Raw genomic sequence first — 72089 nt, 5'->3', positions numbered from 1 at the left:
TTATGAGGATATCATTTACAGGATATTTGTGGCTTTTGTGTATTATATATAGGCACCCAAGGGCCTAGGGCAGCAACTTCAAAGGGGCGGCCATCGGGTACCTATATAACAAAGCTGGGGGTGGTGAGGGGTTAGGAGCACACTTTTCGTCAGGGGTCAGCGGAAATGATGTCATACATCATGTGCAGTTGTGCCAGTGATATCACTTCCGCAACGGGGGGCACTCTGAGGTCTGGTGCCTAGATTAGACCTCAGTACAGCGCTGTACATAGGGGCAAGTAAGAACATAGGGTAGGCAGTAAGGACAAAGCTCCACTGCAGCCTGTGTCGCATGTTGCTCCCGAACTTACACACCTGCTTGACAAGCAAGATGGAGGATGGATAGGCAATCACCTAGGTAGGTTCTGTGTGTAGATGAACCGCACCTCTCACCCTTTCCACGATGCTTCCTGCCCTGATGGTGCAGATCTCTCTAGACGGTCGGCACTCGTCAGTACAATCTAGAAGATTTAAGAGAATAGCACAACACCATATATGTTGCAGGTGGGGAGCTTACCCCTTTTATTTAAAGTGACCACCTGTGCATCAACGTTTCGGGGGGATTAACCCTCCCTTCGTCAGGAGGGTTCGACGTTTTCAAATTTTCAAATTTTAAATTATTTGATTAAAATGGAGTCTATAGGGAAAATTTACTAGAGGATGAAGTCGGTTTTTCTAGTGAAAATTTGCCAAAAATCAAGTTGCAGGGACATAGTCAATTTACTAAAAGGTGAAGCAGACAATTCGCTAGTGAAAAAGCTCAGTGCTAAGAGAGTTTTGCAGTATTTTACCAGGCAAATTTTTGCTCAGGCGAGAGATCGTTACTCCGTTGATTTATCGAAGTGCAAACTTTCCACTACTTTACCCTTTTTGCAATAATCTGTTTTGCCAGGTTGTACCTGGTGAATTGATAAGATGAATCTACACCCTCAACATCATTGTGTCAGTAACATCATATGCCAAACAAAAATATTCCAAAAAAGTCATGAAAAAAAGACAAAACCTTTTTTTTCCCATTTTAATGTGGGATTATGTTTAAAAGTTGTAACTTTTAAATATATGTTTTTTAAAAATCTTTTAATTCAATTTTTAACCATTTGAAGCTCATGCCGCATTTGTTTTAGGGCGGGCTCTTGTCTAGGACAATAGAGCATCTATTTTTGTCTTTATTTTGCTTTCTTGGACAATTTTAATAATAAGTGGGCACTTCAAGCATTTGTACCCACATCACTAATAAAGTCATATTTAAGACCTATATGTACCCGCCCTATTTAAATTGACATAATCGTAAGTATGTTCACGAAGTTTCGAAAAAAGTAGAGCTAGCAAAAAATGTGCTTAGAAATGTCTTCGCTAATGAATTTTCGATGGAAAAACTTCGCCAGTGTTCACCTGCTGAGATAAAATGTTGCATTTTGATAAATACGCGTATTTGCTGTGACTAAGTTGCGAGAAGTCTGGCAGAGACTTCCGAAGCGAAAATTTGCCCTTTAGTAAATTCGTCCCTTTGGGAGATGACCTTCCCGTAATTTGGAGCTTTCTGGATAATGGATCCTATATCTGTCAATGAAGCATACACACATAGAAGATGGATAACTATGTCCATTTTTTCTTATATACAGTTAATCCTCCATCACCCTTGTGCTCATTGGGTGCATTCCCTACTGATGAACAAAGGGGAAAGTCTCTGCTCTGGAGTGATCCAAAGGGAGACAACGGTAGGATTCTGAGAACTACAGAGGGAGAGCTCATTCTGCATTTGCCTTGGAAAAAATATTCTATACTTTTTTCAACCCAGCTGAGTTTCTTGACCTCACACACACTCTGCAAACAATCTGACGGCTTTATATAGTGTGCTAGAGACAGATCACCATGTGCTAAGTGAAGGCCGTAAAAACCCCAAGTTAAAGTCAACATTGCATAATGTCTATCTTTATCAGGTGATACAAACCGTTTTATAAGTTACAATTTTATATTTTCACGTCCATGTACAGGATATGATGGCAGCCTCCATTCGGTATCTGGAAAAGCTATTACTGGAACTGAGATACAAATGCACATTAGCCCATAAAAAGGCTCCTAATCAATTTAATATGTTCATGAATGTGATCCAGAGATGCAAGGCCTCTGGTATTTACAAAAGTTCTGAACTACAGCTCCCAGCATTCATAGCCAGTTTTTTTTTTTAACTTCACAGAGACCTTTGAGGAAGGCATCATTAGAGCGATATAATAGAAAAGCAGGGGACCGAGCTTTAAAAAAGATCACATTTTCTGACAGTCATCTTGTAGGCCACAGTAGAAGACAGCTGAAGTGCCACAGCTTAATATCCCTGTTGTGAACAGATATAATTTACATCAGTTATTATGGTATGTAATATTAGGGTATTATACCTATTACTGTTTCGTAGTGATGGGCGAATTTATTCACCAAGTGCGAATTCGCAGCGAATTTGCCCATTTCAACTTTTTTTTAGATGGTTTTGAACCCGTGAAAAGACCCAAAGCCACAAAAGGAGCCGAAGTCAAAGTCCCAAAGCCGCTAAAAGACCCGAAGTCACGAAAGGACCGAAGTTGAAGTCCTGAAGTCACGAGTTCAGTTCTACTGAACACCAATGTGTTTTTTTTATTTTATTCAACCCCTGGCCACCAATGTTTTTTTAAAAAAAAATATTCTTTGGGACCCCAATGTTTCTTTTTAACTTGTAAGGGGGGCCCTGCGCCAATGTTTTTTATTTTTTTAACTTTTTTTTATAAACCTTTTATGGGGGGCCCTGGCGCCAATGTTTTTTAACTTATTGGGGGGGGCCATGGTGATCAATTATGTTTTTTAACTTGTAGGGGGGCCCTGACCACCAATTTTTTAAAAACATTTATGGGGGGGCCCTGGTGCCTCAGTTTTTTTAACCATCAATGGCTTTTATAACTTGTGTGGGGGAGGGTTTTACAGTTTTTAGTGCGGATGTCTGTGTGGTCTTTTAATTGTTGTGTGGGGTGGGCAGGATCTGGGGTGGGGGTGGGTGGGGCTGGGTGGAGCCCAGAAAATGTTGTACAGGGCCCCATGATTTCTAATGGCGGCCCTGCCTCCTGATACCCCAAGCTGTTGCAAGTTCTACTTTATTGTTTAGTCCCTGGACATATTCTGGTTTATGGACCTCTCTGAGACTGGAGGCCCTTTCTCAAGTCACATTCCTTGTTTGCACCAACCCTATAACTGAATATTGTTCATTCCAGCCCCTCGGCGTTCTGAAATTTCATTTTGCAAACAGCAAAGTGTTTTTTACTATTAGAGAGTTTATTGGCCAACAATAATCCATTAAAAAAGACATAAAAAGTGCATCCCATAATTATTTGTCATGTGCTTGGCCCAAGGTCTCTTGGGCAGTGATCTCCAAACAGTGGCTCTCGAAATGTTGCTCTCCAACCCCATGGATGTTGCTCCCAGTGGCCTCAAAGCAGGGGCTTATTTTTGAATTCGAGGCTTGGAGGCAAGTTTTGGTTGTATAAAAACCAGTGTACTGCCAAACAGAGTCTTCTGTAGGCTGCGAGTCCTCATAGAGGCTACCAAATAGCCAATCACAGCCCTTATTTTGCACCGCTCAGGAACATTATTAATGCTTGTGTTGCTCCCCAACTCTTTTTACATTTGAATGTGGCTCATGGGTAAAACAGATTGGGGACTACTGCTCTTGGGTCAGTGCACCTCTGGGCTGGGGACCATTCCTCTCATACGTGGGTTGTGCTTAAACATGCAAGTGCAGTCCATCAGACTGGGTACTGGCTGTGCCGAAAGCTGGCAGTTAGTAAACTTGCATATCTTTATTTGTGTTGCAACTGTTTGCTGCCTCTAAAGGCCTCATTTACTTTATTGCTTCCAAACACACTCCTGCACTTCCATATAGTTGTGCCAAGGCCATGCATCTGCCCATCTTCTGCTTGATCGTATCTATTGAAACAAGGAGAACCTGGAGCTACAGTCGCCCTGAATTTGCCAATAGTGGGTTCCCATAGCAGGCTGCCTCTATAGGTGCAACAGCCCAAAGAATCAAACTCAAATAATTCATAAAAATATGCATGCACGATTGTGTTGGCTGCATCATTGTGTGGGTGCTAATCTGCTTGCGGCTGCAATTCTGCTGAAATTGTAGTAGAAAGACTGTACTGTGGGTAAAGAACATGGCAAATTGCATCTAAAATTGCACTTTGCGCATTGCATTGTGTTGGTAAATGACCATTATAGTCTCCTGCAGTTTTCTATGATTTGTAGAGAGATATTAATTGAATTCTGAGTCTTCCTATAAAACTCGTTATTTTCCCCTCTGATTAATGTTGTCTAGAATGGATGCAGATGTTGTCAGTTCTTTTAGCCTTCTACTCTGTCACCCTTACAGCTCCCAGTGCTCTCTATTCCTTCCACTCGGCTCCTCAGTTATATCTGTTGTCTCTTTTGTCTTTTTAGCCTTGTTCTTGCACTCAGCTGTATCATTAGAGATGTCGGCTGGAAAGAGCATCATTTGTCCTACTTTGGACACCCCATTCATTTCAGTACAAGCGTACGGGATTAGAACCTTTTCCCTTGCTGTTCTCATTCCATCAGAGAGAGAGAAAAATACAGGCCGGCTACTGCTTGCTACAGTAAAAGGGTGGTTCACCTTTAAAGGGCATGTAAAGTCTAAAATAGAATAAGGCTAGAAATTCTGTATTTTGTATACTAAATATAAACATGAACTTACTGCACCACAAGCCTAATCAAACAAATAATTTATGCTTTCAAAGTTGGCTACAGGGGGTCACCATCTTGTAACTTTGTTCAACATCTTTGCAAGACTAAGACTGTGCACATGCTCAGTGTGGTCTGGGCTGCTTAGGGATCGTTATAAACAAAGCTGCTTGAGTTCTGCATGGCTGGGAAGTAAGGCGGGGGCTCCCCCTGCTGTTCATAAGTATGATTGTTTCCCTGCTCAGCAGTTAGGGACCATCTGACAATTCCTATCCACAGCAGTAAATGAAGGGAGAATTTCACTGCATACAGTCAGGTTTCTTATAAAAACGGTACACATTTTTTAATTAAAGTATATTGGAGATAGGTTTCTTTTTCATTAAAGAAAGTAAAAATGGGATTTTATTTTTTTGCCTTTACATGCTCTTTAAGTTAATTTTTGATATGTTATAGAATGGCCAATTCTAACCAACTGTTTAATTGGTCTTCATTATTTTTTAAATAGTATTTGCCTTTTGCTTCTGACTCCTCCAGCTTTCAAATAGGGGTCACTGACCCCATCTAAAAAATGAATGCTTTGTAAGGCTACGAATGTATTGTTATTGCTACTTTATTACTCATATTTCTATTCAGGCCTCTCCGATTCATATTCCAGCCTCTTGTTCAAATCAATGCATGGTTGTGGGGTTAATTTGGGCCCTAGCAACCAGATTGCTAAAATTGCAAACTGGAGAACTGCTGAATAAAATGAAACTAAATAACTCACTCTCTATATAATACAAAAAGATAACTCAAAAGTGAACAGCACCTTTAAACACACTCTATTCTTGCATATATAGCAAAACTACAGAGGTTAAAAAGTGACATTTATGTTGCAAATGATTAAACCCAATGACATTCACACACAAATAATTTTTTCAGCATCCCTTTAAAGCTGCCCAATATACAGTAAATATTCATTGCTCAGCACTTCACCAGGCTTCATATACGTAAATGCTTTTGCTAAATAACAAAAAACAATGACGTCCTTTTGCTCATCTCTAGAATTGTTCTCTCTGCTAACAGATTCAGTTACAGAATGCTGAGAGAGGCTGAATTGCCCTGTATCTGTTTCTTTCTTGATACAAATATTCCCATCTGTTCAACAACTCATTACTGGCATCCTGGATAGCATTTCTGTGTTTTGTAATACATGCCCCGGAATGTAAACAGCTATGTATATCTCATTGACCACATTAGAAATGTATGAAGAATTGCAGGGTCGTCATCAAGATTTCTGGTGCCGAAATGTACAATTGATGACCAAACTCTCTTGACCTCCATTTGAAATATCTTTGTCTGCCTTGGTGTGTCAAATCCGAACAGAGATTTTATTGTATTTACGTTCCATCAGTGTCCCCTAGTTCAGATGGCAATGAACACTATTAACAACGGGTAGATTGTCTTTTTACTCCAAATCATGATTTTAATCGGTTTAAAAGGCATTCAAAGCAATAAGTGATGGGCGAATTTGTCCTGTTTTGCTGAAAAATGTGCATATTTTAGCATGAAATTTGCAAAATGGCAAAAAAATTGTCAAATGAAATTATTGACGCCAGCGTCAATTCTGATGCTCGCGCCAATTTTAATGCCGGTCAATGGGCATCTGAGTAATATTGACGCGCAACGATTTTGAAGCAAGCAACTTTTTCCGACGAGCGTCCAAAATTTGATCTATCTTATCTTCTTTCAATGGGAGAGGTTGCCCTGTATCTGCTTTAGGATGTGGCCTAACGAACTGAAGCATAATATAATTGGGTATAATAGAATGAAGAGTAATAGTATGAAAACTAACTTGGCTAAGCAGACTAAAAAGGGGTTGATTTCCAGCAGTGCTTAGAGCATGGGTTACATGTGACTCAAACACCCCAGGCTAGTGCCTTCGCTAAATGGAAGATTTCAGGAATGGTGTAGCGCGACTACAACTCTTAGGCTACCGTGTAATAAAAATAGAAATAATGGGCACCAGGAGGTTCTTGTAGTATAACTTTTATTTGTCCAACACAAATGATCCACAGGTTTACTAACAGCGGTACAGAGACATTTGGCCACATATATAGGCCCCCCAGGTAGAGATTCCAAGGTAGACGCCAGGGATTTTCCTCCAGAGACGGACCAGTGGAACTCCCTGAGGCGATAGAGACAAACACCTAACACGTTTCGGGATAGTCTCCCTTAATCATAGGTATCATACCATACCTATGATTAAGGGAGACTATCCCAAAAGCACGTTAGGTGTATTACAGCATACTGCCTTCATAAAGTCTTATCCAGAAGTGCCGTCCAATTTCTCAAGTTTGTCACAATCATACAGTGAAGACACTGAGGACTGAGCACCTGGATGCAGGTATTGTGGGGAGCCTGAGTAGACCTTCATGTGTTGTGTTTCCCTGAGGCGATAGCGTCCACCTGGATAGAGGCACCCTCAGGATCTCAGCACCTGGACCTGGATCCTCACACAGGGGATCAGGGAACTCACTAGACCTAATCCCTATTAGGCTGTATCCCTTTACTACAGGCAAGTCTTGCCTGAGAGGAGAGCTACCTCCTTGCTATTCCTCCTAGTTGGAGCCAAGCTGCTCTTACTATCTGTGCTCCCTCTATCTCACTCTCCTATATACAGCCTCATTCAAGGGGTCCCTGCTCCCAAACTTATCTCTCTAGACTAGAAGTACTGGTTCCTCTAGAGCACATGGCTTTTCTGGGCCTTGCTGTACCCAGGCTCCCCTGGACACACCCAGCTGGATCAGCATCCAATAGCCAAAGAGTAAGATCCATCCCTTCTCTCTCACTATGACTGTGACAGGATGTGGTCACAGCGCTTCCTGGCCAATAACATAACTATGCAAATTTCATATAGCTACACGAGCCTCTGCCCAGCAACTAGGGAGATCAGGAAGTATAGGGAATTAAAGCCATAGGGAGAAATTTAACCCTATGGGTCCCAACACGTGTTTTCTGTCTGTGCATTTTGGCTGGTGGAGCATTGTCTAAAATTCCTCCTGCCTCCTTCCATTAACAGAATAGAGAACCTTCTGAACGTGCCAGCACTGGTGGTCCTCAATCTGAAAACATTCCAGAATGCATTTTCAACATCAACACTGACATAAATGGAGTCTTCAGGTGGTTCCTATTACAATCAACTGGAGATGGTGGGGAGCAACTTCAGCCTAAAGACATGTGAAGTCGACCTTTTAATGAAGGAATTCTGTGAGCAACATTGTTTTACTCAACAACAACAAGAGCCCTATAAAACAAGTATTCATAACAAGTTGGCCATCGTAATTAGTTGATCTCCATTTCGGCTTCTCCAGAGAAAGCATTTTGTTGGAAAAGTCTGGACTCTAAGACAGATGCCTTCTATAAAGAGACACCCAAGTGATCCCACATTAAAGACATTCAGCATCTGTATCCCTTCAGAGGCTTCGATAACAACCCATGCACGTCCTGATACTGTGAGATATCCAGAGTGTTTCCATGCTGAGCAACTGTCATGTATTTCCTTAGAATAACAGGCAGTTTTTACAGGGTTTTTATCTGGGCAGCGTCAGTTATCTGCTGCGACTGCTGAACTCTCTCTCACTTTCTGCCAGGAGAGAATGCTTTCATTGTTCAGATCATTTGGGTTTCTTTTTAATAACCAATGAACAGAGAGTTCATGCTGTTTTACAAACCTGCCTTTCTTGGTAAATGTCTGTAATTATTTAACTATTTTACTTTGAGTCCCTGCTGACATATTTAAACAACTGAATACTGTTGCTCTGCTTAGTTTCTGACTCTCAGCATTAGGACTACAAGGTCCTGCTTTATGGGTCAGCACTTATTTAAGGTAATAAGAACACTTCTTATTTTCATTGGAACATTTTAGATAATCTTCAGTATCAGAACAAAAGTTACAGAGGATCTTCCTTAGTTTTTGCATAGGCACAGACTTTACCCAAAGACAAACAATATAATGTGATTCCTTGCAGCACTAGAGCGCTTAAGCTTCATTCCAGCCCATTTAAAAGCTGGAAACAGTCAGAAAAAAAGGCAGCAAATAATTTTAAAAAACTATAAAAAAATTAAGAACAATCAAAAAGTTGCTTAGAATTGGTCATGCTATAACAAGAGTTAATGTAAAGGTGACCCAACCCTTTAAGCTGATCATACATGTGAAGCTGACCACTGATCATAATTAAAATCATTTACTAAGTAAATACACTATGTGAAAGTTCAAGAAATCCGATTTTTAAAACAGTTAGAATTGTTTGTTTAATGTAAATGATCAGCTCACTATGGGGCAAATTTACTAAGCGGAGAAAATTCGCCAGCAATGGCTTTGCAGGCAGCGCAACACTTTGCCAGGCGAAAATTAGTTCAGACAACGCTAATTTACTAACATGTGAAGTTGCATCCAGGGCGCCGAACGCTGGCGACGTTGCGCTAGCGTTAATTCGGCAAGCAGAGCGAAGTTGCACTAGAGTTGGCTAATTTGCATACGGCGGGAAGTTAACGTATTGCAGCAAATACATTACATTACTCAAGCCAAGGGAAGCTTAATAAAATAAAACAGAGTTGTTATATTGCGCTTCACATGAGCCCAGTGTATAGTTTATGTGCCATATGTTAGGAAATGTAGCCAGTTATCCCAAAACAAAATTTGCAGCCTATGACACTGAAAAAAGGAAAAGACGCCAGCTTTTTTTCGGACTTTCAACTAAATTTTGAGGAACTCCTATCTACTCTACTGCACTTCGCCTGGTCTGAGGTGGTGAAGGCAAGTCTGGCGCAAGAGGTAACGTTCAGTAAAATCTGCATCTAAGCGCAACTTCGTCTGGCGATTGAGTGCGAATGAGCGCCAGCGTCAGTCTCTTCCGCTACAAGTTACACCTGCGCACGTTAGTAAATTTTCTATGGGACAGGGACCTCTTTTCTTTTATGTCTCTTAACACATGGTACTAAATCTTTGTGTATACTTACTACAGATACGGGATACGGGAACTTGCCATCATTTGGATCACCATGCCATGAATCACCATGAACATTAAATAAACCCAATAGGCTGGTTTTGCCTCCAATAAGGATTAATTATAACTTAGTTTGGATCAAGTGCAAGCTACTGTTTTATTATTACAGAGAAAAGGGAAGTCAATTTCAATAATTTGAATTATTTGACTAAAATGGAGTCTATGGCCTACTTGTAATTCGGAGCTAACTGGAAAACAAGTTTCCGGATAACAGATCCCATACCTGTACAAGTAGCACTATATAAATAGATACATTCATACTAAAACGAGTTCTTCCTTTGTTCAATTTTTGTCTGCCTCTATAAGATATTCCAGGGGCCAAATAAGGAAGCCGCAAAAACTGGACAACAAGATGAGGTTAACAGCTGTTTGAATCTTCAGTCACATTTTGTTTGACTCCATTCCCTACAATATGCAAGCAGGAGAAATATAATGCACACATTAGTAGTAGCTACGTCTATATTAATGTAAATGACTGCGGATTGGAGCACTTGTTGGATTGAGCTGCACCAGAGTTAAAGGAAATAAAATCATAATTTACTAAATATTTCCCATAGGTTTCCTATCATTTCTTGTTGTCTTCACTGAGCTTCTTCTAGACACATAGGTCTGTTTTGTACAGAACATCAATCAAATCATTTTGAGATGACCATACATGTCCCCTCCACATCTAGACACCAATGCGCAGAGATAAATTAGACTAAACTAATTGTTTGGCCCATGATGGAGTCCCCGTCCACCAGAATTTTCAAACCAGCCCAATAGATATCTTGCTGATATTTGGCCACAAATTCATGGCAAATTTCCGCGTTTCACTGATTTTTCGTGAAAATGTCAGATTTTCATGATTTTTTTTAAACAAAACCTTCAAATTTAGCAATATTTGAGTGAAATCCTTCAAATTTCACTATTTTTGAGTGAAATTCTTAAAATTTCACCATTTTTGAGTGGAATCCTTCTAATTTCACGATTTTTCCGTGAAAATGTCTGATTTTCATGTTTTTTTTCGTGAATTCCTTCAAATTTCACTATTTTTCAGTGAAATGTCCGATTTTCACGATTTTTTGTGAAAACCTTCACATTTCACGATTTTTGAGTGAAATCCTTCAAATTTCAAATTTTTTGAGTGGAATCCTTCTAATTTCACGATTTTTGCGTGAAAACGTCTGATTTTCACGATTTTTTCATGAAAACGTTCGAATTTCACATTTTTTCGGGAACTTTCCGATTTCACGATTTTTCGCAAATTTTTCTCTTTTGACAATTTTGCGGGAAATTGCAAACCGGCAAACCGAAATGGGAGAAATTTGCCCATCACTATTGGCCTGATATGTTTGGGTGGGCCCCATGCACGAGTCAACGATCTGTATCTTATACTATGTTTGATCGGCCAAAACTAATTCCTGGTTGCTAACAAGCACTGTGCTGATGTAGTTTAGTACCAATATCAGTAAATGAACCTTCCTGTATGTGAGTTCACATGTTCATATGTGCTGTGAGGCAAACAAGCTTGTGACAGTGTTTTGCCCTGTAGCGCTCGTTTGTTTGATATAAATGGGGTGACCATGTTAACCCAAAAGATCCTGTTTAAAATGGATTGTGATTATGCGCCATTGGTGAATGTACTTTGCCCTCCATCTGTAAAACAAAGAGAACAACTGTATTTCTCCCAAACAAACAATTATATTTAAATGTGCCACCACATAACAAGGAACAGTCATAAATTACAAAAAAAAGGCCCAGAATGAAGTGATTGTTTTGCAGTAATAATCTCTCATTTGTCTAATTGCACTTGAAATTCCCTTTTATCCTGAACCCGCATTAGTAAATGTCTGTGCTTCCCGTAATGCCCCCCAGTATGTATATTCATAGACACTTGTGTGACATTTATTCCTTTACCCAAGGCCGCACAATGTTTCATAACCTACTCCGTTAAAGTTTATTAAATGTTCCTTTTTTTGGAAAAACTAATTTTTGCGTAATTCCCCAAATCTGCCCGAGGAAAGCAAAAAAAGCTTTGAAGATTTGTTTTTCTTTCCACATAAAGCCTGATTTATTTCAGTGCCGTGTTCCTCAGCATGGAATGAAAAACAAATGCATCAAATAATCTACCTATCTAGGGCAAACAATATATTTAAAGCACCAAAACATACATTTTTTACATTTTCTTTGCCAGGTGTGTACTAATTATTTACTTTTTTTTATTCTCCTTAGTTTCTAACAGGACATTTCTTGACATTTCCCATTGTTTCAATTATGTTAAAATCCCCTTACAAGCCAGAAGGATTTTGGCCCTGTGGTACTTCTTAGAATGGTTACTTAATCTCTGGGTTACTCACAGGGGTATGTATTCACAATAGAGATTACTGGCAGCTCATCTGACCTCTGTAGAAACATCTCTTCTACTTTTGGACTGGAGTTTCAGACCTTCTAGCAACCTCTGCTTCAACTAAAGGGTACTGTTGGCTTCTACAAGAAGCTTCTATTGATGAGTTCATTTCTGGGCTGTGATATTCATTCTTCTCGGCAAAGCCTCATTTTCACTTCCACTGTCTTCAAGACTTTCTCAAATCACATTTGGCTCATGCATAGGAACAACAAGGATGCCTGGGAGCATTGGAGCCACATAACCAGTGGCTCATGATGTTGCCCACCAACTTCTTGGTTGTTGCTCCCAGTGGCCTCAAACCAGGTGCTTACTTTTCATTTATTGCAAATATTGGTTGCATAAAAAACAGATGTACTGCCAAACAGAGTCTCATGTAGGCTGCCAGTCTACTGTACATAGGGGCCAACAAATAGCCAATCACCTCCCTTATTTGGCACCCCCGGAACGTTTTTAATGCTTGTGTTGCACCCTAACTCTTTTTACATTTGAATGCGGTAAAAAAGGTTGGGGACCCATGACCTGGAGACACAAAAGAAGGGAAAGTACTTGCTACACCAGTGATCCCCAACCAGTAGTTGCGCACCAATCCCTTGGCTGTTGCTCCCAGTGGCCTCAAAGCAGATGCTTATTTTTCAGTTCCAGGCTTTGAAGCAAGTTTTTTTTTTGTTCCACCCAGGAACATTTTTTATGCTTGTGTTGCTCCCCAACTCTTTTTACATCTGAATGTGGCTCACAGGTAAAAAAGGTTTGGAACCCCCTGCTACACCCTACATTTCCTTAAGAAGGTCAGAAGAAATCAGACATATGGAACAATATATATGCACAATATGTAACAACATAAGTAGTGCACCAATTAAAATACTGCTTCTTAAAGTATACTATCCAATAAATGCACCTTTGAAGGTGTCTCCTTTATGTACAGATGATGGCCCTATGCTCTTGCTATTTAAGCTTCTGACCTGCTGATAATTTACTTGTTCACTGGCGAAGAGGTTAAATGTCTCCTGCCACTAAAAACTAGTGCTTAGTTGTTATAGTTTTACCTATGAAAAGGGGGGGGGTTAAAGTTAGAATTTAGAAAGGCAACAGGGACAGAGAAAAGACTGATAGTAGGAGAAATTTAAGCATGGTATTAGTATTGCACTAGATGCAATCAGATTTAAGATTAAAGAATAAATTACCCACACAAGGACCATTTTTGGTATTTTTATTAAACATTACCCATCCAGTTGCCCACCTAGGCCAAATAGTCGTATATTGTCCTACATATCCATTGAAAGACAATAAAAAGCTAAATGCAATGCTAAATCCAAAGTAAATTGAACTGCATTTCATATTTGTGCGTGGAACAGATTTGTAATATGAGTTTTTTGGATGTTTCAATCTCAGAAATGTCAAGCTTTAATTCTGTCTTTTGGAACACAAGAGAGACATAGGCATCACAGTCAGAGAACATTTGTGCTTAGATAATATTTTCTTTGTGATAGAGTGAGTGTAATGTAAGTTGGAAGATGCCAGTTGCGAGATTTCAAATCCTTTGGGTGCGTGCTGAGATTATCACTGAATGAGCGGATAACATGACGATTGAATTATGGAAATAACTAAGCTTGCGGCCGTTAACTATCTAAGAGCCGGTTATTTTAAGGATAATACATATATTTTTCATTCAGTAACAAGAATAAAAATGGTAAGAAATCAGTGTTCTGTTAAATGGACATAAAACGTTTTTATAAATGATGGTGTTTTTTAGATCGTTATGCCACCAATGCAAGTGGGACTTTTTTTTTTATTAAAGGGACATTTCTCTGATTTAGTTATGGAGGTTTAATTGAAAAATTTAATGCAAGAAGGATGAAGAGAGTTCGTCAAGGGGTCCCCTTTTCTCTAACACTGACTCAGTACTCTCCTCCTCTTTGAGAATATAAGATTATAATGAAATAATGAGCAACTAATGAATCATCAGGCCCGGCGCAAGATTTTAGGGGTGGCATGCCGCCTAGCCACGATCTAAGGAGCATTGGGGACGCATACTCCTGTACGCATAATCCCCATTGCTCTGGAGGGGAGGGGCGCCGCGCATTTGGGCGGGTCTAGGGCTGCCCAAGCTTGAATTCCAGGCCTGTGAATAATGGTTCTACTTATTGAGTTAAGCAGGGGTCTATTATGGAAATCATTCTAGTACAGTGTGAGGAGGCTCAGGGACCACTTGCGGACCCTCTATGTTCAGCTACAGCCCCCATGCTACCCCACCGGAAACTTAAGTATTTTACCTGCACATATTTTTTGGACCGCTCAGTTTGTTCCTACACATACACACACAGAGAAATCTTACACAATGCTCAATTTAAATACAACTTATTGCAATTGGTCATCATTTGGGAATCCTCAAATACACACATTACATGCTGGTTCTATTCATATACCTGTAGGAACATAGGGGCAGATCTACTAAGGTGCGAAGTGGCTAACGCTAATGTGAATTCGCCAGCGTAGCTGCCTGCAGGGACATCGGCAATTTACTAACAGGCGCAGGCGCCAATTCGATAGTGAATGGAACCGGCGCTATCGCACTCTATCGCCAGGCGACTTTTTGCTCTGGCGAACGGACGTTTCTCCGCAAATTCACTAAAGTCTGGATTTTAGTGAATGTTTCGTCTTTTGCCAGAGTTGCGTTTGCCACCTCAGACCAGGCGTTTAAAGTAGCTAGATCTTCCTCAATCTTCTGTCACTTACATTATATTCTGTGAGCCGAAAATGCATCAAAGTTCAAAAATGCTGGCCTCTTTTAATTTTTTTCAGCCTGATTGCCTGCAAAAGACCTAACAAACTTTTTTTGGGTAACCGGTTTTCCCCATACATTTGCAAACACATGGAACATTAATTTTACAGTGGGCACATGTGTAGGCCATTAGAATAACTCGATTGTCTTTATTAAGGCTCCCTGGAAATGTGTTTCAAAAAGTGTAATTTGTAAGTATATGCACCAACATTTAACATAAAGACGTTCATACAACTTTAAATCTCCCGCCCTATGCAAATTGACCTGAGCGCAAAATCCCAAGCAAAGTTTGGCTAGGCAGAAATGAACACTAGCGCATCTTCACTATCAAATGCTCGCATTGCCGAAGTAACGATAGCGAAAAGTCATCAGCGTTTGGCAATGAAACTCTGCATTTTAGTGAAATAGCGTAGTCTGAGTGAATTTTTGTCTGGCAAATTGTTGCGCTGGGTGCGAATTGGACGCTGGCAGATTTTCGCCGGTTAGTAAATCTGCCCCATAGTGACAATGTTTAAATTGGCATATTTTTGAGCATTGCTGTAGAAATAAGTCAAATCAACTGGACTTGAATTGAGGAAGCCAGTCGGATGACTGGTGAAACATCTGAAAGAAAACAAACACAGCAAGTCCAGTTGATTTGACTTATTTCTACAGATAAACCATGACCTGAATGAATGAAAATCTGCACAAATGTATTTTAGAGCAGATTAGTGCTTGCCATAAATGCTAACCAGACCAAGGATGGAGCTAGTTCCAGGCCTCCTTAACACCCATACTAGCCCACATTTATCAGAGTTGGCTGGAGGGGTTCAATTGTAAATTAGTCCTCTTGTATTGCATCATCACAAATGACGCTCTTGAAATTCTCCATGTTGCCCATCACTGTTTTAGAAAAGCCTGCTGCCCTGTTCCTAACAGAGATAATTAAAAGACAGATTGATGATCCTGTTGTCCACCTTCCATTCCTGTGTGTTTATGAACATCAGCTATGTGTGCAATTTGCTTGTGTGCCGCTCTGTTCATTTTTTCTATATGAAAGATTTGTATTCACTTTCATGGCAACTCCTCTTACATACTGTATGAAAGTCCTGCGGTCATTATAAATGCAAGTGGATGGCAGATAAGCCAAGTTCTTCGGCTCAGTCTCTGAACGACAAGTTGCCTAGTTTAAATATAGACAGTCCACAGTTACAGTGGAATTTTAATAAACAAAGTTCACAAGAATTTTTTTAAATTGTGATCTAGTTAGATTCTTTTTCATCTCGCCTCTTATTTCTCTCCATGGCCAAGACAAACAAACAGTTTATGGATTTTTCCCTTCATATGAGAAAAAAGTAGGCATCTAAAAATAAAATAAATAGCAGCCTATGTATTCTTCAATAAACAATAAGAGAGTTCATCTTTTCTGCAGCTTCCAGACTCCTACAATGCCACTGAGATCTGAGTTCAAATGAGAGGTGGTGGGAAATGCAGAGTCCGGTGTTCAATTTGCCGTGCAGTTCATTAGTAAGGTAGCATGGAACTGCTGAAGTACAAAGGAAAGTATTTCCAAGAGCAGGGGGCCCAGAGGTCCAGTATTCCACCTGCAAAGTGTAAGTGTGAAGTGTGAGCCAAATTCATTTAGTTCCCTTTACATACATGTCAGCTTCACTTATGGCAGTTTCTTCAGTTCCCCCGCAACGAAGGACGGGTAATTGTTGTTCCATTCACCCCATCACATAACACCGTTTAACGGGCATGACAGGCGCTTCTTGCTAATTATGGAACAAAATTTGCAGTGCAAGTTTTGTTGTGTCAACAGGGCCCTGGAACAATATGGCGATTGTTTTGTGAGATGATGGGGCAGTCGGAGGTTGAACACTTTCCCTTCAATTATCCCTATTTACTGTCAAGATTGGAAGCTGCTCTACCGGAAAGACGAGAACAAAATAATGAGCTGTACTTTGGCCACGGAAACAGTTGCTGAACCCTTAATAGCTCTGCAAGCTGTATGTTGGGCCTGCCATTATTAGGGATGGTACAAATGTCAGCCCATATGTTCAGTTCCCTGAGATAAATGACCTTGATAAAGCAAAGGGGGGGAAAATACACGCATTACTTTAATGCAATGTCAACATGAATGTGGTTCCCAATGCCTGAGATAAATAGCAGCTGGCACTTATTCATCTGAGCAAATTTAGATAATGGCAAGATATTTCAATAGCCATTAGCTAACTGTTCATGGACATTAAGTAGTTTTGACACTGTGTTTGGTAATCCCTCGCTTTACAAGCCATACATAAACAGTCACATTTAAAATAATTGGGTAAATGTGCGTGTTAGTTGGTGGCTACAATTAAGAACAATATCAGAATAATACAGAATATTTGGAGTTGTGGTTCCTTGAAAGCAAAAAAAAAAACCCATTATCCAGAAATCTCCGAATTACTGGAAGGCAATTTTCCATAGATTCAATTGTAATCAAATAATTGACATTTCTTAAAATGATTTCCTTTTTCTCTGTAATAATAAAACTGCATTGTGTACTTGATCCCAACTAAGATATAATTACTCCTTATTGGAAACAGAACAAGCCTATTGGGTTTACTCAATGTTTAAATGTTTTTTTCAGTAGACTTAAGGCATGAAGATCCAAATTACAGAAAAAAACGCTTATCTGGAAAACCCTAGGTCCCATACCTGTACCAACATTTTGATGTAAACCTTTTGGTTGGGATTCAAATTAGGTTCCCATAAAATGTTACACATTTAATTCTTAACTAATTTCAGGGTTGGAAAGTTGATTCACAGGATTTATACAGGTCCGCTGAGATAACATTCAAGAGGGACTGATATAAATAATCAATGAGCTGTATTATTATCCGACTACAGAACAGAGCTGTAGATCTCACCCCCACCCATGGACATGATAATACAATAAATACAATATGGCTGCTTGGGGAGGCTGAGTGTTTTTATACAGGTCATGGAACTCCAAAGTGACTTATAATATCCTCATATTTTGCAACAGTGTGTACTTTATTTCTTATAATACAGTTTCAGTGAGTCATGTGACAGAAATGACATCACTAAACTCCAATTATAACCGATGACATCACTAAGCACCGTTTCTAAGGATATAATTTACAGGATATTGATGGCTCTTGTGTATTATATTTATGATATTTATATAATGTCATTTTTGGCAGCAACAGCCCATACTTTATATGAGAAAGGCTTTCATCATACAGATATGTAGAGGACTATCAAAGACCAAACATGTTGTTAAAGCTTTATGCACAGTTGTGTTTCATACAATACTGCAGTCAATTGGAGTGCTTGAGTATAAAACTGGATGTGAATGCTAGTGGGTCCAATGTGACTTACACACTAGTATCTATAAATGCTCTGTGCAATTTCAAGGCAAGCTTTTGGAGTTTGGTGTCCTGGTAAGCCCTTACATTCACTCTTATACACAAGGAGTTGGATTGACTGCAATGGAGTATAAAAAGCAATAGTGCATAAGATCATAAACAAAAGTGCTGGAATTATGGATACAAGTGTACATCTGCCCTTTAGTAAGTAAACCCCCCCTCTGTGCTTCCTAATATCTGCAAAGCATTTGCTAAAATGTTTTCTTGTGTTTTCTACGCTAGGCAGCAACGATCCTTTCTATGGTCTCCCTAACAAACAACACCAGTTCAGAGAGCCTTGACTTCCCCTTGATTGTAATTGTTGTTTCACTCTCTGAATCCCTCTCAGTTAAGGGCCTGTTGGGGGCACAAATATATGCGCACAATTTTCTGTATTTTTATAAAGAGAGAACACATAATTTAGATGTGGTTTCAATTTACTGAATTAACCAAAGGATGGTTTCAATCAAGCCTATTACACTAAGTACATTAGAACATCAAAACACACGTTCTAAATATCAAGCAAAACATTGGACTTCCATGACCATGATGTAGGCATGGCATACCTTGTACAGTCAAGGCTGGAATTGTAATATCTGGTACAAACTGGGATAACAGAGAACTAAGAACAAGTAACAATGACCATTGTTTAATTTAAACAGCAGTGGGTCACACATATCCACTTTATATCCATGGAAACATGTACAAATCTTGAATTCAGCTTTATCATTTATAGAAATCTTTCTAAATGTTCATTATATTGCCTGCTGGATATACCGTTAAGGGCCTAAGCGCCTTGAAGAAGAGCAGTTGACTGTAATCAATCAGAATATTCTCAATATACTCTGACCCTGGACTCGTCTGAAGACTTGGGCCTCCTCTGTGCTAGGATCAGAATTAACCCTAGAACCCACCAGTCCAGTAACAACCATAGCTTCCAACGTGAGGAGAAGCAGTCCAGTTAAATAACCTACTGATTAAGCACCTAGAAACTCTCCTCTCAACCCACACAGTCACATTCATATATGAAGGGCAGAATAAGACCCTAAGTTTTACATCCTCTTGAAGCTCTTTTGAAAATAAAGTGTTGGTTAATAGTTGTAGATTTGTTTTTCATCATCATCAACATCATCATCATCATTTATTTATATAGCGCCAGCAAGTTACACAGCACTTGTACAATAATTTATAACAACAGACCTTAGAATAATTTAACAAACAAGATTTACAGAATAAAATAGGACCCTGTTGACAAGAGCTTACAATCTAAATGTATCTGTTATTTATCTAGTGCCAAGATATCTATGCAGCATATGACAAAGATCATTCATCATTCACACAATTCCCTGCTCTAGTGGAGATTAAAATGTAAGGACCCTATCACATTCACAAACTATGGCCAATGTCATTAGGAACCAATTAACCTGCATGTATGTTTTTGGAGAAGTTATGTTCCAGGATCTTGCCCTAATGAGATCTAAGGTGATTGAAACAGTCTGCCGTTTCAACCACAATTGTGATTTTTGGATACCCTAGTGCAGAGCTATCCAACTAGAGGCCTGAGCTCAGGTATGGTGCCCATGTGCTAGACTTGTTTGAATGATATCATTTAAATCAGGTCTACATCAGCTGGCATGTGAACATATATATTGGATAAGTAGTCCACTGATTGAAAAAGCTGGAGAGTATTATTCTAGATCATGACTGTCCAGCTGGAAGCCCATGGGCTGGAAGTTCCCCTTTATATTGCCCCCAATAATGAGAAGGGGATTGAAAAACTTATTTGTATGACATCATCTTTTAAATACAATCCGAGTCTGAAAACCTGGAATTTTGTACATTTGGCCCACTACCATAGAGGACTGACGGAAAATCTTGTATGAAGAGGTCCATGTAAATCAGAATGGCAATCAACGGATTTCTTTGTAGCCGAGTAATGAAGTCGTATTGTATGTTTGACAAACTATGTGCATCTTGCTTTAAATTACAGATACATTAAATGTGTTCTACTTTAATTCTGAAACGTTTGAAGCCTATGAAATAGATCAATTTAAAGGCTTTGGTAGCAGCTTGGGAATTCTTTACAATTATCCCTAACCGTTACCATGTGCCTTTGTGCCATATGTAGTCCTTTTGTGTCTGTTACGCTGGGATTTGTGGCAGTTTAACCATCATGAGATACATCAGGCCAACTCTACGCAAGAGGAGATGGTTTCATAGCAACATAATGAGTACATTGGAAAAATTACATTTTAGATGGACTTTGATGGAACGATGTACATTTAGTTACTCAAGTATGGAGTCAGGTCACATGCTGCAGTTGGCTATTCAGTAGGGTTCTACTTAAATTGACTTTAATAGTAATGTAATAGCAGGTGAAATTTTGCTCCTGTTCTGGTAACCACAGAAACCAATCAGCATGTAGTATTTATGGTCTGTTATTGTAAAGCAAACATCTAATCGGTAGCTATGGGTTTCTAGTCCTGGTGGAAAGTTTGTGCTTGCTATGAACCTGTGCCCTTCATTTACACAACGGGAAGTCTTGAGGTTCATACAACTGGAGTTTCTTAGTTCTAAATTGTGGGTCACTAGACAGAAAAGTATTTGTACTAAATCCAGATCAGGTACTGTCTGGACCAAGAGAGACTTTGCAAGGCTCCATTATCTAAATGAAGTTAATCTGCCAAACCAATGGCTTTTCAGCTTTGTTGACCTGCAGCGTTCACAGCCTATGCATGTGTGTATTAGGGCCACAGTTGAAAGGCAATGGATTTTACCTGAGAAACAGCTGAAAGACAACAGTTTGTACTGGGGAAAAAGCTGATAGGCCATGGGTTGTACTGAGGGCAACAGCCAAAAAGCCATGAATTGTATATGGGCAACAGTGGAAAGGCCATGGTTTACCAGCACTAATACACAGGGTTACTACTGCTTACTACTGCTAACCACCTTACAATGACAATAATCTAGTAACATGTGTTTAGGAATTATACTAAAACTACTAGTGAAAATGTTTGGGAAATATAGTGCTGCATTTTGTAATTAGATGATAGTGTAACAACTGTGCTTACATGTTGCAATGATATAGGTGGGAGTGGGATTACTGGGGGCAGAGAACAGCATAGATGCTTGTCCAAGTAAATGAGTTGATGATTCTAAACTTGTAACAAACTGACAAATAGATTCAGGGTCGGACTGGGCTGGAGGGGCCCAGGTGGACCCTGGACCCCCCATTCTGAAGCTGCTAGAGCACTAGCCCCCCTATGTAATAAAAGTCACTAAGTTTGCCCAGGAGCAGTAACCCATAGCAACCAATAAGATGTTTGCATTTAAACCGGTGAATGCTACCTGTTAATTGGCTGCTATGGGTTACTGCTTACCCACCACCTGCTGACCATCAAGAATCAGGAAGTGCTGTCATTGTAAACCAGAAGTGACATCATCAGAAGTAGGAGTGATCAGAAAAACAGAGTAAAAATCGCTATTGAGGAGACCCGCGGCACGACCCGCAACCCGCAAACCTGCAGAACCACCAACCCGCATCTATACCCGCACCTGGAACTTCTACTCACAACCCGCAGAGTACCGCATGTTTTTGCGGGTAACCCGTGAGTACCCGACCCGCTGCAGGACTCTAACATAACTCCCTATGGGTGCAGAATCCCACCCATACACAGAACACTTATACCTAGGACAATAATTTGTGCCAGATGTGCTCTGCACCTTGGGCTGAATTAAAATTCCAGAGCAAGGTTCATAGCATAATGCTGTGGAGTGCAAGGGAGTTATGTAATTAGTCCCAATATGCAGACAGAAAGTTTTAGGCTCCCTAGTGCCTGCTGTTGCCCTATAGCGCTGTATATAAAACTATGTAAAGCAGGAACGGGTTTCAAAATATCAGAACAAATAGTTTTTTTACTTACAGTGCAGTGTTTTCCAACAATTCCAGTGTAATAGTGGCAACCCACAAAATAGTGTATACTGAAACATGGAAGAAGCTTGTTGGGTAGTCTTAAAAAAATTATGTTGCAGTGTCCTTCTCAAATTAGGGTGCTATGCCTTCTTAATGAAGGTGGGGTATAATAAAATCCCACAGCAGGGCTGGGAAAGGAAAGCTGCCTGATATCCTTGTTCTCCATTTCCATGGGGCTGAGGTACTGCTGAGCAACATTACTGTCACAGAATATTAGTCTTCTCAATGAAACACCTGTCTGAGTTCAAGAATCCCTGGCGTCAAAGTTATCTTTGAGAGTGTGTGTGTCTGCCTGTTTCTCCCACCTAAGTGTCTGCAGCCCTGTGTAACCTCATTCTGTGCCAGTGTAGAGCTAGTCTTGGCCTTAAAGGTGTTACTTTTAGTTACTTGCAAATATACCCAGAGCGCTCGGCAACTGAAAGTCAGGAGAATTGGCACTGCACTCTATTCTGCACAGAGAAAACGGGAGACTCTGACAAATAAATGTGTCACGTGGGGAATTTCATCATCTAATGAATAAAGTGTTTACTGTTGAAGCACACTCATAAATACTGCCTCCTTCTGACTTCATGTTAGGGCACTATAACCCAATAGAAAGGCTATGGGACGTGAGAAGGACGTTTGTGGTAAGTCATCTGAGTGGCAGTTGTGGTAACTTTAAAGCTGAAAGGTTAGAGACCAAAATCACGAGGGTAAGAAAAGATGTGGGGATAGATTTTCTACATCAACTTTCTTATTTTATTGGATTAATACCTGAATCGAAAGATGAGTGATAAAAAGTAGAAATAATAACAAATGTGTAGATTGCAGAGCATTTGTTTTTAAAGGGCATGTAAAGTCTAACATAGAATAAGGCTAGAAATGCTATATTTTGTATACTAAATATAAACATGAACTTACTGCACCACAAGCCTAATCAAACAAATAATTTATGCTTTCAAAGTTGGCCACAGGGGGTCACCATCTTGTAACTTTGTTAAACATCTTTGCAAGACTAAGACTGTGCACATGCTCAGTGTGGTCTGGGCTGCTTAGGGATTGTCATAAACAAAGCTGCTTGAGTTCTGCATGGCTGGGAAGTAATGCGGGAGCTCCCCCTGCTGTTCATAAGTATGATTGTTTCCCTGCTCAGCAGTTAGGGACCGTCTGACAATTCCTATCCACAGCAGTAAATGAAGGGAGAATTTCACTTCATACAGTCAGGTTTCTTATAAAAACGGTACACATTTTTTAATTAAAGTATATTGGAGATAGGTTTCTTTTTCATTAAAGAAAGTAAAAATGGGATTTTATTTTTTTACCTTTACATGCCCTTTAAATAGGGTCAGTGACCCCCATTTGAAAGCAGGAAGGAGTCAGAAGAAGAAGGTAAATATTTCAAAAACTATATAAAAAAAAAATAATGAAGACCAATTGCTTAGAATTGGCCATTCTATAACATACTAAAAACTAAGTTAAAGGTGAAAAAACCCTTCGCTGGCGGCGAATTGCGCAAATTCGCCGCAAATTCGCGCCTGGCGAATAAATTCGCCCATCACTGATCGCCTCTTCTTCAGGCGACTATTCTCCCTGAAAAACCTTCCCTTCGGCTAGAATCTAAATTGCTGGCACTCAGAGCACTTCATTTTTCAAAGTTGCCTCACGAGGAAACGGGACGACTTCGGAAAACTAAAATCTCCCCGAATCTTCACGTATGTCTCTTAAATTATTCTTCCCAATCATGAGCATCCCCTCAGCCTGAGTGAAATAATAAAATGCTACAGATCTGGTGCCAGTTTAGTGCCAGTTGCAGTTAAGTGAGAGGAAAGCATAACTGCTTCTAAAATGTCCAAAAAAAAGGGTTGGAAACATACTGCACTTTATCCAGTGTAGGTTTCAGTAAGTCTCCTTTCCTTCAGTTCTTTCCTTTGTATTATTGTATCACAAAACATAGCAAACAACTAATTCACAGTTTCATTCACTTATTACCTATGGTAACAGCCAAATAATGTTGTTCACATAATTAGAGAATGAGATGATACATAACATGACAAAACCCAAATGCATTGCTGGAAATGGACATCAAAGGCCCTGGCAAATGGGATGTTCCGTCGCCCCATACATAATAGTTAGCGAGTTTATTTAACAACATATTACATTCTTTGTATTGGTCTCATAAACAATTAAGTTGTCACTTTTGAATTATCTCCCTCATGTAATGATTTTCTCTGCCTTTTGTGAAGGTGTAACTCACCAGCCTGCAGTTTCAGCCTAGCATTGCACTACATTGTTCACTGCACTCTTTTTCTCTATCCTTCCTTCATTTCATAAACTTGTTCTTTATTAATTCTTTCCAACTCCATGGCAGGCAGTAATGAAAGGGCTGGACAGAGTCAAAAGGGACTGGACAGAGTCAAAAGAAAAAAGCCAAATAACTGTAAAACTATAAATAAATTAATAAATAAATAATAAAGAACAATAGAAAAGGTGCTTAGAACTGGTCATTCTATAACATAATAAAAGTTAACTTAAAGGTGAACCACCCTTTTAAGCTGTGGTCCCGAGCAGTGGAGTAACTTGGTTGTGCCAAGCACCCCTGCAAAAAAAAATTTCTGAGAGGGCCCATTTTTAAAAGCCCCTCTTTCCCAGGCCAACCCACAGGGGCTTAACTACAGAGGAAGCAGACTCTGCGGCTGCAGGGGGGGGGGCCAGGAGGTATAGGGGCCCCATTAGGCCCTAAATAATGAGCAGTTTCAATATGAATTGGTATAAAAAGACAACCTCTGGTTATGTTGGGGGCCCTAAAATTAATTAGCTGTGGGGCCCGGTAAAATCTAGTTATGCCACTGCCTACCCCCCATCACTCTCACGTCAGATGAGAAGGGCTGGAAAAGAGGGACTACGATACAGTTGTCCAGGGGTCTGCTGTATAGCTAGTTACACCACTGGGCCCAAGTGCAGATTTTGTGTTCCTTTGCACCCCTGTAAAAATAAATGACCCCCAGTATGTCTGTAGATCTCATCTGGCGCCCAGGAAGAAAAAAATAATAAATAACATTTGCCAGGAAAATATTAAAGTATAGAGGCCAAGACGTGGTCAAGGACTTTTTGGTTCTCTCTAAGACAACAGCAGGAGTCATCAACCGCTACATGTGCCATTGAAAAATCCATATCATGGGATTCTTTTTTGAATCGTTTTTACTGCTGAACTATGCGCCACCGTGCAAGAAAACCGCTCGCACAGCTGCTGGAGCAAACCTGCCCAGATACCATGGTGGGGCACCACTTAAATCAACTTGGTGCATACTTGCTTTGAAGGCAGAGGAAGCCCTTATCAAAGTGCTATATAAGTGTCCAAAGCCGTTTCAGCATAAGTTTATATTGGAAGCACAAGTGGATTTTGGATCATCATTAAATGTTTAGGATGAGTAACTTATCTGGGCGAGTCCAGTGGACTTTGCCAAGAGTTCAGCCTCTCCGTGTCATTTAAAGTGAGTGAGAAGAAAATAATTATCTGTCGGAGAGAATAACAACCACATTCTTCGAGCGTAAGCGCACAATTAAAAATAACGTATGGAACGGCTCTAAAGCAAATTCCTGTTTAATAAATACACTTCATTTACTGATAAAAGTCTTGGGTTTTCTTTTAGAAATATATGTTTCTGTAGCCTTGAATGCTTCTAGTTCAAAGGAAAATGATGTGTGAGATTAAAGGGAAAACATTTCAAAAATCTTTTTGATAAACATCTGATATTTACTCACAGGCACACATGAACATCTTTGGGAACAAGACAGAACAGGACAAACCAACACACACACACACACACACACATATATGGAGTTGTCAGGTGGTTATTTAAAGGGATAGTGTTATGGGAAAACATACTGTTATCAATTCATAGTGTTCCTTGAGCATACTCATATAATGAAATTAGTTTTCAGCTGTTTTTATCAGTGTTGTAACTAGATATCACTGGGCCCCACAGCAAATTATTTTTCAGGCCCCCAACATGTCTAGAGGTAGACCTGTTTTACCAATGTTTATTTTAATTACATAAGAATTAGGGCCTAATAGGTCCCTATACGACATGGGCTCCCTTGCAGCAGCAGGGTCTGTTTCCTCTGTAGTTACACACCTTGTTTTTTTAATATTTAACTATAAAACCAAATAATCAATCAATTTGCCAGTTATTTTACCCACAATCAAGTGTTTTCCAACAATGCCAAAAAAAATGTAACCTTGGGTTAATAAAAGGGCTATACTGGCAGTCACGTCATTCTAGATATCATGCCCATGGGAAATGGGCATATACTTTGCACAATGGTTATCCCTACTGCTTTGTAGAGTTGGGGTCCTAGGTTTGATTCCAGCCAGGGCATTCGAAGCATGTTCTCAGGGTTACAGCTGGGTAATCCGGTTTCCTCCCAGACTCCAAAAACATACAGTTTGGCCCTCGTGGGCCCCAAGACACAGACCCAGCTGAAACAGCTGTGCTCTCACCTCCCCTTTCCGAATGATTACAAGGTATGTAAAGGGGGAGGTATGGCAGGGTTGCAGCGTGAAGGACCTCTCAACTGTGGTGGGGGGTCCCAGAAGTGGGTGTGGAGGCCCTTGAGATGGGAGCCCCGGTGGGTCCTGGACTCCCCAGTCAGAGCTGCAAACAGTGTGTAAATGAGATGAGGTTTTGTAAAGACAGTAAAAAATGTATTCAATGGGAGACATGCAGGGCCAGAACTAGGAGCAGACAAACGTTGCATATGCCTGGGGTGCAACAGTGCAACAGTCACTAGGCACCTACTCATTCTGTCTGCCTACTCCTACTTTGGACCCTGTGCTACTTACTGCCGGCATTTTTTGATCACACAAAAACCTCACCTAGTATTGCCATCCTTATATTTTGGGTGGAGGGCGTGGTAGGTGGTTTCAGGGGTTGCTCGGTGCTGTCTGCGGTGGGGCTATGATGCAACGATCAGTGATCGGCTAATCGTTGCATCATTTGTTTTACAGTCCTGTCCTAATTTGGAAATCTAGACAAGCATTTTTCAACCACACAGCCCTTCTGAAAACCAGGCAAGTGGCAACCCTTACCCCACCCCTAGGTCCATTGTGTTTGCCCGCTTCTGAAATTTGGGAGATTAATGAGCAGAGGGGGCAAGATGCTATCTGCATGTCTCGGGCACTCTACCAACTTGACACGGTGGCAGTGCTGTGATGGCAGTAACAGATGTAAACTTCAGGACCCCTTGTGCATTTGTGTGCTGCCTATAGTAATAGAAACAACAGGTCCATTTGCACAGGTGCAAGAAAAACATAGGCACCGGCACTTTATGTATTGACATTTTAGTACCTAGAGCTGCATCAATGAGAGCAATTTTATTTTACTGATATGACTGTAGCATTACTGCAATGACTGAAATTATTGCTGATTGCAATTGACTGGGAGGAGGAATAATTCCAGTTGCAGCCTCAGTTCCTTTTCACAGGAAGCAAGAAATACATTAAAATTGCAACTCCCTTATGCAAAGAGCATGTTCCAGATCAGTATTGTGCCATATTTTCTGCAGACAGCTAATTTACGCTGTATTTTGTCCAATATTTTTTCCCTTACAGTAATTTGAGAATTGAGATAATTATGTGCACATTTTGAAGTTGTCATCGCTATATCTGCCTTTTGTGTTCTACGTGCTTTGATCTGTTGCTGCTCCCTTCAAAGAAAGATAAAAGTTTATGTGGTGAAAAACTAATAGAGAATTGTCACATTTAAAGCTGGGAGCCCCAGTGCACATACATACGAGGGATTGGGGATTCTGCTGAGTTATAGTAAGAAAATAGTTAATGAGCCCTGCCATTGTAAAATGCTCATCCTCTCTCTCTTAGCAATGGTTGCCATCTGGGTTGGTACTTTACAGGTTCAGCTTGTAAAACTAATAGAAGCCTGGTATTTTTCACCCTACCAAAAAAGGTGGCAATCTTACCCTTAGTTACACATTAAAGGGGTGGTTCAACTTTAAGTTAACTTTTAGTATGTTATAGAATGGTTCATTCTAAGCAACTCTTCAATTAGTCTTCATTGTTTATCCAGCTTTCAAATGGGGGAGCACTGACCCCATCTTACAAATGCTCTGTAAGGCTATAAGTTTATTGTTATTGCCAATTGTATTACTCATCTATTCGGGTCCTCTCCTATTTATATTCTAGTCTCTTATTCAAAATCAGTACATGGTTGCTAGGGGAATATGGACCTAGCAGCCAGATTGCTGACATTTCAAACTGGAGAGCTGCTGATGAAAAACAACTTAAAAAAGACCACAAATAAAAAATGAAAACCAACTGCATATTAACTCAGAAAATAACTCTCTATATCATAGTAAACATGAATTTAAAACTACCCATTTCAGTATATCATTCATCAGATATGTGGTTTGACATATAATTGGCCCACTCCTTTCCTTACTTCTTTTGGCCATCAGTCATGGCCTCTTCATCCATGTCTTTGGGAACCAATGTCTGATGTTGTTGCTTTCCCCCAGCACCTGCTGGTCCAGACCCTGGCCATTCTGGTTGTCCAGCTCTGGTGGCTGCTCCATGCATATAGCTAAGTATGGATTTAAAAAATATCTCCAGCCAGATTCTTCTCCAGATTTGTTGTGTTCTTATTGTAGCAGCAACAGAGAAAGGGGATCAGGTTTGTTTTATTGACAAGGTTCCTTTTCACCTCCAGTAGTTCTCCTATTGTGCTTAACTCCCTGCATGGTCTATCAGCGGATGGGGTGTGGTCTTACAACAGTGGGTGTGGTCTTACAAAAGTGGGGTGTGGTCTTACAACAGTGGAGGTGGTTAAAACAGGGCCGTAAATGGAATACTCCATAGCAGGGACTAATAGTTCTTAGCATATGGCATAATAGTTCTTAGGCTATGGTATATAAAAAGTGAAAGAATTAACCACAATGTTGCGGAAAAACCCTCCCTGAATGTGTACTGGCAGATACAGTTGACAGTTTCAAGAATGCATTGCATGAATGGTCGAGATGTGTTTTTTCAGCCTCAGTAACTAAATAAGTCAATATAGCTGAGGATTTGTCCTGTACCAGAAATCAGATTTCCAAGCTTAGAATAAGAATACAAAATAAATCATATTTAACCAGACAAAGAGTTCTATGTAAAACACACCATATAAGCCATGAAAATGACTTATTTTTATCATTTTTTATATGTTCATATATTATCACGAAGGCTTTGTTCTTGAGGGGATAATAGCTTGCAATAGGCCAATATTCGACTTGTTAATCATTCCGGGACATTCTGCATTGAAAACTGATATGTGTAAGTTAGTGGCTGTAAGAGCCTCTCTTGCCAAAACATTTTGGCATGTTCCTAGCTGTTGACAACAGATACTTCAATACAAAGAAACTCCACAGAGCAATAGATTTACAAGCACAATATATACATTGTAGTAAGAGAAAACAGGAACCGGGCCAAATGGCCGGCTATTCAACTCCTGCCCAGGGAATTTATTATTATTTGGTTGTTAAGGCGGCTTAAATGGCCACTATCCCTTCATGTTTTCATTTTTCCCGTTGGAATTTTCTAATGCAAATAGTAAAATATGAATTTATAATGACTGTCCTTTTTGCTCCTTCAACCCCCCCCCCCCAGTTTCTATTGTCTTCAGTTTGCCTAAGCTGCCATTGATGGAGTTCTGAATGTGGGGTACTGTGTTGCCAACTAAAGGAGCTAAGATGTTGGCCACATATTTAGCGATGTTGTAAGTCACTGAGTTAATGCTGCTGACAATTGGCCTCAGAGGGGCTTTTTCCTTGTGTATTTTTGGCAGTCCATATAGGCATAGAGTGCCTCACCTGGGTAGAGGCGACTGTACAAAGCCGGAATGATTTAAAGCAGTTTATAGCAGGGCCAGAACTAGGGGTAGGCAGAGTAGGCACGTGCCTAGGGCGCAAAAGCTAGCTTCTCTGACGCCTACCCCATGACGCCTACCCCATGACGCCTACCCCATGTCCGGTCACCTCCCTCCAACAGTTTCTTCTATTTGGCCTTGTACTTGTGGTTGCATGTAGCATCAATCCGCGGATGCGGGTGTGAGCGCCGGATCGTGCAAGCACACTGCATGAAAGCAGCATTTATAGCATGCGTACGGCGAGCAGGCGCCAGACCAGCCAGGTTGCCTGCCCGGCATGGCCCGGCCCTGGTCTATAACCTTTTTCTTGTAGCTGCTTGTAGGGTCCCTCTTGAGTTGTTCATATGTATTGGAAAGTGTGGCCACTTTAGAGTGGTAGTCTGATGTGTTCAGTACCACTCCCTTTATCCTTTGGCAAGATAGTGACACTTGAGTCCTTGGCAATAAATGTCAGATCCCTTCTCTCCTGCAAACTTGGGTTGGAAGGTGGAGCTTTAGCATTAGCTAGGGCTGCCAATATTTTCGACCCCTTTTTTTCAGCTTCATCAAGAGGTATCTTATTATAGTGGATAGAAGATTCTATCGCTGTGATAAAATCTACCACTGGGACATACTGTGGGGCCACAACGAAGTTTAGTCTCTTGGATAGAGACGACAGATGGGTTGAAAAAGGTGTGAAAGAGGCCATTTATGCCAAACTGGAAAAATTATCCCTGAACAGAGGAGGGGGCCTACAACACTGCTTGTCATCAACATACAATGCTGCTTTGATATCCTTACCCCAGTGGCTTCACAACAATTCACACTTCCAATCATGTACATTGAAAGATTATCAGCTGTCTCAATGAAAATCATTATACCATTGTGACTGGATAAGACTTTCACACATCTGCGAGTTTCAGCCAACACCTTAAGGTGGCCAAACACGATAAGATCCGCTTGTTTGGCGAGGTCGCCAAATGAGGGGATTTTAGCCCAATATTCCCACTAACGGCTGGGCGATATCGGGGCGTTTGGCCTTAGGGCATCAACTAGCAGATGTGGTCCTAGATCACAGAAAAAAAATCAAACCTAACTGATTTTTGACCTGATATCAATCGGGGGGACCCGTTGGAAGCCTCCACACTTGGGCAGATAAGCTGCAGAATATGTCTAAAGGGCCCATATATGCAGCTTAAATCTTTCCATGATGGCCACCTTTACTGAAGTGAAGAGTGGATGGCTGTGACTTTACTGCCCTCAAGGGTTTATATGGCAGGTAATGCCCTACCACTTCAGTTGAACTTAGGAAGCCACTCAGATGAAAGGTGAAACGTTTTCAAGAAAAACACTAGTCCCATTGCCTTTGACTTAGTTCTACTAGATACTGTAATACTTATACAGGCATGGAATTTGTTATGTAGAAACCTATAATCTACAAAGCTCTGAATTACAGGAAGGCCATCTCCCATAGAATCCATTTTAATCAAATAATTTATTTTTTTTAATTTCTTTTTCTCTGTAATAATAAAACAGTAGCTTGTACTTGATCCGAACCAATATATAATTAATCCTTATTGAAGGCTAAACAATCTTATTGGGTTTATTTCAAGTTTACATCATTTTCTTGTAGACTCAGGGGGGGTTATTTATCAAAGTTCGAAGTTAGAGTTTTTTATGCCTCAAATGAACTGGCAACTCGAATGATTTAGTATTTAAGAAAAAACTTAAATGGAAAAAAACTGATTCTGCTAGTTTGAGTTGCAAAAACCTGAAAACTCGAATTAACGCGAATTAATCAAGTTTCCCGCAGGAATAAACTCGCTCAAGTTGTCTGGCGAAATCCTTCGAAAAAAACTCTCAACTTTATGCAGGCTATTAACTTCTTCAAGGGACCTCTGCCATTGACTTCTACATGACCTCGACAGGTTTTAGATGGTGTATTTTAGGATTCAAGCTATTTCCAGGTTCGGGGTATAATAAATCTTGAAGAATTTAAGAATTTAAGTTTTTTAAAAAAAAACTCAAAAATGTCAGTTTTCTTTTACCCAGAAAATGTAGGTTTTCCCGTTACCTTGTCTTTATGGCTGACAACCACTAACAACTGAGCCAACGAGTCTTTATACAATTATGTTCACATTAATTATATAAATCTTTAATTGCAAATGTAATTTCCCTAATTGGGAGACTCAAGCAGGACAAAAATGGGCTGTTTGGAACATAGTAAAGAATTTTCAGCTTCTCATACACTTTGGGAAGAAAGAGAGCCATGGAGATAATACAGTTAGTGGAACAGAGCTTTCATATTTCATTTTGGAGAAATTGCTGTGAGCGGCTGCAAATAACTGCCAAAGATTTGTTAACATAATTAAATAGCGGCCCAGACTCACAGGCTCAAAGTATAATTTTGCATTTATATTAATCCCCGACAAGACTAATGGTTGAATATGCAGTGTTGTTTTGGGCAAGAGTTCACAAAACATGGACATTATTGAACTGGAAAAATTCAGAGGCGAAAACTAAATTATTAAAGGAAATGGGTAAATTTAGTCATGATGAAAAGCTCCTTGTGTACACTTTCATAAGCGAGGACACAGGAACAGTTTGTAAATGTATTCAAGGTTAAAGCAAGGAGCCCTCTCCAAGCTTGTCTTGTTATCACCAGAGCCGGACACGGTCATTTTTCAGAATAAAAAGAAGGAAGAGTTCAATTTCAGCAACAGAACATTCTTCATTATTTTTGCAATACTTTATCTTTTCACATGGGGCATACACTTTCAGGTTAGTGGTGATTGGGCAATCATGGCTTTTGTCAATTTATATATATATACTGTATATAATACACAAAAGCCATGAATATCTTGTAAATTATATCCTTATAAACGGTGAGTTCTGATGTCATCAGTTATATACGGTGAGTAGTGATGTCATTTCTGTCACATGACTCACTGAAACTTGTGTATTATAATAAATAAAGTACCCCCAGTTGCAAAATATGAGGATATTAGAAGTTACCTCGGAGTTCCATGACCTGTATAAAAACACTCGGCCTTCGGCCTCGTGTTTTTATATAGTCATGAAACTCCTCGGTAACTTATAATATCCTTATATTTTACAAGAGGGGGTACTTTATCCACTATATTAATAAATGACCCGTGTGCATCTGAGACTGTCCAATGGCACTATGTTTTCTAATGCAATATAAGTCTGAGTCCATTCAGCTGGAGGCTGTTGTTAAATGGCTATGGCTAAAGGCAAAAGTGAGGCTTTTGGGGTCCTAAAAATGAAGTTTTAGGTCACCCTCCAATTTGGCACTTTTTTTAGGCATAATTGCACATTAACCCCAGACGTACCAACATCACTGCAGAAAATGAACAATGATAACCACATTAACTGCAGGCATGTCAATAAAATGTTTTCAGAGTGGCCCAGAACCATTCATAGAGGGTTATTGTACATTTGTGCTCATGCTCATCGACATACACATAACAGTGATCCCCAACCAGTGACTTGTGAGCAACATGTTGTTCTCCGACCCCCTTGGATGTTGCTCCCAGTGGCTTCAAAGCAGGTGCTTATTTTCAATTCCTGACTTGGAGGCAAGTTTTAGTTGCGTAAAAACCAGGTTTATGGCCAACGAGTTGCTCCTGTAGGCTGCCGTTCCACATAGGATTTAGCACATATTTGTTACCTCCAGGGACTTTTTTCATGCGTATGTTACTCTCCAACTTTATGAATTCGATTGCGGCTCACGGGTAAAAAAAGGTTGGGGACCCCTGATATATATATAAGGATGGCACTTTCCATTTTATCCCACTGGATATTGGCAAAGAACTCATTGTGAAGCTTAGAACAAAAAAAAAGAAACTGCAGAATTCATGGAATTGGCACAATGGTACATTTCTGTAAGTGACATAAAGTGACATAAATTCTACATAAATTCTATATTGGGTGGCATGTAATGTGTTTAACCAGTACCACCAACATTAAAAACCATAGGGGGAACATATGACCAGTGCAGTGTCTTTTTCCCCCACAATGAGGCGTTTTCCCTAAAATCTACTTTTCTACTGTAACTTATTTTGACCAAAAAGTTAGTGGTGTGAAATTTCTTTGTTGCGCTATATAACAATTTTACAGATTGGGAAATTGTCTGTAGAACTTTTCAAATAGATATTTTTTTAATGAAAGCTAGATCACTTGAGAAACAGTACAATTACTTTTAATGAATTAGTAATTAAGCCATTACAATCAGAATTGGTTAATAATCAATAACAGATGCAACCTAATTTTCTGCTAGCAAGTTGATCATTTTGATGACCACTGTGCAGGCCAGAACACACTGAGCATGTGCAGAGCCACTGACACTCGAAAAAAGGTTTAACAGGCTTCTAAGATGAGGAGCTGCCATGGACAACTTTGAAGCCTTGGATCATTACTGTGATAGGGCTGCTGATCATCTGAACTGATACAGGAATCCTAGTATATAAACTGCTGTATTTTAACTGTGTTCTATTTTTTTAGGCTTTAGTTCTTGGATGCACCAAATCCAGGATTCTGCCTTTTTCAGAAGGATTCCTATTTGACTGAATTCAAGTGCCTGGCCGAATCAAATCCAAATCCTTAAAATCAAATGAGTTTTCGCAACCCACAGTTCTCTTTAACCCTCCCTAGCCCTAATTTTCACTTGCAAATTATGGTTCGCATAATTTGGTTCCTCATCCAAAGAGTTCTTCCTTTAGCTGAAGCTGCAAAGGTTTGTACTTATTCTAATGTAATGATATGCACCTACTGAGGGCAGATTGTCTCTGAATGTTAAATTGTGCAAAGGTGTGTTTTCATTTTGCTTGCACCAATGGGGTGCAAATTGTTCCAATTTGTGTAGCTTTAGCTTGCTCTTTCTTAGGTACGAATTGGTTGACAAGGTGCAAAAAAGGAGTCCTGACTCTTAGAAGAAACATCTCCTCCAAGCAGAAGCATCCATTCACCTTGTGTGTTGTACCTTGCAACTTATTCAGGAAAGTGCAAGAATAGAGGATTGTGTAAAGATGCAAGTACCTTTGTAAAAAGCATAACGGATGCAATTTATGCTCAAGATTTTGCACCTTGAATTAGGAGTTGACCTCTTTTGATCTTAACAAATATGAGATTCATTTAATAATACATAATTTAAATTGTTCTGTGCTTTGTTGGGATTTACTTTTGACATTTCCTTTAACACTCTATTGTTAGAACTGTTAAGACGGAGAAAAGTTACATATTCTAGACTAGAGTAATACTGTGGCCAATAAGGACTAAGAAAGAGTACTTAAGAGGGATTAATATTTAAATACCATTGTTTTTGATTCATTAAATTTATTGCTGCTAGAACCAGAAGCCTTAGTGGCTTTTTCCTTTAGGAGACCTCCCGGAGCTTAAACAGGAACAGATGCTTCCTCTATGTAACAAAATATCAAGCAAGAAAGATTGGTACTGTATAAGGCATGTGCAAAGAGGAAGCCAATGTGGATCTTCTAGGGACTGATCGTACATATGTGGGAAGAAGGAGGGTAGAGGTTAGGTAGACACAGATTTTCTAGGTACATGGGAAGCTAGGTAGAGACGGATCTTCAAAGTAAGGTTGAAGCAGGAAGTTAGGGAGTGACTGATCTTCAAATTAAGGTGAAAGCAGGAAGCTAGGTAGGGACGGATCTTCAAAGTAAGGTGGAAGCAGGAATTTAGTTAGGGATAGATCTTCAAAGTAAGGAGGAAGCAGAAAGCAAGGTAGAGATGGATCTTCAAAGTAAGGTGGAAGCAGGACTCTAGGTAGTGACTGATCTTCAAAGTAAGATGGAAAAGGAATCTAGGTAGGGATAGATCTTCAAAGTAAGGAGGAAACAGGAAGCAAAGTAGGGAGGCTATCCAAAGTAAGGTGGAAGCAGGAATCCAGGGAGTGACTGATCTTCAAATTAAGGTGAAAGCAGGAAGCTAGGTAAGGATCGATCTTCAAAGTAAGGTGGAAACAGGAATTTAGGTAAGGATGGATCTTCAAAGTAAGGAGGAAGCAGGAAGCAAGGTAAGGAGGATCTTCAAATTAAGGATGAAGCAGGAATCTAGGTAGGGATAGATCTTCAAAGTAAGGAGGAAACAGGAAGCAAAGTAGGGAGGATATCCAAAGTAAGGTGGAAGCAGGAATCCAGGGAGTGACTGATCTTCAAATTAAGGTGAAAGCAGGAAGCTAGGTAGGGATCGATCTTCAAAGTAAGGTGGAAACAGGAATTTAGGTAAGGATGGATCTTCAAAGTAAGGAGGAAGCAGGAAGCAAGGTAAGGAGGATCTTCAAATTAAGGATGAAGCAGGAATCTAGGTAGGGATGGAGCATCAAAGTAAGGAGGGAGCAGATAGGGAGGATATTCAAAGTAAATTGGAAGCAGGAATCTAGGGAGTGACTGATCTTCAAATTAAGGTGGAAGCAGGAATCTAGGTAGGGATCGATCTTCAAAGTAAGATGGAAACAGGAATCTAGGTATGGATGGATCTTCAAAGTAAGGAGGAAGCAGGAAGCAAGGTAGGGAGAATCTTCAAAGTAAGGATGAAGCAGGAATCTAGGTAGGGATGGAGCTTCAAAGTAAGGAGGGAGCAGGAAGTAAGGTCGGGACTGATCTTCAAAGTACATGGGAAGCAGGAAGCTAAATAGTTAGTCTGCCTTCTTAATTCCAGTATCTTTTAAAGTCAGCTGCCTGCTAGAATCATCCATCATATACATCTTATATTAGTTGCGTCTAGTACATAGCACTTTCCAATTTTACATGTAAAGCCATATGTTCAGTTGTCCATTGCTTGTTCTAAGAGTCTCATGAAAGGATACCACCATGGAAGCAATACAATAATATCTAGGTAGATAAAGCATGGAGGAGCCAGTTTCCCACCTGGACTTCAAGTTTTGAAGAGAAGGGTTTTCTTCATTTTTGCTTTCCAGAATTTCAGTCACCTAAACATGGTTTTACCAAATCTTTTGCAATATCTTTTCTTTACTTGATCTTGTCCATAGATCTCAAATCCCTCTATCCACTATAAATATGTGGTAGGAATGTTAAAGGGCATGTAAAGTCTAACATAGAATAAGGCTAGAAATGCTGTATTTTGTATACTAAATATAAACATGAACTTACTGCACCACAAGCCTAATGAAACAAATAATTTATGCTTTCAAAGTTGGCTACAGGGGGTCACCATCTTGTAACTTTGTTAAACATCTTTGCAAGACTAAGACTGTGCACATGCTCAGTGTGGTCTGAGCTGCTTAGGGATCGTCATAAACAAAGATGCTTGAGTTCTGCATGGCTGGGAAGTAAGGCGGGGGCTCCCCCTGCTGTTCATAAGTATGATTGTTTCCCTGCTCAGCAGTTAGGGACCGTCTGACAATTCCTATCCACAGCAGTAAATGAAGGGAGAATTTCACTGCATACAGTCAGGTTTCTTATAAAAACGGTACACGTTTTTTAATTAAAGTATATTGGAGATAGGTTTCTTTTTCATTAAAGTAAAAATGGGATTTTATTTTTTGCCTTTACATGCCCCTTAACTACTGTGGTGGCAGAAAAATACAGTTGTACCCAGATACCTTATTAAACAGAGGAGGAGAACAAACATTAAACAAGCCTCTGTCCTGTATAAGAAAAATGCAAAAACGGATATAATCGATTCATATATCAATGCCATTCAATAAGGTGCCTAAACACAGTCTTCACACTTGTGTGTACGGTATCTGATTGATTAGCCCCGGTCATGGCTACATATTCTATATACAGAAATGTAGCTCAACCACAAACCTTTTTACCGTTTTTGACTGCGGTGGGAGGAGCAAGGGGAGCACCGACAGCTCCCGGCTGGGATCTGGCCTGGGTCCCCACCAGGTTTCTCCTGCCAGCCCATGCCTAAATGGTATGGCAGTATGGTGGAAGTGATCCAAACTGTCGGACTAAGTCTGTGCATGTATGGCCAGCTTTAGAGTAAATTTGACTCTTTTGTGAATAGGACCTCCGCATGGAAAACCTATATGCTTGGAATGATAGTTTTATAGATGATATTATGCAGAGGTGTCACACCTTTGACTTAGTCTGGTCATTTTCAATTTTCTGGCTTCGCCATCTATTCTTTCCTATGGCATAATAACGTTTTAGTAAAGACAGATGTTAAAGAAGCTAATAGATGTACAAGGATGTCTTGGCAGACTTCCCACCGCTAGTTATTTATGCATTTAAAGGGAAAAAGAAAAGATCTTACAATTTGGCCTAAAGCAGAGTTCCGGTGTAAGCAGTTCATGAAAACACACTCTCCTCAACATCTTAAACACACAACCAGATCAAAAATAGGGTACGATGAGAATTAAGTAGCTGACAGACACCATTAAAGCTGCGGCCCAATGCAGGAAGAAAAAAAGTCCAATTAAATATCTTCCCTGAGTAGTAAAAAAACTGTCGGACACAAGTAACTTTTGTGAGCTGGAATTCCCTTAGGAAAAAAAAAGAAAGCGCTTTTACAATCTTTCATCTCAGCATGAAAGCAGGCATAAAAAGGTTGCTTTCTAAAGTACTAGGTGCCTGTGAGTTGCCGCTAATAATGTCAGCGTCTCTGTTTTTTAAACATGGGCTGAAAGCAACTTAAAAACCACAAGGGTTTAAAAATGTCTTTCTTTGACATTTTACTAAACAACACCAAGGCAGAACTGGCCTGTTGGTCAACGCAGTTCGGGGGGAGGGGGGACCTCAGAGCAAACATAAAAACTGATTACTACAAGTTTGGCAGCAGATAAATTGCAATAAATGAAGGGCAGCCATACCCATATAAATAGTTATAAGAATACTGTGCGTACAGGGGCACATACTGGTTAATAAATAGAAAAGCTAGAGTTTTTCCTAGGAAACTCCTGCCAGACTAATATCACATGATGAATTGTTCTCGCTCTGCTGTAAAATCTAAGGATATTAGAAGTCCCAAAGGTTTTGGACAGCAGTGTAAACCTTTAGACATCCCACAGAACTCTGGGAGACTTTTAGCCTTTTTCATTTGCAAGGAGGCACTGAGTGCAAAGCTGGCCATAGACTCCAAGATCTTCGCCAAAGATGTCGCCAAACGAGCGGATCTTTCCCCGATATGCCACTAAACTGCATGGCTATATTGGGGGTAATTCGAACATTCGGCCGTATGGCTGAACGATCGAATTACGATGCGCCAAGCGGCTCCGACGGGTCAGTCGGGTAAAAATTCAACCTTCCCGATCGATATCGTGGCCAGATATCGATCGGGAAGACCCGTCGGAAGCCCCCATACACGGGCAGATAAGCTGTCAAATCGGTCCAAACGACCGATATCGGCAGCTTTATCTGCCCATGTATGGCCACCTTAAGTAAATAACTGGTAGTTTGGGACAAACATATATAATGTGTATTATATGATTGTTAATTGTACATCCTTAAATTAGCTTTTAGTATGATATAGAGACAATTTGCAAATGGTTTTAATTTTTTTCATTATCATTATTTTTGAGCCAGTTTGCAATTTCAGCCATCTGGTTGCTATGGTCCAAATTACCCTTGCAACCATGAATATGAATAAGAGGGGACCGAAAAAGAAAGATGAGTAATAAAAAGTAGCAATAAAAATAAATGTGCAACCTTACAGAGCATTTGTTTTTTAGATGGGGTCAGTGACTCCCATTTGAAAGATGGAAAGAGTCAGAAGAAGAAATAATTTAAAAACTATAAAAAATAAATAATGAAGGCCAATTGAAATGTTGCTTAAACTTAGCTACTCTATAACATACTAAAAGTTAACACAAAGTAGAACTAAACCCTAAAAATTAATATGGCTAGAAATGCCATAATTTATAAAGTTCCAGCTTCTCCATAGCAGTAATGATCCAGGACTTCAAACTTGTCACAGGGGGTCACCATCTTGGAAAGTGTCTGTGACACTCACATGCTCAGTGGGCTCTGAGCAGCTGTTGAGAAGCTAAGCTTAGGGGTCGTCACTAATTATCCAGCAGAAAATGAGGTTGGCCTGTAATAAAGGCTGATTATTAAATTCTGATGTTAGTTGCACTAGTTTCTGTTCTGCCTTGTAGCAATTATCTGTATTAATTACTAATCAGCCTTATATTGTGACATTTCTATTCTATGTGTACTGTATATTGTGAGTGGGTCCCTAAGCTCCCTAACGCTAGCGTTCGGCGCTTTGCGCGTTAGTGAATTTGCCCCAAGGACTGAGGTGAGGGGCCCATGGGACCCCTAAGGAGGCAGCCCCGTTGGGCCCCAGCTTTATCAGTCTATCTGTAAATTACGCTTCCAAGAGGGTAACTCCCATAACTCTTGAGTTCTAGTTAAAAATGCAGTTTATAAGCTAATATGTCTGAGGGGCATAGTCAGTGACCCTATTTTTATCAGAAATAATACCAGGGCCAGGGGCTACACTAATCCAAACACACGGTAAAATGAAGCCACTGTAAAAGTAGAATCTTTATGGCCATTTTCATATGTGGAAGTCCTTCTCTCTGTTCTCCATGTTGCTATGAGCAAAGGAACCCGATCCAGGCACAAATGACTGTGGGGGTGAGAGTAATATTATTCTCCCAGCAAGAGTCTCTTTTTTAACCAGTTGGGTATATATATATATATATATATATATATATATATAGATCTATATGTTTCTCTGTATTTCTTTAATAAAAAGCACACAGTAATAAAAGCACTGGTATCTTCAATAGGAACTTGCTCTGGAAACCAAACATACCATTAATGTGTCAAGCTGAGCCAAGTGAAATAACATGCAGCTGGGAAGTGCCGCACTGTGAAATGGAAAACTGCAACCCCTTAACAGAATATTTCCTTAGAGAAAAGTCAGCGTGAGAGGTAGCAACAAACCTGGTTATTCATAATGGAGTCACGGGGAGGTCAGCGAGGGGGGACCCCATCACATGGTACAGGAAATGCTGGCGGCCTACACCAGGCAACACACCACAGGCTTACCTGACACCCGGCCTAGTAAATCAGCCCAAGCTGCCTGCAAATCAACCTATTCCCCTACAACTTACTCCTGTAGTAAAAATAGAGGAAAAGGCTGTAGTATTGCCGCTCTTTCATTTCACATGGGCTTATCAAAACATTTACACCAAGGTCACGCACACTCACACATATTTTAGCAGTTAGTGGGAGACTTGCCCAGAGGTCAACTGTAAATCTGCAAAATGGGCCAGAAATACAACTTGCTTTGTACGGCTCAGGCATCCAGTGAATGAAAGCTCACTCTATCCAATGAATGTGCTGGCTCACGGGTTATTGTTTTATAAAGGGGAACTAGATGTCAGATTTTTTTTTTACTTTGTATTTGCCTCAGAACAACTCATTTTCTATGTTCTATATATTATTAGTTTTTTTTTTTACTTGCTGCATGCTGTACAGGTATGGGATCCGTTATTCAGAAACCCATTACCTAGAAAGCACCATATTACAAGAGGGTAGTCTCCCATAGACTCCTTTTTAATCAAATAATTGAGATTTCCTTTTCCCCTGTAACAATTAAAGGGATAATGTCATGGGGAAAACATGTTTTTTTCCCCCAAAATGCATCATTTAATAGTGCTGCTTCAACAGAATTCTGAACTGAAATCCATTTCTTAAAAGAGAAAACTGATTTTTATATTTAATTTTGAAATCTGACATGGGACTAGACATATTGTCAGTTTCCCCTGGAGCCCCCAGTCATGTGACTTGTGCTGTACTGCAAATCTGAGTGATATCACCCCTCCTGCCCCATCCCCCAGCAGCCCATCAGCAGAACAATGGGAAGGTAACCAGATAACAGCTCCCTAACACAAGATAACAGCTGCCTGGTAGATCTAAGAACAAAACTCAATAGTAAAAATCCAGGTCACACTGCGACTCCTTCAGTTACATTGAGTAGGAGAAACAACAGCCTGCCAGAAAGCAGTTCCATAGTGCAGTACTGGCTCTTTCTGAAAGCACATGATCAGGCAAAATGACCTGAGATGCACCTACACACCAATATTACAACTATCAAAAATACATTTATTGGTTCAGAAATGAAATTTTATATGGTCGAGTTATTGTTTGCAGTGTAAACAGTGTCATTTAAAAATAAAAACTACACCATAAAAATCATGACAGAATCCCTTTAAACAATATCTTGTAGTTGATCCCAACTAAGATATACTTAATCCTTATTGGAGGTAAAACAGACCTTTTGAGTTATTGTTTAAATTAGTTTTACGTAGACTTAATGTATGGAGATCCAAATTACGGAAAGATCCCTCATCCCCAGGTCCCGAGCATTCTGGATATTAAATCCCATACCTGTAGAAGAGTATTAGCAGTGCCCTTATGGTGTGATTCCTCATAGGATTCTTCATACAGGCAACTGATTGTGAAGGTACATTTACATTTTCTAAGGAATTAAAATTACCTGCACTTTGTATGTACTATGGATGACAATTATGGAACTGCAGATAATGAACTATATTGATATATATATATGATACTATATTGATTACCCCTCCCTGTTTTTTGGGCAGCTGCCAGAGCTTTGCACATAGAAGGCGTAAATTGCAACAGCAAGTTAAGTGGGCAAAGTGCAATTTCAAGTGCATTCATCATGCTTTTTTCCAGAATCCAACTTTGTTGCTCTCACTAGTGGGAATTGTGTCGGACGCAATTGTGGCTGATCTGTTATACCTAACACTATTGCATTCATGCTTCCACACAAATTGGATATCATTTTATCTACATTTGGTTGGTGTTATCTACATGCAAGTAGTTTGAGCACCTATTCTTTTTGTGCAACTGTGCTTTAATAATTCACACAGACTGCTTTGGTATCCCTGGTGACACCTCCTGGTTAGCTCCAGCATTCACCTGTGCCAATAGGTGCAACTGTGCTTGATTGAGAATAGGAGGCTGGAACAACCAAGTTGGGCAGAGTGCATCTATACAGAAGTGCAAGGATGATTACAGTGCATCGGCCCCCCCACAAAAAAATCTTCAGAGGGCCTGACGCACTGCACTTCCCAAACCAAGGGGTCTGCTACCTCTATTTACACTACTGACCTTATTGACACAAGAACCTTTGATGAATGTGGTTTTTCACACAACTCACTGCCAGGCAATTTACATGACCGCAACCTTTGCAGTGGTTGTAGATTACTCCATAGTAGATTACACCATCATATATTACACCTATAATGACAATTAGCTTCAAGTGTTTTTGGAAATGCTCAGGAGCAGGAACAAGTTAGATTCTTAAGGTTAAAAGGATTCCATTCACATGGATAGGTACTCTTCTTTCCTTATGGCAGTAGCGTTAGACTGGAGGTGTCCGGGTCCACCAGCCTGCCAAATCAGGGGCCCACACACCCATTGAGACCCCCAGCCCCCCGCCACCACTACATGCCTCCCTCCACCACCCCCATGGACCTCCAGCAACCCCCCTCCACCTCCTTCCCACGCTAACATTTACTTCTTATCTCTTCATGCAGCCACGATCAGGCAGGGGTGTCAAGGAATAGCGCACAGTCTCCGGCAGCTGTGGGGAGGGGATCTGGGCTGGTGGGGCCATTGAGGCCCAGCGGCCCACTGGATTTTTTCCCAGTGTCTCTGCTGGCCCACAGCAGTATGGTTCTAAACTAAAGGTTTTCCCTTCAGCATTGCTACAGTTTGGGTTTGGTATATTGAACACGTATTGTTCCAAGGCACATGTTCTGTTTCTGTGATGAACTGCCACACAGTTATGCTCATGAGCTCAATATGGGTGCAATTAGCAAACACTGTTCATGAATTATACACAAGTTGTGGCTCCTGGTTGGCATCACTTCCAGCACAGTAATGGGCAAAATGTCAAAAATGGTGTCAGTGTCCCATTTGCATCCATTCATGCAACTCACTAAAAGAACCTAAGATATCTGTCAGGTATATAGTCTAGCAGTAGTTTAAGGGAACTTAGAGCTCAGTGGGCATCTTGTACTGCTTTTTGGACCTCTAGTTGAGGACAGATGTAAACGTTTGCACCCAACTGTGAATGTTGCACCTGCCATCACTTTTATTGCCCAAGAAAATGTTCCTGTCCATTAATTGACTAAGGAAACATAAATAAAGCATAAACACAAGAAATATATCAAATACATAACATTTAATAGAGTGAAGTGGTCCCTGCTCTAGAGAGCTTGCAGACTAAGGGGCTGATTCACTAAGGGTCGAATATTGAGGGTTAATTAACCCTCGATATTCGACTGGGAATTGAAATCCTTCGACTTCGAATATCGAAGTCGAAGGATTTAGCGCAGATAGTACGATCGAAGGAATAATCCTTCGATCGAACGATAAAATCCTTCGAATCGAACGATTCAAAGGATTTAAATCCAACGATTGAAGGAATATCCTTCGATCAAGGGACCTTCCCCATAGGCTAACATTGACTTCGGTAGCTTTTAGATGGCGAACTAGGGGGTCGAAGTTTTTTTTAAAGAGACAGTACTTCGACTATCGAATGGTCGAATAGTCGAACGATTTTTACTTCGAATCCTTCGATAGTCGTAGTCGAAGGTCGAAGTAGCCCATTCGATGGTCGAAGTAGCCCAAAAAAACTTCGAAATTCGAAGTTTTTTAACTTCGAATCCTTCACTCAAAGTAAGTGAATCGGCCCCTAAGTATCCTGCAGAAAAACATATGCCATTTTGTTCTCACTAGACATAGATTGTTTATTGAATAACAAATGCTAGTGCAGCACTAAGATGACTCTTCAGAATGGAAATTCCCATCCATGCAATTTCTACTGAAAAAAAGAACAGAAAAAAATACATTGTCTAAAGAAAAAACAAATGCAATGCTTCTTATTTGCCCGTACTGATCTCACAGCAGCTAAATCAGGTCATGTTTATTGTGTGCGAATTTGCTTTGCTTTCGTTCAGTTGAGGCAATTACGCGACACAAAAGACACACAACCCACTGTAACTGACCACTTTTGAGGCCTTTTTCTATTCATGAATTATGATTTCCATGGAAACTTGACCTTGCTGAGATCACCATAGCAAATGTGCAATGAATAGCTAGGTCAATACACACGATAACAAGGGAGGTCATTCAACTTTGTTCCAAATTCTTGGCAAGCTGATATCAGTAAAAATTCTTCACCATGTCTTCCAAAATGATAGAAAATGTCTCCATCAAAATAAATTAACTCAGCGATAATGGGAACTATTCAATGACTTGCAAATTAATGATTTCTTCACTCACAATATTTTATTAAAGTCACTTTGGAAATTAATTTGTTTTCAGAAACCCAGTGATATTTTTTTTGTTTGTTTTTATTAATAAGGCAAGAGTATTTGACAGTTATAATAATAACACAGAATTTATAATAATGTTGCGGGAGATTTAACTATCACTGACATTGTTGTGTAGGGATCCGTAGGTTTACCTTTCCTGTGGCTTGGAAAGCTTCTACTTTATATTTCCCTCTCTTCCTAAGTCTGGGTACCTGGGTGTGATAGTATTGCTCATTGACCCAGGGAAATGTATGACTATTTTCATGTGAGCTTCAATATAGTGATTGCTACATCCTGCCTCTTCTTCTTTGGCCTCCATCTTCTGACTAACATGGATGCCTGCTAGGGAACCGGCAAAGAGTTCTGCTCCTATGGGGGACCAAACCCTTATATTTGGGAAACAGGGACCCCATGGACAAGGTTTAGACAGCAATAGGATAGTTCTGTCATAGCACGTTCCAGGAACGTGCATTTGGCAGCTTAGCTAGAAAGAGCAGCTTTGTGCTCCAATTTAGGATTGATAGCTGGAGGCAGCTCTTTCTGAGGCATAACTGGCTTAAAGTGAAGGGACTACAGTAAAAAAGGGATTTAAACAAATATTTACTCCATTAACATATCTTCACGATTCCCTTTCTCCCCACAAAGTGATGGTCCAGCTGGAAAATGGAATCCAATGAAACCAATGCTCAGCTTCACTAAGCGAGAAATTTAATTCGAAGCCACGATAGGGTTACAGCTGCAACCAAAAATATTATCTGATAAAATTGTTAAATCTCCCCCCCCAAAAGAATCTTGATAGAAGGTAGAAAACCAGTATTTGTCCTCCTAGTTTTAATGCCAAAGCACAGAAGTCTTAATGCAATGTAAACAGATTATTTCTAGAGTAAGGCCAATGGTAAACATGCATCATGGCGACTTAAAAAAAAAAATATTAATTTGTGTATTTACCTGCCTTTTGGCTAAATGTCAAGGTAACAATAATAGTAAGGTAAATGAAAGTCACTATAGCGTTCCAGTGATATGTGACTTTGTCATAGAAAAGGGGCATTATGTAAATTTATCCAGAGACTAAAAGTACTAGAAATAGACACTGCTTTCCAGGTATTTGAGAAGGAGTACTGTATGGGATCTGCTGTGAAATGAAACAGTATGAAGTGATAATGACCAGTGAAATTCCTTCTCCCAGCCTGTGTGTCAACATTTTGGCTTCCAGATTAAGGCTCCTTCGGAAAGCCACATTTAGAACCATGAATCCTCTTGTAGTTACTTACTTACTTAAAGGGGACCCGTCACCCAAAAAAATGATTCAAAACCCTATTTTATCACATTAGTTAAGCAAAATTAACTTTAATTACACTGTATAAATTATTTGAATCTTGTTTCCTTCAGTCTGGGAATTCATAATTATAGCAAGCAGGCAGCAGCCATTTTGTGGACACTGCTATGAAGACAAGCCTTGTATCATCTCAGAATCTTGTTTGTGCACCAGAATGGGGGACCTGATGTCCATTTCCATGCACTGGCTATACAATTAAATGGTAAAGAGAACTGGGGGAATGTGGGGAGAGCAGTGACATCTAGGAAGTGCTGAATGGAAAGTGAAAGTAATTGCCTGCCCCGCCTCTATGGGAGGGGCAGACAATATTTGATTGACAGCTGAGATATTTAAATGAGCTTACAACAGCCATGAATGCTTTAATAAAAAATAGAAATTTGATTTCATGTTTAATTTGAAAAGGACATTTAATATACAGATTTTTGTGTCTGGGAAACAGGTCCACTTTAATTAACAAGGCACAGTGCTGATTTTCAAACTTTTTAAACATTTTTCCTAGAAGAGCATTTATAATTAGTTTAAAAATGAAAGTAGAATTAAGTATAATTCAACTGCTTAGCATTAGTTAGTTTTTCATAAAGGATATTATAGTGCCTAGCAGTGGATTCTGAAAGCAAAACTCCTATGCCTGAGAGTTATTTAAATCAATAGTGATTGCTTAGTAAATGGGTGGAATAAGGAGATAGGCATTCGGCAGATTTGGGGACAGGTAAGTAACGGACTTTGCACTTGAGCCCAAGGGCACCTAGTTATACCTCAGGTTCTAAACAGCTTTTTGGTCACAGGTAAAGAAAACCTACATTATAGCATTCAAATTAGGACACCTTTTGGGGGTTCATTTACAGAGACCCCAGATACATGGGAAGGATGGAGGCCACTATGGAGTAAAATAAAAAAAAATCCAATATTAAAATTTACATAGTGAATTTATCTGTTAAACAGTTATTACATTGCACATTTTAATTGTGCATATTGCTGTTTAAAGCTGAAAGCGTTTTTTATGAAAAACAACTTTTCCAATAACTGGTGCAAACTATAAATTGTGCAATCTTCTTCCACTGGTGCATGAATCACTTATTGAAACCATAAAACATATCAATCAGTTATTCAGAAACCCGTTATTCAGAATACTACGAATTATAGGAAGGCCATCTCCACAGACTCCATTTAATCAAATAATTCAAATATTTCCTTTTTCTCTGTAATAATAAAACAGTACTTTGTACTTAACCTTGACTAAGATATAATTAATATTATTATATATTATTATATTGGAGGTTTAGAAATCCTGATGGGCTTAATTAATGTTTAAATGATTATTTAATAGCCTTAAAGAATGGTGATCCAAATTACGGAAAGATCACTTATCCGAAAACCCCCAGATCCTGAGCATTCTGGATAAAAGGTCCCATACTTGGGATGCACCGAATCCACTATTTTGGATTAGGCCGAATCCCGGAATCCTTCGCAAAAGATTCAGCCGAATACCAAACTGAATCCGAATCGGGGTGGGAAAGGAAAAATATTTTTTACTTCCTTGTTTTCTGACAAAAAGTCACGCGATTTTCCTCCCCGCCCCTAATATGCAAATTAGGATTCGGATTCGGTTCAACCCGGGCAGAAGGATTCGGCCGAATCCAAATTCTGCTGAAAGAGGCTAAATCCTGGATTCGGTAACCTATTTCCCCCCCAGCTTTTAGTACATTGCCCAGTCAGTCATCATCGTGTTCTGGGTAATGCAGAAACCAAATGGCTTTTCAGAAGACTCAATTAATTGGTTTCTTAGCATTATAAACAGAGCAAAATAAGTGGTTTAAAATTTCTGCTTTCTCCCTGTCTCCATAAAACAATTTAACTTCCTCTGATACCACTCACTCATCAACTTTTTAATTTTTGCACTATGTATATATTTAAAATTATAATTTGTGATTGTTTTAAAATTTCCAAGCAACTCCCTTTTTAACCCAGTTATTTTGAATGCATGATTTTTACCTCAATGCTAGCCTTTCTATTATTGAAAGCTTTTGCTTGGCTTCATTGGGCTCCAACATAATACTACTAATCCAACATAAGACTTTGTAAAGCTTGTTTTGGGGTGCTTTATTAAAAGCTCTTGGAGTTCAGCACCTTTTGGGTTACTAGGCTATTCTGTTAAAGTGGAAGCTATTCTAAATTAAATTACATTTATCATACACTTCTACTGTATGTCCATTAATGCCCCATCCAGTGTAGCAATACAACATCTATACAAATGGAGAGCTAGACAAATATATTGTCAGTTCATGCATTCACATGAAATATCAATTTATATTATTATAATAAGTTTTAAATTAATGATAGTTTCTCTTTTTCTTTTATAGAGTAAAACATAGGTTGCTCAGTTCTCCATTATTTACTAGAAGCTGTGTCCAAGAAAAAGTCATTATTCATAGAAAATACATCTTAGTAAAATTCATAATACACTTTTCTTATTTCTAGCTACAGCATGACAATTCCAATTTAGTCTTGTATTCTGAATAAACCTGCAGCCAGCATTCTCATAATCCATTGCCCGGATATCACAAGCAATGCTTTTTTTCTTATCTGTCCTGTTTTTAGAATGAAATCCCTTAAATACTTAATAATCTATACAGCAAAGCAGAAATATAAGCTGAAACAAGACAGGGGAGGGACTTGTAATAGCTTCCTACTGGTAACTTTAAATAGAAAGCATTTTTTACTCTCCAAGGGAAAATACACCATATTCCTGATGGTTTATGTTCTATTTATTCACCCCCTGGAAATCGTATCAGCTGGGGACAGTTTATTGTGGGAACAAACCTGTGGTTCTTTGTATATTTTCATTTACTTATGAGCTGCTTTGTTACATACCAAGGCTGACGCATTCTCCATGGACTATAAAACAACAGCGCCCATAATAAACATAAATAAAATGAACATAAATAAAATGATGATAATAATAATAATTGTGTTTCCCTCATTGCAGGAACATGGCAGCTTCCACTTGTTTATAAATCTAAATATACTAAATACTAAATATGACCATAATGTCATATCATTTAATGTCTGGTGCAAAAAACAAATATATACTGGGGCAACAAAAACCATGAATTTTGGAAAAGCTAATTTTAGTGCCTTGAGGGCTGCCCTACAGAGTATTGATTGGGGCATTAAGTTCTCAGCTAAAAACACAGAACAGAAATGGTTGTCATTTAAAATGATATGAAATCATTACTGTTCTCAATTTATTCCCTTAAGAAGTAAATGTAGAAGCTCTAAGAATCATCCTGTGTGGCTTAATACCGGAGTAAAGAAGTTAGAATAGAAAAGAAGAGAAAGGCATTAAAAAACTACAAATCTGTTGGGACAGAAGCTGCATTTAATGAATATAAACACTGTAATAAATGTTGTAAATCGGCAATCCGGAAGGTAAAGAAAGGAAATGACGAGTTAATTGCGGTGGAGGTGAAAACTAACCCTAGTAAAAAGATGCAGGTTGAGAGTGTTGCTCAATTAAATAATGGTACCAGTATGGTTGTAACAGATACAGAAAAGGCAAATGTGCTAAATCAGTTCTTTTCTTCAGTGTATACAATAGAGGAGTCTGAGTTCCCAGGCTCACTTTGTAGCTGCACTGATGGTTCAGCTCAATCTGGTCAGTGATTCATAAAGCTTTAATAAAAATGAATGTAAACAAGGCTCCAGGGCCTGATGGCATACACCCCCGGGTTCTAAGAGAGCTTAGTTCAGTTTTAGACCAGCCCCTATTTCTGATTCACTTTTATCTGGTATGGTGCATATGGATTGGAGAAAAGCTGATGTTATTCCAATATTTAAAAATGGATTACGATCTCAGCCTGGCAATTATAGGCCAGTAAGTTTGACATCTGTGGTGGGCAAATTATTTGAAGGCTTATTAAGGGATCTCATTCAAAATTTTGTCCTAGTGAATGGCATTATGAGCAGCAATCAGCATGGCTTTATGAAGGATAGGTTATGTCAGACAAATTTGATTGCTTTTTATGATAAGGTAAGTAAGATGCTGGACAGTTGGATGGGCAGTAGATGTGATGTATTTGGATTTTTCCAAAGCGTTTGATACTGTGCCCCACAAACTACTGCTTTCTAAACTAAGGTCTGTTGGGCTTAATGAAGTTGTTTGCACATGGATAGGAAACTGGCTACTGGATCAGGTACAGAGGGTGGTTGTTAATGGTACATTCTCTACTTGGAGTAAGGTTCTTAGTGGGGTCCCTCAGGGCTCGGTATTGGGTCCACTTTTATTTAACTTGTTCATTAATGACTTAGGGGAGGGTATTGTAAGTAATGTATCAGTGTTTGCAGATGACACAAAACTATCCAGCCCAATTAATTCCATCCAGGATGTGGCATCCTTGCAACACGATCTTGACAAACTGGCAATCTGGGCAGCTAAGTGGCAAATGAGATTCAATGTTGATAAATGTAAAGTCATGCATCTGGGATGTAAGAATATCCAAGCCACGTATACCCTTAATGGGACTGCACTAGGCAAATCCATTATGGAAAATGACCTTGGAGTCCGTGTAGATGATAAACTTGGCTGTAGCAAGCAATGCCAGTCAGCAGCATCAAGGGCAAATAAGGTCTTGAGCTGTATTAAAAGGGGCATAGAGTCACGGGAGGAGGGGTCATTCTTCCACTGTTTAGAGCACTTGTAAGGCCTAGAATATGCCGTACAGTTTTGGTCTCCAACACTCAAACAGGACATTATTGTATTAGAGAGGGTACAGAGAAGGGCAACTAAGCTGGTAAAAGGTATGGAAAATCTTAGCTATGAGGAAAGACTGGGCAAATTGAGGATGTTCACGCTGGAGAAGAGGCGCTTAAGGGGAGATATGATAACTATGTATAAATACAAAAGGGGATCATATAATAATCTTTCTAATGCTTTATTTACCATAAAGTAGGTCTTTCCAGCTGACACAAGGTCACCCATTCCGATTAGAAGAAAAGAGGTTCCGCCTAAATATTGGGAAGGGGTTTTTTACAGTGAGAGCTGTGAAGATGTGGAATTCTCTCCCTGAATCAGTGGTACAGGCTGATACATTAGATAGCTTTAAGAAGGGGTTGGATAGTGTTTAGCAAGTGAGGGAATACAGGGTTATGGGAAATAGCTCATAGTACAAGTTGATCCAGGGACTGGTCCGATTGCCATTTTGGAGTCAGGAAGGAATTTTTTCCCCCTCTGAAGAAAATTGGAGAGGCTTTAGATGGGGTTTTTTTTTGCCTTCCTCTGGATCAACTAGCAGGCAGATTAAAAAAAAACCTGAACTTTTTTCAACCTTACTTACTATGTTACTATGTTAGAAGAGAAGAAAGGTCCTTCTTTTACAAAAACTACCATGTCCTCAGATGCTCTTATGTTTAATGTACAGGAAAAAAAAAAGCAAAAGATATTTTAAATGTCAAACAGTTTTGCTGTTCCTCCTTTCTAAATTTTTTGCTAGTAAGGACTCAGACCTAGAATGACCATATCTAAAAGCTATGAAAGTGGCAATAAGGCATTGGGAAAAATATAATTGTAAAGCACATTAAAAATCAATCTGATGTATAATTTAATTACAGTGATCATCTATGCATCAACTAGTCTCTTTAGCTTTTAGCTAAAGAAAAAAAAGGAAGGCTGCTATTGATCATTTTAGTCCTGCTGCACCATTATCAATACTAAATGGCTCATCCCAGGCTCTGCACGGCTGCATTAAAACAACTGGCAGACACCCCTGTGTTACTGAGAGACTGAAGGGCAAAAAGCTGACTCCAGCTAAGGTGTCCAGTATTCTCTAATCATTTAAAAGCATTGCTTACTGATCCTATACCAGGCTTCCAGTCTCCACCCAACTCTCACGCGTGTACAGGCTCCAGACAAAGAAAAAAAAAAGTGAGAAATGTATCTGGATCAATTTTTTCCAATATCAGAATGTCATTAGATTCTCTCTGAATCTTTTTTTCTTTCCTTCTTCTTCTTATTACAGTGAAAAAATACAACCAATTTGGTTTTAAATACATAGGAAATGCAGTACTACTAGTAATCCTTAGTAGCTTACGCTCTGCTACATCCTGAATACACTATTAAGTATCCTAATAACATTTAGGGGCAGATTTATCAAGGGTCGAAGTGAATTAGAGGGAATTTTCGAAGTACAAAAGTTTGAAATTCAAAGTAATTTTTTTGGATACTTCGACCATCGAATAGGATACTACGACTTCGACTTCGAATTCGATTCGAAGTAAAATCGTTCGAATATTCGATAATCAAGTACTGTCTCTTTAAAAAAACTTTGACTTCAATACTTCGCCAAATTAAACCTGCCGAAGTGCTATGTTAGCCTATGGGGACCTTCTAGAGCATTTGAAGTTGAAGTAAAATCATTTGATCAATCATTGAAATCCTTCGAATCGTTCGTTCATTCTTCGACCGCAGGATACCCAAATTCGATGAAAAAAACTTCGACGTCAAAGTATTTTCAATTCGATGGTCGAATTTCGAAGTATTTTTAACTTCAAAATTCGACCATTGATAAATCTGCCCCTAACTGGACATAGTAGAAAAACATCTCTAATATGATGTAATATATAATACAGTTATGGGACCTGTTATCCAGAATGCTCGGGACCTGGAGTTTTCCAGATAATGGATCTTTCCATAATTTGGATCGTCATACCTTAAGTCTACTAGAAAATCATGTAAACATTAAATAAACCCAATAGGCTGATTTTGCTTCAAATATGGATTAATTATATCATAGTTAAGATCAAGTACAAGCTACTGTTTTATTATCACAGAGAAAAAGAATATCATTTTTAAAAATTTGGATTATTTGGGAGAAGGGCTTTCTGTAATTCTAAGCTTTCTGGATAACGGGTTTCCGGATAACACATCCCATAACTGTACTATAATAGATAGAAGTACTGTAACATGGTGAAATGATAAACAATTTCTAAGAGTGAAAGTGGTGGTTTATAACATTCCATGTTATAGAATGGTTTATTTTTTAGCAAGTTTTCAGTTGGTCTTCATTGTTTATGTTTTATCACTTTTGAATTATTTGCCGCATTCTTCTGACTCTTTTCATCTTTCAAATGGGAGTCACTGACCCCAGCAGCCAACAAACTATTACTCTGTTACGGTTACAAATTCATTGTTAATAGTTACTTTTTATTACTTATCTTTCTATTTATTGTATTCATATACCTGTCTCTCTTTCAAACCACTGCCTGGTTGCTAGGCTAAATTGTGGGCTGAACTCTATAGTGTTTTATTGATAACATGGTATAAAATACCTTCAGTGGTAATAGTAGGCCCCAGTCCTTTATTTGAACTGCCCTGGATTGGGGATTCTAACATAGTATAGTAGCTGGCAACAGTGCCGTCTGCTGTTTATTTCTTCCAACTGGCAACAGTCGTCTGAAGATACATTTCCTGAGAAAAAGGAACATCTTATGATGTTTCTCTGCATAGTTAAGTTAGTGAGCATAGAAGAGTCATCTGAAATTTCTCTGGTCAGTTCTAAGCAGGGCAACACACAAGATGTTTCTTCGTTTTGGAAATCCATTTTCAGCCAACTGTAGCCAGTCCGCTGAACTGGCTGCTGTGGTGCTGTATAAAATTCATTATATTAGTCGTTTAAATATGCTTATGTCTTGAAAACTAGAAAAAAATAATTACTGTAAAGTCCATTAAAAGACAGACAACCCTTTTTAACTCCTCATAATACTTCCCATGTCTAAGAGAAGATAAGTTTGGTAGTCAAATAGTCTGCATTAAACCTTTTCCCTATTAATACATGATGATATATGGTATACCATCATGTATAAATAGGAATATGTTACCCATTTTCCTGTTACTATCCATTCATCCATGGTGTTAATTCAATATTAATTTTAAGGAACAGCTATACTCCATGTTCAAGGTATTGAATAATAATTTGTCCATTGGGAGAACTGTGTTTGTAACCCTAGTATAAAATTCCTCCTCCTTGTAATTGCATGCATTCGTTACAAATGTCATTGCATCCATCTGGTCTGTCTAATGAATCAAGTGCAAGTGTGCCAGTTGATGCAGGAGAACCCTGGAGCTGATATTCTCCTCTCAGCATCTCTCTTTTATTAATCTATCTTCATTCTCTATGCAAGAGTCAGGAGAGAGATTTTGATTTACCTTTAAATTTAATATATCTTTTGAGGGGCTCTCTTTCTTATCAGATGTATTAGAGTCACTCAAATAACTGTTTCCTTTACAAACAAAATCTAACAAAATAACTGACTTTGGCACATATCTTACTTATAGAGAGACACAATTTCTGCTGTTTTTAAATGAGCTGTAACACATCTTTCAAACCCCTCCCAAAGTCTATATTAGACCTAAGTGTCACTCAAAATCATCTTCTGACTCCTACATAAAGAGAGAATGAAGAGAGACACTTGTGATAACCATTTGTCTTCCCTTTTCCACAACATTGTTGTTACATAGTTGAAAAAGACCCCCCCCCCCAAAACAAAAGTAGCCAGTCAAATTCAATCCCTCCAAATAACTCCCAGTGCACATATATACATACCTACACATATAAAATATGTCTATACTTAACTAAATAGCCACAATAGTCTTGGATATTATGCTTGTTCAAGACAAAAAAGGCATTAATAACATCTGCCATCTCAACATCCACAAACCTCACCAAATAACAAAATCTACTATCCTATGTCTTGAGAGTTATATACCTTGTGACCTCTTAGGTTAGCTAACATTCAATGATCTATTCAATGGGATAAAGCGATTGTAGAGACCCTGATGGTTAGGAATCTCAATGGGCAGTTTCCCTCTGTAGTTTGGACACCTAAAGTAGTCCTCAGTGAGCCCTGGATGTAGGACCCTTTTCCTGAATGTTATCAGTAACATGATCTGGTTCATTGCTTGCCCAGTAGGCGGTGTTTAAAAGTGTAAAAGTGAAAGCACACATACTCAAGGCTCTATTCCTGGATCCCATCTTGCAGGGAGGTGGGTACGGGACTGGGTCTGAGTAGGTTATAGGCCCTGGTTAGGGTGAGTTTAATTTAGTGTCAGAAGTTCTGTAGTAGTCACTCTAGGAGCTAAAGTTAGAGGCAGTGTATGTAGTGAGCAGCTTTCTAGCTCCAACAAGAAGTGTAGTTGGGGTTAGCACCCTTGCAGTGATCAAGTTGCCAGACAAGAACAGGAGTGGGTGAGCTCTGGAACAACGAAAGTGCCATGGAGCAAGATACCCCATGGGTTCCCTAGTGCAGGGAACAGGCTGCATTACACCCTAAGAGGGATCTACTTGCAATATCTTAATGTGTGAAGGTTTTCCACTGAGTATCTTGAATGATCTGAAGATCTATATTGTCTGAATGATGTGAACAGATCCACTGCAATTTATTCAATAAATAAGTAATTTGTTTGACGCAACCCACTGGACTGCTTTTACTTCCAGCCTGGATGATTTGTGTACCAGGAGACTTACAGGATCCATTTGAGGGTAAGGTGCTTATAGGGATCAACACACACTGCTGGGAGTTGCCCACAGCTCAAGGGTATCCGGGATACACTGGCTGCAAGTCACACTACTTAAACTCCATTTTTGGCCCACCCATGGGTGTGCTACATGATAAAGTATAAGGTTAAAGCTTCAAAGTATGGCTTTGAATTGGCAGGGATAACATGCACTTAATCTGAAACTTTCACTATTTGCTTTCCACCTGCTCCCTTCAGATGTACCATCTAAAATTTAGAAGAGGAGGGTGAGTAAGCGGGTGTGCTGATTTAATGTAGGATGATTTCCACTCCCCTGTGAAGGGTCATAAAATACTTTACACTAGTTCATTGAAACTATTCTGCAGTTTTATCAATGACCTTGTTCTTCCCACACTTAGCAATCCATGTAGTAGACCAGGGATCCCCAACCTTTTGTACCCGTGAGCCACATTCAAATGTAAAAAAAGTTGAAGAGCAACACAAGCATGAAAATACAGTAGTTCTGGGTGAGGGGGGTTGACAAATAAGGGATGTGATTGGCCATTTGGTAGCCCCTATGTGGACTTGCAGCCTACAGGAGGCTCTGTTTGGCAGTACATATGGTTTTTATACAACCAAAACTTGCCTCCAAGCCTGGAATTAACAAAAATCACCTGCTTTGAGGCCACTGGGAGCAACGTCCAAGGGGTTGGTGAGCAACATATTGCTCTTGAACCACTGGTTGGGGATCACTGTTGTAGACCAACTTTCCTTTGATGCAGTGGGCACCTGTTTTCTGATGGCTTTTAACATATTTATGTAAACTATACTGATTTAGTAAATCCATAACAATTGATGAGATGTTGTTTTTCATTGGCCTAATCCTGTAGGACGTAAACAAAGGGACTTATGAGCATATTGCATCTGGGATACTATTCAAGGTTCATGAAGAAATAAAGGGCATATGCATACCTCCTTAAATTTTACTTTTGTCTTTAAAAAAGGCAACAAATTATAAATGAGCAGCTTTTTATTGGGCTTCAGATTTTTTATTGTAACTTTTTATTGCATTTTCCACTTGTACATAAACTAGAAGAATAAGAACAGAAATGAAGATAGACTTGAAACGTTGCTTCCCTTTTCCCTTTCTGCTCAATAAAGTCACTTTCATAGATCATTTTTGGGGAGATGTCCACTGGAATTTCTGGGATGAGGTACCAACCATAAAATATTATCCTGGATGTTTCCAGGAGGGAAATACATTTAAAGACTTTTGTTGGAGCTTAGTCTGTTCTGAAAAATTGAGGCCCAGTCTATCTATTACTATCTTGAGGTTTTTGATGCCCAGGTCTTTGATTTCTACTTTATAGCATAGAAAAATGCATCTTGTTGAGGATTGCCTAGTTAGTAAGGAGTTTTCTCAGTTTCCTAAATAAGAGGGATGTCTTATGGAAGAACTAAGGTGAGAAATTGAATACAAGAGGAGCAACCTTTGCATTGTTTTTACATTGTTGACAGATTAACTTGGTTTATGAGGTTTTGACTGGAGCCTGTATGGGGTCTATATATTTGTGTGTTGTTTTTGCTCCCAGTATCTAGGGTAGTGATGTTAGATAAACATACATTTGTGTAGGTTGCACCCATTACTTATCCATATCAAGACACATTGAAGATTGATAATAGTAAAGCAAGTTAGGAGCACTTATACCATGTATCAGAGAAGGGTTTGCAGCTCTGGTTTGGTGATTTATATTTGTCCGTGAAGGGATCTGAACTGAGTGGATACTAAATGCATAGCATCGTTTTTAGAGAGCTGTAATCTTTATTACATTTATTCTTCCCAGCCTGGTAAGATATTTGATTTCATACTATGGGGCACATTTACTAAGCTCGAGTGAAGGATTCGAAGTAAAAAAAACTTTGAATTTAGAAGTATTTTTTTGGGTACTTCGACCATCGAATAGGTTACTACGACTTCGACTCGAACGATTCGAACTAAAAATCGTTTGACTATTCGACCATTCGATAGTTGAAGTACTGTCTCTTTAAAAAAAACTTTGACTACATACTTCGGCAATTTAAACCTACGAGGTACAATGTTAGCCTATGGGGACCTTCCCCATCAGTTTTCTAAGGTTTTTTTTAATCATTCGTTTCGAGGGATTTTATCGTTCGATCGAACGATTTTTCCTTTGATCGATCGTAGGATTTGCAGTAGATCCTTCGAATACGATATTCGAATTCATAGGATTTTACTTCGAGGGTCGAATTCGAGGGTTTATTAACCCTCGATATTCGACCCTTAGTAAATGTGCCCCTAAATGTCCTGATATCATTTGGGAAAATTGTGTCAATAAAGCTGGTTGGGGGATGAGCGTAAAACTATGTCCAAATAGTGGACAGTCTAGCATCTCTGGTTTTTGCTTCATTCAGTTTATTAAATAATAACTTTAATCATCTGCAAAAAGAACTACTTTTTTATATGTATTCTTGGATGTTTACTCACTTTATTATGAGATTCTGCTGCATTGCTTGAGATTTTTTCATAATAAGCAAAGGTAACGTGGAGGTGGTCATCCTTGACAGGAGCCTGATGATAATACTCCATTAGCATCACTAATGTCAGGATGGCTTTCATCAGTTTTATAGTTACAGCAAGATCACTCATTTCTATGGAGCATGATTGTGCATCTTCTGGTGCTGTCTGGTGCACCCCTACCCAAAATAAAGCACCCTTGATCTGGGCTCATGAGTTTAGCAATAATTGTTAGCAGTATGAAGACCAAGATTTCTGCATATGTTTTAAAGCAGAATTTTGAAATAATGGCAGGTCCTTATTTTATATAGGCATTTTATAATTTTTCATAAAATAGCAGGATAAAGGAATGATTTTAAGATGTCAAACCTCACTAATCATCCTATATTATTGAAAAGAAACAAATCAATACCATTATGTTTAATGGGAAGTATGGCAGGGAAAAAAAAGAACTTGCTTAAGTTTTGCAAGTCAATGTGTACTGGAGATGCCAGAAGGTACAGCACAATTTTTTAATAATGCAAAATTTTAAAATAGTAATTTTGGGCACTGATCTTCTAAAAAGCCATTTGTTTTAATATGTCCACAAAAGTATAAATATATAATTTTTATGCAATTGTAAAACAACATAAAATAAACCATTCAATTTCTATACATCATGTTTTAATTAAATCAATACTGTAATAAATGCATGTAAACTGCATAATTGCTGGATTTCTCTCAAACATATTCAACGTACAGAATCTTTGTACAGCAGGTTAGCTATATAGAAACCCGTGTAAAGATATAAGGACTCATTTATTAATGCAAGGAGCAATGCAAAACTCATATTTGTGCATAATATTGCATCCATCCAACTGCTATTCACAAAGGCTTTACTTGCAAATTGCATCAAAGCATATGGACACAAGCTCTGGAATAAATACTTGCCATGAGATGTTTCTTCTAGGGCTTATGTTGCATGTTGCACCAACACGTGCAACAAGACTTGCATCCAATGAGCTGCACACTAATAAATGCAACGTGTGTGTGTGTTTTATGAATGCAGACATACTTGTCTTTTGGCACACAGAAATTGCTTTGGTGGGGATTTCAGGCATGTGGATGTGGAATGTGGAAGGCATGTGGGAAAATGCCCCATACATGGCCTACTAATAATGTAGAGCTGTTTACAGTTAAGATTTTCATATGATTCTAGAATTCCTAGAATTGTATGAAAATGGTCAATTTCTGGTGTATTTATGCAATGCCCATTGGCAACAATGGGGCCTTTGGGGTAGAGACCTGCGTTGGGTCGCGTACCTTCAGGTACCCATGGTTAACCCACAATTCGGTTGGGTTTGGGTAAGAAATTCTTGATTCCCTGACTGTGCGGACAGTCCCCGGGTAACTGGTCAGGGTACATGGTTAAAGTGCAGAGTGATCCCACCCTCCCCTTTTTTCCCTTTACCTGGTTGAACCATACAATGGCATGACATCACTTCTGATGTTGTCCGTCCCGGGTCAAAACCTATTGGGGGCCAGGTCGGATAGTGAATCAATGGCGGGGGGGGGGGGAATTAGGGGTTGCAAGTGATGCAGGTCTCCGAAAATGGACCACAAACAGGACTCTATTTTGGGAGAGGGATTTGGAAGGTAAAAGCCCAGAAATCACAATGGGTGCCATAGGCCTTAATCTTCTTCTTACCAGGATTGTTGGGATATCCCACCATCTTCACTGCATGAAGATCAATGATGCTCATTAGAAATAAAGGGTAGGTATTGTGTCTGACACTAAAACACACAACATAAACTGCTGGTTGTTAGCCTGTTTGTGGTTGTAGAGATTTCTGAGTACATTTGCTCATTGTTCGTGGTTTTTACCATTGCTTGTTTCTAATTAAGTTAGCATGCTGCTTGACTAGAACCCTAGAATGTTGATCAGATCTATTTTACCAGCTGCAGGATCCTTCCTTCTAGCCTTTCTACTGTTATCATGTTGTGATCTTACATTACATACCCTTGTGTTTAAGACCTGGTGGACACAGAATACATAGGATTCTCCCATCAGTGAATATTGAGTAGTGCTTTAGGTGCAATCTACAAGGTGAAAGGGTGTAAAAAACTCAACAAGCTCCAGCTAGGCTATGCTTACAACAATAAGGGAAGGAAGGCTAACCAGAAACAACTTTAAAGGAACAGTAACACCAAAAAATTAAAGAGTTAAAGTAATGAAAATATCATGTACTATTGCCCTGCACTGGTAAAACTGATGTGTTTGCTTCGGAAACACTACTATAGTTCATATAAACAAGCTGCTGTGTAGCAATGGTGGAAATTGAAAAAAGGCTATATGGCACAGGTTAAATAGTGGATAACTGATAACACCATTACTGTATGTTCTACAGAGCTTTTCTGTTATCTGCTGTGTAACCTGAGCCTTTTCTCCTTTGAATGGCTGCCCCCATTGCTTCACAGCAGCTTATTTATATAAACTATGATAGTGTTTCTGACGCAAACACAGCAGTTTTACCAGTGTAGGGCAACAGTACAGTATATTTGTATTACTTTGAAACACTTTCATTTATTTTTTGATGTTACCTGTTCTTTAAGTCTGTGCAGTTAGACAAATATAACACACCAAGGGCAGGCTGGGCAAAAACAAAGAGAAGGTGTATTACACAGGCCATTTGTGGGTTTTGGTGTTTTCTATGGTTTTTGTATTGTAAGAAACCCTTTGTCTAAAGTTGTTCAGAAGGAATTACTCAGTAAAGCCAAACAAAGATTCTTTTTCATGATAATTTAGCCACTGGCAATAATGGAGGCTTTGGAGCATATTTCATTCTGCACCGACATAAAAAAAGCAATTTGTTAGCTCACAATCATGAATAAATACAAATATGCAGATAAATAATGCTCTTTAAGAAATACGTTTTAAGCCCATGGGTTCTACTAGATTATTAATGGAAAATGAAGTTAAAATAAATCCACCCAAAACAATTGGTCATATTTTCCTTTCATAAGCCCAGAAAAAATATCCACTTTTGTGTCATAGGACAGAGCAATTGATCAGATCAGTATTATATTATAGTCCCTGTTTGTGGTTAAATAGCAGAATAATTTTTTAGTTGGTCTGGTTGTGATCAACTTAACTGTGACTCTCTTTCGGGCACATTTACCTAGGGTCGAATATTGAGGGTTAATTAACCCTCGATATTCGACTGCCAAATTAAAATCCTTCGACTTCGACTTCGAATATCGAAGTCGAAGGAATAATCGCTTGATCGTACGATTAAATCCTTCGAATCGAACGATTCAAAGATTTTAATCCATCGATCGAAGGATTATCCTTCGATCAGAAAAACCTTGGAAAGCCTATGGGGACCTTCCCCATAGGCTAACATTGGCCTTGGTAGGTTTTAGGTGGCGAACTAGGGGGTCAAAGTTTTTTTTAAAAGGACAGTACTTCGGTTATCGAATGGTCGAATATTCGAACGATTTTTAATTTGAATGCTTCGATTCGAAGTCGAAGGTCGTAGTCGAAGGTCGAAGTAGCCAATTCGATGGTCGAAGTAGCCAAAAAAAACATTCGAAAATCGATTTTTTTTTTCCTCTATTTTCCTCTATTCCTTCACTCGAGCTTAGTGAATGGGCCCCTTTGTGTTGTGCCCTTGCTCACAGCCTGTTATTTAGCTTTAAGGAGGCCATATACTGTATGGGCTGATAAAATCTGCCGACAGACTAATTGGCAGCTTATTGGGCATTGTATGGAAGATAGGCTGGAGAGAAAAACAACAAGGGAAAAAAGACTTCATAAAGAATTTTAGGAAGTGAAAAGCATCTGGATGAAAAGAAGACTAAGGAGTTGTGTCAATAGTTGTCTCTGTAACAGAAGAAAATCTCTGGTTGCTGGACAGAGGTCAGTCAATGTCTCTGGTCTATCAAAGGATCTAGTTGGAACAAGAAACATGCTGCACAAGAAACCAATTAATATTAAAGTCAGCCAAAAAGTGCCCAAATGCATCACAAAGACTCAGCCTTGTACCTTCCTTCCTGTTAAACTACAACTTCCATCGGCCTTTGAAATGCAATGCTGCAGAACACTGTGTATCTAATATCTTTGGAAGACGCGGCCAATTTTGCAGCTTTCATTTTCATGATATGCAGAAGGTACAGTGACACTAATATATGTCTAAAAGAAAAAAAAGGGTGTAATGTTGCTAAACACACGATTTTGCCAAGCAATGTGGTAATATGTTCTGCAGCCGAGGTTCAAAGACACTTTCATAAAACAAACAGTGTGCTGGTTGTTCAGAAGGTCACTTTCACAAGATGGAAAAGAATGCTGCTTTATCCTCGCAAGTTTAATTTATTCGGAACATTCATCCAAGGTATTAGATCAAAAGAATTTGTCTGCAGGAACTTCTAGGGCAAGTACAATTGGTATGCTTTAATACAGCCAGCCAACTGATAATCCTGCTTTGTCATTTGTAAAGAGATGCATATATCTTAAGGATAAAGGTTGTCTACATCGTGTTGAACAAGCAACATGCAATGAAGAGCTGGTTATAAACTGTGTAAATAAGAATTTTAAGGAGCATGCCTATAAATAAAGGGTCAAACAATGGCAGACAACAGACCTGTCTCATCATTTGCTTACCTTCAAATTAAACTCTTCTTCCAAAAATGTAACCTCTACCCCCTTTCTGCCAATAAACATGTTAACCACATGAAGTTGCTGGAGGTCCCAAGCTTGCAGTTCAATTAGACAATACATAAAACCCATCAACACCTAAAACAAAGGGGTTTAGGATCATTGCATAAAGCCTGTAGTGCTGATTTCCAGTTGGTCTGGCTTGAAGCATCTGGCACACAAAGTCAACCAAACATTGCATTTGCATAATTAATATACCCTGGGAATTGTTTTTTTCTTTTTTTACATAGTATTAAGCATATTATCCGCAAACCCATTATCCAGAAACTCTGAATTACAGGAAGGTGACCTCCCATAGACTCATTTTTTATTCAAATAATTGACATTTTTTTAATCCATTAACTTTTTCTCTGATAAAACAGTACATTGTACTTGATCCAAACTAAGATATAATTAATCCTTATTGAAGGCAAAACAATCCTATGGGGTTTATTTAATCTTTAAATGATTTTTAGTAGATTTAGGATATGGATATCCAAATTATGGAAAGATCTGTCCGAATTTTGGTTTATAACACTAATATATATATATATATATATATATATATATATATATATATATATATATATATATAAATGTAATTAGGAGCACTCACGAGTATCGTGAAATAGAAGTTTTATTGGAGTTTTACAGACTACCCCACATCAACGCCTTTCGGATGTCCTGACGACGGTTCAGAGAGAACCGAAACGCGTTGATGTGGGGTAGTCTGTAAAACGTGAGCGTGTCCAGAGGGCCACAAAGGAGTGCGGGCCCAGGTGCAATCACACCCTTGGTAGTTCAGCCCCAATGAAAACTGTATCTGGGGGGGGGGTGCCTGGGTACTCTGCCTATACCCAGACCCCAGTCTGTTATTCAGGGCGGATTTACAAAGCAGGCACCCCTAGATGGCGCCTGATGGCGTTCACCACCCTGTCCCCTCCCTTTTATTCAAGCAGATTTTCATCATTGGGACCGGAGCAATGGGGATTGGCACACGGAAAATTTGAAAAACTATTGTATTTCCTGCACATCCCCAGTGTTTCTGAACCAATGTGGGTTGGGGCCCTGGCTAATTGTTTTTTTAAATGTGTGGGGGCCATGGCTATTTGGTTTTTTTTAATGTGTGGGGCCCTGGATAATTGTTTTTTTTTTTTTTAATGTGTGGGGGCCCTGGCTCTTTGTTTTTTTATTTTTTTAAATGTGTGGGGGCCCTGGCTAATTGTTTTTTTATAATGTGTGGGGGCCATGGCTAATTGTTTTTTTTTTTAAAATGTGTGGGGGCCCTGGCTCATTGTTTTTTTTTTTAAATGTGTGGGGGCCCTGGCTAATTGTTTTTTTATAATGTGTGGGGGCCATGGCTAATTGTTTTTTTTTTTTTTAGTGTGTGGGGCCCCTAGCTCATTGTTTTTTTTTAAATGTGTGGGGGCCCTGGCTCATTGTTTTTTTTTTTTTAAATGAGTGGGGGCCCTGGCTAATTGTTTTTTTAAATGTGTGGGGGCCCTGGCTCATTGTTTTTTTTTTAAATGTGTGGGGGCCCTGGCTAATTGTTTTTTTTTAAATGTGTGGGGGCCCTGGCTCATTGTTTGTTTTTTTTAAATGTGTGGGGGCCCTGGTTCATTGTTTTTTTTTAAATGTGTGGGGGCCCTGGCTCATTGTTTTTTTTTTTAAATGTGTGGGGGCCATGGCTAATTGTTTTTTTAAATGTGTGGGGGCCCTGGCTCATTGGTTTTTTTTTTAAATGTGTGGAGCCCTGGCCACCAATGTTTTTTTTCTTTAACCACCACCTGACCACCAAAACTTGTAGGAGGGGTCTGGGCACCAAAGTTATTTTTTTAACTTGTAGGGGGGCACTTCATGTTTTAATGCCTGTGTCTTGTGTGGCCTTCATACTGAGGGAGGGGTGGCGAGGGGGGCCCAGAAAATTTTGTTGTGCGGGGCCTGTGATTTCTGATGGCAGCCCTGATTTCTGGTTATAGACTTGCTCTCCAGTTGGTGCTTTGATGAGCTGCATAGAGTTCCCTCTCTTATTCACCACTCATCAGCATGCTGCTGAGAACTGGACCATGATGCTTGGATATAACTTCCATATAATGCCAGAATAAGAATAAGAGGTAGATGTAATTATTGGATCTCGGCCAAGATTACGTTTAGTAGTTAATGTGAGAATGGAATTGTTTAGAAGACGGTTCTGTACCCACTTATGCTCACAGCTACAGCTGCCTTTGCCAAACAAAGTGGCCACTCCTTAGTATTAGTAATGGTGGGTGGAAAAATAGGATGTGGGAGTTCTTGAAAGTTCTTATTAAGTAAGGTCAAAATGTGCATTATTAGCAAGTTTGACTCAAACACTACAACACTTCTCATGTACTTGCAAATAGCCGAGAAAATCCACATTGCTGTCCATAGACAGATGGTAAAACTAATCAAATTACAAATTCTTATCATTATACATATAACAAGAACATCATGTACAGCATAATGAAATATATCAGGTTAGTGCTTTATGGGAGGCAATTCGCAAACCCTTTGGTGCAAGAAGACCAGATAGTCTGCAAAAAGGAGGGAGAAAAGTCAGGATTGGGGCATTGTCCAGGGCTGGGAAAACATACTCTGTAACCCACCATCCCAATAGCAAATTTCATATTAAGCCTTAAAGTACAAGCTTTATTTTTTAAGCCAGGCAGTGCATAGTTTCTAATTTTTCTGAAATTTCTTGTTTTAGTAATATATATATATATATGAAAGGCAGCTTCTGTCATATTGCAATAATTTTAAACTAAATAGAAATGAAGTAATTTAGTATTAAAATAACTGCAGTAGAGTGTTCAGGAGTCCCATATTGTATATGCAAATGGTTCATGTGTGATCAGCAGTTTAGCATGTCCAGTTCAAACCTACAGCCGTCTGGAGCACAATGAGCATCACAATGACACCAGAGAAAGGATTGGTTAAGATGGTGTAGGGCCCTATAGGGATACAGGCCCTATAGAGTTAATCTTTTCACCATTTCCTTGGGTTATTGGGTAGAATCCCTGTTACAGAATAACCTTTACAGTGATAGGCTGAGAGATTTGGTGACACTGCTCTGACTCACTCCTATATAGTGTGTGCAGGGAGTGGCCTCTTCCTCTTTTGCCTCTGGATGTGATTCCAGCTGGATGTGCTCAGGGGGACTGAGTGCAATAGGCCCAGAAGAAGGCATGTGTCCAAGTCGGGGACCAGGAAACCCCGTGAATGAGGAACAGATATACTAGGGCAGACTTGTCATAGTCTCTCTAGGAGAGAAAGGCAGAGAGGTGAGAGAGAAAGAGCAGCTGAGCTCCAACAAGGATTTGCAGAAAGGGAGTAGCTTCCCAGAGGCTGTGTGTGTTGCCTCCAGTCAGGGACCTCAGTGAAGAGGGACTGTAGGGTAGAAGCTGCTTGCCTGACAACTTCCAGGAGGGAAAGGTTGTACTGCATTTGCCTGTGTACTCTCTGTGTGAGCCTGCCTTTGATCTGTGTGAACTCTCAATATGCTGTTTTCCTCAACTCCTGCGTGAGTACTGAAACCTGTGGTCATTTGCCCTTTTTGGCATAGTTAAATAAACCGTTTTCTGTTTTACTGCAAGAACCTCCTGGCGCCCATCTTTTGTTGTATGCACAGTAGCCTGGGGGGATGTAGTTGCACTACACCATAGAGGGAACACTTCCACATGGCGAAGGCCCTGACCCTGTTGTGTGAAGTCGCGTGTAACCCATGCTTCTACTGCTAGCTGGACAGTTTAACTATTTGTGTGCTATGCAGCCCAAATAGGTGTTACATTTGGCGCCCAACGTGGGGCTCGATTCCCTAAAACCAGGCTGTGCATTGTTTTGTTCGAATCGTACGAATTTGTCGGAGCGTACGAATGGATCGTACGAATTTTTCGAAGTGGATAAACGGAACGTACGAATTCTTCGAATCGTACGAATTTCCTTTAAAGTATTTGGCCGTGGGTTCGGGCTTGGAGGTTCGCCCCGAATTTCACGAAGGCCTGCGGATGTCACTTGGATGGGAGGAAGATGGATGTCCCGGATGGAGCCATTTCCTGCTCATGTGTGATCCTGGATCATGGATCTGGAAGAGGAGAACCTGGAGGATGGATTCTTCTTCTGTTTGCTACAGCTCTTCTATGGACTCCTGCAGAGTGAGATGCCTAGAGTGCTGCTTGCTTGTTTTTTTGTGGCTGGAAGGACTGCTGGACTAAGTGGGTTCTAATTCAGGACTATTGATCCCCACCACCATTTCTTCTGCCTTCACCTACTCGCTGAGTAGTGTTTCTGCACCCAAGGATTTGCCTGTGTGGACCCTTGGGAGGGGGAGAAGTATTTTTGCAGATGTGTAATAAAGTTGACCAACTGCAATGTTTATTATGCAATTGAAAATGTTTGATACAGTATTGTGCATGCTGTGTTTCCTTTACAGTGACCATTGTTACCAGGTATGCCTTAGGAGAGGATACCAGAAGTGGATGTGATGGTACTGTAAGTTGATATATGTTGGGGATTGTTAAACCATTGTCAGGAGAAATGGGTTTTTTTCCCCCGGGTGAATGTAGGGCCCTATAGGGATACAGGCCCTATAGAGTTAATCTTTTCACCATTTCCTTGGGTTATTGGGTAGAATCCCTGTTACAGAATAACCTTTACAGTGATAGGCTGAGAGATTTGGTGACACTGCTCTGACTCACTCCTATATAGTGTGTGCAGGGAGTGGCCTCTTCCTCTTTTGCCTCTGGATGTGATTCCAGCTGGATGTGCTCAGGGGGACTGAGTGCAATAGGCCCAGAAGAAGGCATGTGTCCAAGTCGGGGACCAGGAAACCCCGTGAATGAGGAACAGATATACTAGGGCAGACTTGTCATAGTCTCTCTAGGAGAGAAAGGCAGAGAGGTGAGAGAGAAAGAGCAGCTGAGCTCCAACAAGGATTTGCAGAAAGGGAGTAGCTTCCCAGAGGCTGTGTGTGTTGCCTCCAGTCAGGGACCTCAGTGAAGAGGGACTGTAGGGTAGAAGCTGCTTGCCTGACAACTTCCAGGAGGGAAAGGTTGTACTGCATTTGCCTGTGTACTCTCTGTGTGAGCCTGCCTTTGATCTGTGTGAACTCTCAATATGCTGTTTTCCTCAACTCCTGCGTGAGTACTGAAACCTGTGGTCATTTGCCCTTTTTGGCATAGTTAAATAAACCGTTTTCTGTTTTACTGCAAGAACCTCCTGGCGCCCATCTTTTGTTGTATGCACAGTAGCCTGGGGGGATGTAGTTGCACTACACCATAGAGGGAACACTTCCACATGGCGAAGGCCCTGACCCTGTTGTGTGAAGTCGCGTGTAACCCATGCTTCTACTGCTAGCTGGACAGTTTAACTATTTGTGTGCTATGCAGCCCAAATAGGTGTTACAATGGAAATAATACTATTTATTGTTTGGGTCCTGTAAATATTTCCTTTTATATAAAACCATGTGCTCAAGAGTTCATTCTCTTCTAAGGATAAGCATAGGGTTAGGCATATGAGCCATTTGCCCTGGGCTCAGAGTGATTCTTCAGGAAGTAGAATAATGTAATAAAGTACCAAGGACACATTATATTGTGTAAGAACTGTCAGGCCCAGTGAGGCAATAATGAATGAGCAGTTTCAATATATCTTGGTAGAATAGGATTCATTGAGGTCTTGCATAGTGCCAAGAGACTGGAGAATTGCTATGTGGTGCCTCTATTCAAAAAAGGATCCCGTTCTCAGCCTCAAAACTATAGACAAGTTAGTCTGACCTCAGTGGTAGGAAAGCTTTTTGAAAGGTTAATATTAAAGGATAAGATACTGGACTTTATAGTAAATCATAATACTATGAGTTTGTGCCAGCATGGTTTTATGTGTAATAGATCTTGCCAGACTAACTTAATTTCTTTTTATGAGAAGGTAAGCAGGGACCTTGATTCTGGGATGGCAGTGGACGTGATTTACTTGGACTTTGCAAAAGCATTTGATGCAGTGCCACACAAAAGGTTACTGGTTAAATTAAGGAATGTTGGCCTGGAACATAGTATTTGTACCTTAATAGAGAACTGGCTAGAATACAGACTACAAAGAGTGGTGGTAAGTGGAACATTTTCTAATTGGACCAGTGTTGTTCCGCAGGGCTCTGTACTACGTCCCTTGCTTTTCAACTTGTTTATTAATGACCTGGAGGTGGGCATTGAAAGTATGGTTCTATTTTTGCAGATGATACTAAATTGTGCAGAACTATAGGTTCCATGCAGGATGCTGCCACTTTGCAGAGTGATTTGTCTAAATTGGAAAACTGGGCAGCAAACTGGAAAATGAGGTTCAATGTTGATAAATGCAGGTTATGCACTTTGGCAAAAATAATATAAATACAAGTTATACACTTAATGGCAGTGTGTTGGGAGTTTCCTTAACTGAGAAGGATCTAGGGGTTTTTGTAGATAACAAATTGTCTAATTCTGGGCAGTGTCATTCTGTGGCTACTAAAGCAAATTAAGTTCTGTCTTGCATAAAAAAGGGCATTAACTCAAGGGATGAAAACATAATTATGCCTCCTTATAGGACCCTGGTGAGGCCTCATCTGGAATATGCAGTGTAGTTTTGGACTCCAGTCCTTAAGAGGGATATAAATGAGCTGGAGAGAGTGCAGAGACTAAGTGCAACTAAATTGGTTAGAGGGATGGAAGACTTAAATTATGAGGGGAGACTGTCAAGGTTGGGGTTGTTTTCTCTTGAAAAAAGGCACTTGAGAGGGGACATGATTACACTTTACAAGTACATTAGAGGACATTATAGACAAATAGCAGGGGACCTTTTTACCCATTAAGTGGATCACCGTACCAGAGACCACCCCTTCAGACTAGAAGAAAAGAACTTTCATTTGAAGCAACGTAGGGGGTTCTTCACAGTCAGGACAGTGAGGTTGTGGAATGCACTGCCGGGTGATGTTGTGATGCTGATTCAGTTAATGCCTTTAAGAATGGCTTGGATGATTTCTTGCACAGACATAATATCAAAGGCTATTGTGATAATAAACTCTATAGTTAGTATAGATATGGGTATATATAATTTATGTGAAAGTATGGAGGGGTGTGTGTATGGATGCTGGGTTTTCATTTGGAGGGATTGAACTTGATGGACTTTGTCTTTTTTCAACCCGATTTAACTATGTAACTCTGTAATAGGTCAACATACCAATATTTTGGGGCCTTTAATTGAATTTGCTATGGGGCCCTGTAAAATCTAGTTACACCATTGGGTTGAATGATGGTATCTTTGGTTTGGACAGTTGTTCGGGTCCAGATTGAACATTGCATTTCTTATCCCCTTAGATGGGGGCCTTCCTGAAAACCCCCAAGTATTTCTAACTTGTGTCCTGTTTTTACCTTTCCAAGCTACTCTCCTCTTCTCTCTATTTGCATCCGAAGAAATAGGATATGCTCTGGGATTGCCTCAAGTCATGAACCTAGGAACGTGTTTTCATTTAGTGCAGCAGTGACGGGAATACTGGAACCAGTCATTTCTGCAGACATAATAAAGACACAAACCGTATAGCCTAAAAAACTTGCATTGTACTCACGAAGCCTTTGTACTATCCGAACATAATTAATTTTAATAGTTTGGAGGATGTTCAAAAACAAGAATAAAAATCACAACAGCAAATGACAAAAATTGTATTGTTTAAAAAAACAAACTTTAATGCCACCATTTCCTAATTATTCGTTTTTTAAACCACAGTGGAAACAAAGCTCTAGTGAGCAATGAAACTCATTCCAGAAATGACAGAATTTCATATGCTTGGAGAGCTTGGCTCCGATAGCCGTATATAAAACGTACCATGTGAGTGAAATATAGAAACCAAACATTAATATGAAACGCCACATAACATTAATTTCTACTCCCCTCCAGCAATGGAAAAGGGGTAAACCCAAACAAAATCGTACTAGTCATTAGCTGTACTTCACTTGAATGTGACAAAAGCACTTTAACATGAAAAAAGCTCAACTGAAAATGACATAATTTACCTACAAGACATAACATATTATCCTAAATAACTGGGAGACACTGTTTTATTGGCAAAATTTGTTGAACACATGATGTAATGTTCTCTTTTTGGTTATCCCCATAAAAAATGTCACCCTCATGTTGTCTGGAGAATAATAAGAATTAATAGCATTAAAGCAGATATATTTATATATTAATGGAACACAAACCTCTCCAACAATAAAGTGTCTGTAGGGGATCAGACAAATCCTTCCCCTGTTTTTCTGTCTGTAACATCATCCAGTTACAAGATGGGGAGCCATCCGATTGGCTGGGCACCCCAGTGCATCCTTAGGAGAGGGGGAGTGCCTGACTTTGGAGCCAAATGTACAGGGTTTCCCACAGAGCTTGAAAAGGAAAATCCCTGCTGCAGCAGCTAGAGAGTGTCAGATCTGTGGAGACACGGCTGCTTAAAGGCATTCCAGGAAGAAGGAGAAGGAAAGACTG

This window comes from Xenopus laevis, chromosome 6L (genome assembly GCF_017654675.1).
Source record: "Xenopus laevis strain J_2021 chromosome 6L, Xenopus_laevis_v10.1, whole genome shotgun sequence".
NCBI lineage: Eukaryota > Metazoa > Chordata > Amphibia > Anura > Pipidae > Xenopus > Xenopus laevis.
This window is presented reverse-complemented; position numbering follows the sequence as displayed.